The sequence below is a fragment of the Protopterus annectens genome, chromosome 9.part0 (genome assembly GCF_019279795.1).
Source record: "Protopterus annectens isolate FY-2018-M chromosome 9.part0, PAN1.0, whole genome shotgun sequence".
NCBI lineage: Eukaryota > Metazoa > Chordata > Ceratodontiformes > Protopteridae > Protopterus > Protopterus annectens.
This window is the reverse complement of record NC_056743.1, coordinates 1,957,813,481-1,957,885,569: the sequence shown is the minus strand read 5'-3', so window position 1 is coordinate 1,957,885,569 and position 72,089 is coordinate 1,957,813,481. Positions and strand designations below refer to the sequence as shown.

The following is a 72,089-nucleotide window of genomic DNA, read 5'->3' as shown; positions in this document are numbered from 1 at the left end:
AATGACTGTCAACCTGCTTCTAGTGTAACAGATAACCAAGCGAGTCAAAATGGGCCATACATTACCAGATCATTATAAACTGGGCCATACATTACCAGATCATTATAAACTGGGCCGTACATTACCAGATCATTATAAACTGGGCCGTACATTACCAGATCATTATCTAGCAAATCTGTTCTAGTAATGGTGACTAATGTACCATCTGAGACAAATCTGAGTTTAATTTTACATGAATTTGAGACCACATGCTGTCTAGTGTTCACAATCCAATGCTTTTGATTTGATTCAGTTACTGCTTTGATAACACCTGTCAAAGTTTTCTTTTGGCATATTTTTGAAAAGCTTTGGTGAATGTTCTAGTAATCCATCAGTGTCTAGCTGTGGCTGTTGTATTTGACTACCCCAGCATTACCACATGTGATTGTAGTCTCTGGGTCATTCAAGTTCTGAAACTATTTCATAAATTTCCTATGTTGTTGCCTAGTTCAAACCCATTGCTTTCTCCTGTCACATGTACAGTCTGGTGTGTAGTGAAAGGCAGTTACTGTATCGCTGTAGCACAAAGAAATGGCATTTTTCTTTGTAAAATCAAATTAATGATGTTCAAGTACACGTATATATTCTGTATATCTACATAATGTTGTCCTTTAAATACAAGTGTCTAGCATTTCACTTTTAACAAGAACTTTGTACCATAATGCATTGCACTTGGGTGTGAGATTCTGAGCGGCCATGTTGTTTGTAAGGTGTTCATTGTAACCCATACTGAATCCTTATTCATTTCGGAGCAGTAGTACTAAAAAAAGTCTGTATTTTGTACCATCATCTGCCAGCCTTCATTTGTAGATCTGTGGATTAAACACTCAAATGGCAAATGTGGGATTAATCTGAGTATACACTACCTTTCTGAGAACCTCAGTAAAAATAGAAAAATTGTTGAGGTGTGCAGGAAATCATCAGGGACTTTGGGTTCAAAAGACATTTTCTTGAGAACTGATATAACAGAAGCCTATTTCAGTATAGTTGAAAAAAATCCCAGTCTTCATGACACCTGTATCTGATAAAATAAATGTGTCTGAACATATCTAGACTGGCCACAACAAGCATGGCGGGGTAAGAGTTTATTCCTCTTGTTGTAGTATGCAGGCCCAAAATTGCATTGTGAAACTCATTGCTAAGCAGTTACCATGAAAAAGAAGTACAAACTCTTGTCAGGGGCCCAAGTATTGTCCACAGCATCAGCACAGGAAATGCAGATTTTATGGCAGCAGCTTTATCAGTGAAAAATTTAGCAACAGTGTCACACTGATATGATGAAAGAGCCCATCTGTAAGTGAGGCAGCTTCAGCTGTACCTGCTCCCCAACATATAATACAGCATGACTGGATGGTTAGCCACTGCAGGGATCTTTATGGATAAGTAAACACACTTCTTACAGAATACATCAGTCTGGTATTAGGCACAACCATCATCCAGATTTAATTTGTTAATCCAAATACCTTCATACTGTAGGTGGATTGGACACTCTAAATTGGCCCTAGACATGAGTACATGCATGTGTGTGCCTTCTGTGGAAGGTTGGGCACCAGGCTGGCAACTCTACACCATAAAAACTCCACTGCCAATCATGAGCAGATAGGTGATCCACTGTGGCGACCCCTAACCGGGAAAAGCCAAAAGAAGAAGAATCCAAATACCTTCATACCAGCAACAACATTCTGATCTTCAACTTTCTTGCTGCAAAGAGAGCAGCTTATATTCAGGCCATGGGTCATGTACGTTCAGTGAATGAGGACATACATGATTTGCAGCTAGCACTAGCCACTCTAGAGTAGTGGAAAGCGGCCTGTTATGAAATTAAACTTTATTGTCATTTAGAACTACACACGTGTATCCTAAATTAAATTTTGTGCATCAGCTCAATTCTTGAAATTACAAAGGAAAGTGAAACAACACATACAATATATTCCATCATCAAAGCATCCATATTGCTGTTCAGTGACTTTAGAAAGAAATGTTAACATACTTCCAATCAAGGGTATTAAAATGGGGGAACCCCAGAGAAAATTAAATCAAGAAGTGACAAAACCATGAGTCTGGCTTCAGTACCGAGCCAGAGGGATTATCATCTCGAAGGAACATCAAGTCAAGAAGTGTGTCCTAATTGCTCGGTTGTAAATATAAAAACCTGAACAAATCTGAATGTCTTCATAATAAAGAGCAGTTCCTTCATAAAAGCCACTGATTTAGCATTAACCCATATGATGATGTCACCCAAAGACATAAGGTTCTGGTGACATGCAACTTAGATGACATCACTGTCAGTGAACTCTTGCAAGAATGGTGTCACACAACCAGGTGGATGGTAGAAGAGGAGAAATCTACAGCTTACCCCTGTCACCTGGACATGCTTGAATGAGCTGGTATCCCTAGTGACAACCGGAGGAAAAATGAAGATCTGAGTTAAAGCAGATAATCACACCCCATCTTACCCCCATCTAGTGCACTGAATAATTAAGACCTCTAGTCATATCTCAGCTACTGGTTTGAGCCCATAGTTCATAGCTTCATAGGTAAGTACTAGGCAGTGAGCAGACTATTACAAGCTTAGCTAAAAACCCTATTCGAAAGTTCCTTCCAGCCTCAGAGGGCAATGCAAGATAGACCAGGGGAGAAGACATCCCCAGTCCAATTATCTAGATTTACCTTGAAGTGGACAAGGGTGCTGCTCTGCCTGAAGTGAAGTAGATTTCTAGCACATGTTATAATCAAGCCAAGTTTCAGCAGTAAAACAAAGGTCAACATCATATATCAAGTGAGAGATGACCCATGCTTAAGCTTTCCATCTTTGTCACTGTTTTCTATGGGCTTCATGACTAATTTTGTTCATATCAGTATTCCTGGCTCAGTTTTATACTTACTTTTATTTTCTGGTAAAGTTTAACTGTACTTTTACTGTCTAAAACTCTGTATTAGCACATTTATGTCTCCTTGCTGCAAGATTAAAGTGCCTTAACCTGAACCTACCATGTTTTGATAATTTTTAAAGTATATTTTTCCTTTGACAGATTGGTCCTTCGGACCAGAAAGTACCTCTCGCTCTAGGCCTAGGTCAGAATTGGGCCCGGTGGCATGCATCCGTATGGAGAAGAGGCCAAATTGGCTCTTCTGTTCTGAAAGACCTCCAACTGAATTGTCGTTTGAAAGAGGCCAGCCACTGTTTCTGATCTGGGATTGGAGGTCGAGTAAACGATCCGGTGGATCAACTCACGGAGGGTCAGGTAAGGAGGAATTACCTTATTTCTGTTTTAAGATCATGGACTAAGTACAGAACTGTGTTTTGTCAGGAAGATTTGCATGTGCAGATCAGGGACAGAAAAAGGGGTTACTGTTTTTGTCATAGATCAGGGAAACAGAATACGTAGGCAGTTATTCTAGATAAACTGTGAAAAGGTATAGATTTGTGGTACCACGTGATAGAAAGGGTTACGTAACAATTTACAGCTTAGCTAAGACAGCAATGGGAAATCAGTGCACAAAAAGTTCCCGGGACATGCCCCTAACTGAAGACGCAAAGTATATGCAATTACAGTGTGCCGATAACGTTAAATATTACACCAAATGGGTCAATAAGTACAAATTCGAGGGTAATTTAGATAAACTTGCACTTATGAAACTTGTAAAACAGTTAAAAATAGATGCAAAAGGTCAACTAAAAAAGCAAAGACAATTAGGAGTCCCTCAGGCGCATAGGTGGCTTGAGGAAGCAAATCGCAGGGAGCAGAGAATTAAAAAATTCAAAGACAATGTTCTTAGACAAAGAAGACAATAACTTGGTAATAGCAACAGCCCCTCCTTCTCCCCCTCCGCTTCTGTTACCAGAATATGAAGCGAGTGGACGAGCTGATCCACCTGCGCTATATCCAGCTGTCCCTGCAAAAGCACAACCGTTTGTCAGGGATTCTATCGAGACCAGGTCTCGAACATACGACTTGAGGAGGGAGATTGAATTAAATTAATTAAATAGAAGATCACAGGCTATGAGTGAAGAGGAGATATATCCGCTCATAGAAGTACCGAATCCTTAGGCAGGACAGGCAGGACAGGATCTGACTCTTTTAGTTTATAGACCGTGGACACCGGAAGATATCTGGAAAGCCACGGAGGGAATTCCCCACCCAAAAGTGAATTTTAGAAAATTTTTAGAAGACTTACAGGGTATGAGATTAAGTTACCATTTAAATGGAGAGGAAGTAGAAAAAGTAGTTAGACAAATTGTGGGTCCAGATTGGCACATGATCAGTGGCGACTGGAATCCTCGTGATGCACAACTTAGACCACTCCTACATACTAATGCAGAACTGGATGGCAGAGTGAAAGGTTTGACCCAAAAGTGAATTTTAGAAAATTTTTAGAAGACTTACAGGGTACTGAAACTTTGGAGGCAAAATCTTTACCACACAACTTATCTGCACAAGCGGCAGAATTGATTGCCTTGACAAGGCCATGTACCTTAGCGAAAGGTAAGAAAGTGAACATTTATACTGACAGTCAGTATGCTTTTTCTACTGTACATGTTTTTGCGCAACAGTGGAAAAATAGAGGAATGATAAAACCGATCAATCATGCACAATTTATTTTAGACTTGTTAGATTCAATTCAGTTACCTAAAAAAGTAGCTATTTGCAAATGCATAGCTCATACGAAACAGCAGGACAGGATTTCAAAAGGTAATGCACTGGCTGATACAGCTGCGAAGCAGGCAGCTTCAGCCACAAAAACTTTTCTTTTGAGTGAGGAATTAACCCTCAGAGACTTTAGATTTAGAAATGTTAAAAACAATGCAAACACTTACTACAAATATAGAAAAACAAAAGTGGATAAAACGAGGAGCAATCCTCGAAAAGGGACTATACATCTCCAAAGAAAAGAAACCAATTTTGCCATCTAATTTGTTTAGATATGCAGCAATGTTGAGCCATGGGCAGAGCCATGTCTCAACAGGGGGGATGGTACAGTTAGTGAATCGAGTATTTACAACCTATGGATTTACCAATTATACAAAAAAAATTTTGTGCAGCATGCCATGTTTGTAACAAGCATCATGCACAAGGGGCATTGAAGCCTAAGCAAGGGAATTTTCCTACACCACCGTATCCGTTCCATACTATTTGTATGGATTTCATAGAATTGAATAAATGTGAAAATAAGAAGTATTGCCTTGTTATTATAGACATGTTTTCCAAATGGGTGGAAGCGTTTCCAACTAAAAATCGAGATGCAGCTATTGTTGCAAAGGTCCTTATTAAAGAAATTATAACCAGATTTGGTATACCGGAAAAGATTTATAGTGATAACGGGACACATTTTGTGAACCAAATGATTCAGCAACTTAGTCGCTATTTTGGGATATCGTTAAAGAACCACTGCACTTATCACCCCCAGTCTGCAGGGTTAGTAGAGAGGCATAATGGGGTGTTGAAGAACAAACTTAGGAAGTTGATAGCAGAGACACAGAAAAACTCGGTGTACTGTTTGCCTTTAGCACTGTTGAGTATGAGAACTGTTCCGAATGCGAAGGGATTAACTCCTTTTGAAACTTTATTTGGGAGGGCATATTATACACCTCAGTGGAAACCTCTCATGTCTACAGAGCAGGAGGCCGACAGTTCACTTGCAGGGTATATGAGGCGATTTTTGAATAACAAACTGCTGCAGTTAAATTCTGTTTCAGATAAAGAGCAACCGAAATCGGAAGCACCAGTAGCCCCAGGCACCTGGGTCTGGGTGAAGATTGTGAAGCGAAAGAATTGGAGTTCTCCAAAGTGGGAAGGTCCGTACCAAGTACTACTGTTGACACCCACTGCAGTCAAGATCGCAGAGCGAGCTTCCTGGATTCATTTGACGCACTGTAAACTGGTTAAAAACTTTGAACTGGACAAAAACTTTGTTACTGTTGCACAACAAGAACAAAATGGCCAGGTACAGAGTGAGTAGAGACATTGAGCAACCTCAGAAAACTTGTATGATCGTTTTTATTGCAATATTAATCACACTGTTCTTTTTGTTGTGGTCACTCCTTTTTCCTGCCACAAAGGTTGAACTGATTAGACGTAATGAACCAAACATAGACTGGCATCCGAACTTTAACACTTATCAGGCAATCACACGTGTGTATGCAGAGACTTTTAATGTTTCAAACTGCTGGGTCTGTACGGCCATATCAACAGCATACAGGGGTTTATTAATGACTGCTATCCCCCTAGGGGTCAATGAGACCTGGGAAAATCTGTTTTTTGACACAGTTGCTATTAAAGCACATGATAAAGTAGCACTGTATTTGCCTGTGACACAAAAAGGAATTGTATGTTTCTATAAAAATGATACCATCCAAGTGGGATGGAGCAAGTGTAATGTTACAGTACAGTATAAATGTTATAGAAAACCAAATGATTTGAGTGGATCTTGTAGTACAGATTATGACTCATTTTTGAAATCTATGCATAAGACTCTTGATCAGGTACAACGCAATCCTGTACTTTTTAAACAGTTATCTGTAATAGATAGGAAAATGTTTCATGCAGGGCAGTCATTTCGTAACAAAGTAATAACTAAGGTAGAAGACTGTTATTTTGTGTGTGGTAAAAAAGCATATAAATGGTTACCTGAGAATTGGTCTGGCAGTTGTTTTTGGGGTACCTGGTTCCGGCCATCCGACACACTGCAGCTTTGCCTCAGGGAAGTATTCGAAATATTCGAGACGTAACCAAAAAGACTGTTAAGAAACCTGAGAATCCAGTGGGAAGAATTGAAGCAGGCTGGAAAGACCATCATGATGTGGGAACCAAACTTGTGCACATGGACTTGAGTGATGCTGTTATATCCTGGGCAGGTATATCACCTACGTATGGCGGAGTTAAATCAATATGGGAGCTGTGAAAACTGTCCAAACTTCTCGAAGTAATGAGTAATGTGACTTTTTCTGCTCTTGAACTGATAACTGATGAACTGAATGCCATGAGAACTGTAGTGCTCCAAAACCAAATGGCTCTTGACTTCACCCTAGCGGCGGGAGGCGGAACTTGTGCTTTGATCAAAGAAGAATGCTGTGCGTTTATTCCTGACCATCAGCATGAGATTAACGATCATCTCGAGGTGATTCAGCGAGTGTCGGCCATGACCAAGCCAGGCCCAAACCCTCTGACAGACTTTTTCCAGAATGCCTTTGGGGAGTGGGGCTCCATTTTTATGAACATATTGATTGCTATTGGGGTAGGATTACTCCTAATAGGAGTTTGTATTTGTTGTGGAATCCCCTGTATGAAGAGATTAATTAAAGAATTCATAGATATATCCGTATCTGAGACTATGTATCAAAGTACTGAATATGAAGAGATGCTAGAATGCAAAACACTTTCATAAAAGTTTAAACTGAATGACTTTCTTAACTGCAAATCCTGAATGGAAGAGGTTAGGAAAAGAAGCAAGCTGTTTATTCTTTTTTGAAAATAGAATAAAAAGTATTAACAGGAGGGAAATGTTAGAAAAATATGTATTAATGTGTGTATGCTTAATGCCGTATTAATGTGTGTATGCTTAATGCCAAATTAATAATCAAGTATTTTAATACGCTTTTCATTCTATTTTTCATGCACTGTGTTTTATACAAATTGAGTTTCATATGAGACTGAAAAAGATGCTTTTTGAAAACTGCAGTATGCTTTCTGAAACTTGCAAGTTGCCCTCTGACCTAGTAACTGCTAGCACAGCAATATTCTTGTTTATGCCTTGTGGAAATGTACTTGAGAAGCAGGTGTTTATCTGCTAGGTCAGAAGTGAATGAATGAACAATGCCTTATGTTATAAATGTAATGATTTCAGACAAACAGCTCTGTCCAGAGGATGGGAACCTCTGCAGCTGTAGTAATTTAGAGATAAAGTAGACAAAGGATTATTAGAGAAATGAACTGCTAGCATTGTGCTTGATTTAGCCATAGTATCTTGAATGTAACATAACATGTATCTAACTGAGAGTAACCAAGGCCATGTTGTTTTCCTCAGGAAGTTTCACATAAAAATTGATAAATCAGCAGAAATTCACGGGAAAGATGGTCAGCAGATGATGATGAAAAAGGTGGTAATCTGTTACATCAGCATGGTAGGGCATGATTAATTGGAGAATGTATAAAAATGAAAATATTTCCTGTTTCTGGTTAGACAAACTCTGTATTAGCACATTTTTGTCTCCTTGCTGCAAGATTAAAGTGCCTTAACCTGAACCTACCGTGTTTTGATCATTTTTAAAGTATATTTTTCCTTTGACACTATCAAATAAACAGTATGCATTGATTTTGCTGCTTGCTTACCCACCAAATTGCTTCTTGTATTATTCTGGTATTACCACTTGTGTCATTCTTGTTTCCTGTTATGCAAAATATTTGTATTATGTGTTTTCCTAATTATTTGCTCTCTGTTATTGTCAGAGTACCTATGTGAAGCTTTTATCCTGGGCTTCTACTGAGACTGGGTTTGTCCCACTTAAAACTTTCACTTTCAAGTTACCGAACATTAATGAATAACATACTTCGCAGCACAAAGGAAGTTTGGGTCTTACGCATTGTTTTATCAGTTTATATGTACATTTTGAAAATTAGCACTATGACCAGAATCAATCAAAGACATAGAGGGGATATTGCTGCAAAGTTAGTATTCAAAACTTTCTGTATTAGGTGTAGAGCCCATTTCCAGAGTCTTCCCTAACAGCTGACTTTCAGCATGAAAGCAGGGCAGGGAGGTAGTGTGAAGGCATGTTGATTTTATTGCTTAAAATTTACCTCTGATTTTAGTTTCTGCTAACATAAGCATGCCTGAGACACAACAAATAATGTTCAGATTCTCTCACCTACAGCCATTACACATTTTAGCATTGCTACCTTTGGCTTGTACAAACTACTACTTGTTTATCACTGTTGGTAATAATTTCTATTAGTGGGCTAGCAGAAGTTTTTGAGATTTTAGTTGTAAATCATTACAAATGGCTCTTTCTACACTGAAACAATGCTACACATGGCTAAGTAAGCAATGCCTGCATTGTATCTCTTTTGTTATACTCCCTCATGGACAGACAAACATATTTGCACCTTATTGTCTAATTCACTTAGGTAATAAAATATGTAACTGTAATGCCTGGCATTTTTCACTGCCTGTAACAACAGGGCAAACATATCGGACTAAATCAGGGATGTTTTGTAAAATCAGGGACAGCTAAGAACTGGTTAGGACTAACCAGCAGTCTGAAATATCTGATTCTGTACGAGTAACATTATTATTCCACTGAGTTTCAAATTTGTTGACTTCTTGCTCTGTCCCGCTCACAATCTACCCAGTTTGTTGTCTAAGTAGATCATGGGTGGGATTTAGTCAGAGGCCAACAAATCGAATATCCAAGTCTACAGATACTTCCTCCTTATGGCACTGCAGCTACTATGTTAGATGGAATAGGGCACCGTGCATTTATCTATTTATTTTCTAAAAGTAAAGAAAGACCATGTTTCTTTATTTAAAGAAAATAAATAAATGAATACTGTGATTTGTTTTCTTTACCTTGTTTTTTACTTGTATTCTGCTTTTAAGTGCATATTAAAACTTCAAAAGAGACCACAGCTCTGTCTCTTGTGAGTCAGGCAAAAAATTTTTCCCCACCCAGCCACCCACTTACTGTCGTGTTCTTAAATACCACTGTTTTTACCTGCCGCTTATGTTAATTTGACCATATATCTCATTTCCTCTCTGCTTTCACTGGCTTGTGTGAGTAAGCACAAAATTATAATTTTGTGAAATCACTCCCCTTCAACTATTTAAACTTATTGGCCATCCAACTGTATTCCATAGTATCAGAATACAAAAGTGACCACCCCCTTTCAATCTATCTTGCTGTTTTAAAAATAGTGACTCTCCACTAAAATGTAACTTTTTAGACAAGTAAAACATAAGTTACCTAGTTTCACACCTAACATATCTAGTGCCCACTGCAGTGTTTAGGATAAACCACTGTTTTCATCTTATATTTAAGCATCCCTGTGACTAGCACTTGCTCTAATACCTGCTGGAAAGCACTAGGAAGCCTTAAACTGATACAAGCACTCAACTCTCCTTGTTAATGAGGAGAAATTAATAATAGGCACTAAACAGCCTATAACTGCAAATTACCTTGCTAAGGCAAGGGAAAACAGCTCCTGTACTTTACAAAAAAAGCACCAAACCAGGCATGTCCAAAAGGTCAGCTTCCTGTGATTTCTCCTGTCCACCTAGTGAATCTGGGCATACTGGGGCAATGCAGCAATTGCCTCATGTACACAGACAACCCTCTCCTTCTACCACCCAACACTACAGCCTGTAAGAGATGCACTTACATAGCCAAACTGGAAGCAAAGCTCTCTCCACCCAAGATTGTGCTAGACAGTCAAAAGGAGAAGGTTAACACCCGCACTACACCTCAAGTAACACATAGCACTTCTAAACCCACACCACCAACACCCACACATAGCAACATTAAATCCACATATGTGGAAGCTCTTAACTGTAACCTGCCCAAACCAAAAGGACCTCCGAAGCTGAAATGCAAACAAACACTAATAACAACGAAAGTGTCACATAGCTCACAACACCTGTGTGTCACCCAGCAACAGCCCCTAAGGCAAGACAACGTAACTAACACTTTAGTCATAGGTGACTTTATAGTCAGGCACACTGATGTCCCACTCACCAGGCTGAACAAAAAGAAAATTACAGTCAGCTGCCTGTCGGTGCCAGGATCTGCCACATAATGCATGCACTCAGGTCACTCCACAACAAGTACAAATATGACTCTGTCATTGTCCATGTTGGAGTGAATGACTTGAGACGTACCTCCCTGGACTACATGAAAATAGATAGATCATGTGGCCCAGGCAGGTATGACCACCCTAGCCCTGAGTAGCATCCTGCCTTCGCCCACAATGATACCACAATATAAGGACAAAATAATTGACTTCAACAATTGACTAAGCTTCTGGTGTCATTCAAAGGGGATCCAGTATCTGTCTGCCTGGGATGACATGATCGACAGACCACAGTGCTTTGCCAGAGATGGTCTGCACCTGTCACCCCTGGGATTCAGGTTACTGGCTAAGGCTCTTGCCACCCCATAGTGCCTTTTTTAGGTAAAGTTCAAAGGACAAAACCACCACCGTAACAGGTGCAAGATTGCAAATTCTGATGGTAATGCTATTCAATGCTAGAAGTCTAAGCCTCAAAATGCACTCTCTTGAGGCCGTCCTAAAAATGGAGAACATCGATATCTGTGCAGTAACTGAGACCTGGTTCAAGGCTCCAGAGAGCACCCCTGCAATACCAGGCTACAATTCTTACCACACATTTTGGCCACCAAACTAGGACCAAAACACTAAAGGTAGAGGAGCTTCCATATTCACCAAGGATATTCACACCACCAGGCTAGTTGCCCAACACAATGCATCTGAAATTCTCCAGATGCAACTAACACTAGGTAAGACTGCAATCCAAATTGTAGCTTGCTGCAGATCCCCCACTATGCTCAAGAGTCTCACTACACCTTTCTAAACATACTGGAAAATATTAAGATACAATCAAACACTCTAATACTGGGTGATTTCAACTACCCTGCCATTAACTGGGAAAACTACTTGTGTACCAATACCTTTGCCCAATGTTTCTTGGAATTCATAAATTCCGACACCCTGGATCAACTAATCCATAGTCCCACCAGGGGCTCCAATATCCCAGACCTGATCATTACCAAAATAGGAAATCGATGCTCCACACCTATGGTCACCCACTCGTTGGTCAGGTCTGACCATAAGCTAATCACCCTTAACATCCACATCCCACCCCCACCCCCCCAGTAAGGAAACCTCTATAAGAAACTTCTCCAAAGCCAACTTCATGCTGCCCAAGTCAGAAGTGACAAACTTCATGACACCCATGTAGACAGGAACTTTAAGTCTGACTGCTGAATCCTATACTAAGACACTGTATGAGCACATCCACTCATGCATGAATCGTGTCATTCCAAATAAAACCAAGATTCTCTCTTCCAAAAAAAGGAAGCCAATCTGGTGGTCCCCTGCCATAAACAAACTTTACAACAAAAGGAACAAACTGTTCCAGAAAAGAGTAAAATTCCAGGATGCAAAAAACTCCCTTACCAGCCTCAGTAAGAAGCTGAGATCCCTCATAAAATCCTCCAAAGCTAGTTATGAAAATAAAATTGCCAAAGATTCCAAAGACAACTGCAAGGCATTTTATAACTATGTCAAGAATCTAAATGGCAATGCTCAGATCTGCTCTGAGCTACAACAAAATGGCATTAAATATACTGATCCCAAGGATATTGCCAATATCCTGGCAGATGAATTCAGTGCCAACTTCACCCCCCTCACCCCTAAATAGCCCATCTCAATACAGGAAGATTGCCACATTCCAGTAATACCGGCCACACAGGTAAAAAATGCACTCTCCAAAGCAAAGAATACAGCATCCATGAGACCAGATGACATCCAGGGCTGTGTATTACATGAACTACAAAATTAACTGGCACCTTACCTAAGTGTCATGTTTACTCATAGCCTCACCTCAGGCTTCATGCCCACTGAGTGGCGCACAGCTACAGTTATTCCACTCCACAAGAGGGGATCCGCTTTGGATCCCAGGAACCACAGCCCCATCAGTCTGACAAGCCTAATCTGCAATGCCATGAAACGTATTATCATGGAACTTATAAACAAAGACATTGGCAACCTTCAAACACTGGACCCCACCCAGTTTGGGTTTGTAAAGGGCCGATCTTGTCTCCTGAACCTGATGGACTTTTTTGTATCAGTCTCCAGAGCTGTGGATGAGGGTAAGGTGGTCCACACAGCCTATCTGGACCTCGCCAAGGCCTTCAACACCATCCCCCACTCTGGAATCATAGACTTACTGAGCTGGGTATTAATCCCTATGTCACTCGATCAGTTGCCAACTGGCTTACTGACAGAACCCACAATGTAAATGTAGCTGACTCCAAATCCAGCTCCAGACAAGTGACAAGTGGAGTACCTCAGGCTTCAGTCCTGGGACCGCTCTTGTTTGGCATCTACTTCTCTGAAGTACAGGCCAACACTAAGGGATTCTGGCTAACAAAGTTCGCAGAGGACTGCAAACTGGAAGCCATTATTGAATCCCCAAATGATGTGGATACTCTACAAAAGGGCCTTACAGAAACCGATGCTTGGTGCCAGACCCATGGGCTCAAGCTCAATGCCAAGAAATGTATAGTTATCCCCTTTGGGAAAAAACATGTACCCGTGAATTACCACATAGGTAGCAGTGCACTAAATGCCGAAAGTGTGATAAGAGACTTAGGGATACAGGTGGACAGTGGTTTTACCTTTGATAACCACATTGTCACAACAGTCAGGAAATCCTTCTATGTGGCATCCCTCATCACTAAGGGCTTTTCATCCAGAGGTCATTATCCCACTGTACTCATCCATCATTAAACCCATTATAGAATACAACGCCCCGTTTGTTATGTACCTCTCAAGACATCTGCAACAACTGGAAAGGCAGCAGAAATACCTCACTAAAAGAATTACAGGCCTAAAGCATATGCCCTACACTGACTGCCTTAGAAAACTCCATTTATACTCTGTCGCATATTGACTACTTAGAGGTGATCTCTGCTTAACATACAAGGCCATGTCAAACCCAGAGCTGTTGGACATGCTACACTTAAAGAAATCCCAATCCCTCAGAGCCACACACTTCAGGGATCTAAACCTTGTCATCACAATAAACCAAACATGCTGGAGGGATAGGTTCCTGACCCAGAGACTCCCCAGACTCTGGAACAGACAGCCCATACATGTCAAACAGAGCACCTCTTTGGTCCTCTTCAAAAGGAACCTTGACGATTGAATGGGAGAAAGAAAATTCACCCTGGGGATCATGTCAGTCACACTGCTAGACAGGGGTCCAGGGAAGTAAATAGTGTGGGAAGAAATAGCCAGGGAATTGTTATGGCTAGGCTTGTATAGGGCCAAGGGCCTATAGCCTAGTACCAACATATGAATCTATAACTGCTGGAAAATCACCCCTGCAAGAGCAGCACCCTAGGTGGGTATAAGGCTGGCCCTGTATCCACTTCCCCATATTACAGCCCAAATAATAACCTAGAACAACTTCTACTAATAGTAGCTTTCAACCTTTTTGATGAAGAATCTAGGACAGAGACAAGTATTATGAAAGACATTTGGCCCAAAGTTAGAGACAGTTTATTTCATGTCAAAATTCACTCAGAAAGTTAATAAATGCATTTTGCATCAGGAGCATTTTCTGAAAAGAAATGTCTAATGTTAGCTGATCCTCAGTGATTTACTAGTACAAAATAAAACTTTTAGAGGGGACAGGGCTAAAATAGGAGGCAAAATCAAAGACAGCCCAGAATGAGTTTGCCTACACATTTCAGAAGACCCCCCCCACCAAGTTGCTGCAGCCCTAGTAACTCACCTCTTAAATTAATAGTTTCAGCAGCTGTCCATTGTTTACCACTTGCAGACAATTCCATCAACTCCAGCAGCCCCAAGCACAAAAAAAAAATAAATAAAATAAAAAAAAACAGTCCACAGTGAACAACATCACAGAGAAGAACCAACCCACCTCTACATCCAAGCTGCAGCTTCTGGCCAGCCATGGCAGTATATCCATTGCACACAACTGCAGCAGACAAGCAAGCAAATTAGGCAGACCTTTTAATTATAGTTACTCTGTGACATAATGCATGCAAAAGCAAAATGCATCGATGAGTGTTGTGTTGCATTTTCTTTCCCTTTTCAAAAACAAAACAAAGAATAAAGTGCTGTTTCATATCCCTTTTTCAGACTTTTGCAGTGGTGTGAAATCTAGCAGCCACAAGTGGTCACTTTTCCAGAGAAAGCCATCTCTGGTCAGTTCCATTCGGTCTGTATTACAGCTCCTGAGACGATCAGAGAATGGAAAGTGTAGGTGTGACAAAGGGAAATACTGCCAGCCCACCTATCTGTAAGTTTGTAAATAATTCTATGTCATTTGTGAACATTAATATGATTTAGATAGAAGTGTGACAGAAGGACATACTGCTAGCCTAGCTATCTGGAATTTATAAGTGGTTATGTGTCATTTGTGAATGCCAGCATGCTTCATGTAAGATGCTTGTGCTACAACTGTGTTAGAACTGTATGCTATGTACTGGGGTAACATGTAACCACAGCATGCCCTGCTGGCTTAGAACAGAAATGTATATAAACTACTGTAATTGTGTAAATGTATATGCTTTAACAGTGGCAACTAGAACGCAGAGGGTTAACTTGCAAAATTGTTGAAATTAAATTGTTTTATCATTGTGCTATAAAAGTTATCTTTCAGTTTCAGTCAACAGGAGACAGGATGTCTACACTGGGGAACTCTCTGTGTTGTTTTGTAAGTGTTTTATTGTTTTATGTCTTCCAGCAGTTGCAAAGATCTGAGAGATATGTATTTTTTACAGGGAGATGATAAAATGTTGATAGTTTCGGACAATGGGAGTTTAACTTGGGAACTAAAGTCAGGTGACAAAAAGTGATGTCATCCAAGATAACCCAGTAGTAATATTTGATATTAATTTAAGAACTCTCTGGGAGAGAGAAATAATGCATTTTGTATTTGTCTTTGACCTGACAACATCCACACATCATCACTTCTACCTGCTTGTTATTCTGGAAGTAAGTCTTTAGGGCATAGTAACTCTTTTAAATTCAGATAGGAATATAATAAATTATAGCTTAGATGTTTTCTTTATTTATTTGAGACTACCCTGCAATGTTGTTTCAAATATTTCCTGTGACTTTGAACTCTGATGTAATGGATTACTTATGGAGTATTGTTTTTTCTTTTATTATTTATTATTAAATATATGTAAACCTTTCAGTTGTGGCTGGTCTGTTTAGAGATATTTAAGCTCTTAGAGTACTTGCATATCTACTTGGTGACACTGTGCTAGCCACTCGTAAATAGCCTTGCTCTTGGTCAGACTACCATTTGGATTAATAGCAACATTGCACAGTAGGATTGAAAACCATTTAAGGGCTTTAAAGTAGCTGATAAAGAGTGGCCAGTGGCAGCTGGAACTGCCTTATAGTCTGGGCAGAAGGGGTCAAAACTAGTAAACCTGTGCCAGCCTTTCCCAGGAGTGTGTGTGTTTGTATATAAATCAAATCTCAGAGTGTGTGTGTGTGTCAGCTACTTGGGCAGGGACATGAAGTACTGGTTGGACAGAGAGAGTACTGGAGATCTTGGTTTGGCCACTCAGCTAAGATCTCAATTCTATAGCTGTGTCAATGGGGAGTCTTACTGGGGATCTGGAAAAAGAGGGAGAAACCAGCCCCTGATTGACTGTGATCTCTGTGTGCTCTTAAAGGAAATTGCACTTTACTGTGTGTGTGTGTACTTGTCATCCTCCCAGTGTGTATGTTCCCCACTGTGGCCAGTGGTGAGGATTGAGGCTCCTTGATTACTGGGCCAGTGCAGGGGTGTCACAGTAGGTACCACCTAGTGATGCAGAACAGCACAACACTTCTTGTGCTCTATTCCAAATGTGGAGTGTTCTGCACAATGCCGTGCATTTGGAGACTGAGACAGCCATTTGCTAAACAAAACCAAATGCTCTCACACTGAAGACAGACTTAGCATGAACAACAGTAACCTTCTCTTCCTTAAAACTTTCATTTATTGAAAATCCATATGGGATTCATAATCAAAATGCAGCTATATGAATGGTGCAGGAATTCAAAAGATAAAATTTGCTAACAGCTTGGAACAGCCAACTGGACACGTGTCCCTTTTCATAAACAAGTCTCACATAACAAACATAAAAAACATCCTTGTGGAATCCCAATATATATATATATATATAGGATGTACAACAAAAGAAAGAAAGTTGTGTCAAAAATAAGGGAAAAAATCCCTGATCAGTTTGAACAAGCAAGTCAGAAGAAAAAGAGATGGAATCACACTGTACACAAACTAAAGCTAAGGGAATCAAAACATGCAGTGCAGGAAACAATCCATTAACATCTTGCAACCTTACTCACCTGCAATAAGTACCAGACAACCTGTTATAACCTGTCACCATGCATTTCAAACTTACTAAATTAAAAATGCATCCACACTTAAAGTAGGAACTTAAACAAGAGACTACACTCACTCTTCTCACCTTAGAGACTGCAGAAATGTGTGCAGTTACAGAGATGTGGTTTAAAGCTGTGGCGAGCACCTTGGCAGGGCAGAGCTACAAGCCTTCCTCACATTTAGACCAGCTACTGCATCGGCAAGGGCTAAGGGTGGAGGTGTCTCAATTTTCATAAAAAATAAGAATATACATACACACATAAATCATTAATAAATGAAAGCTGGTCAAACAGGACAACACCCTTGAACTTCTCCAAATCCAGATCACCATAGGCAATGTCACATGCCCATACCTCTCAACTATCCAGATTTTCACAGAATGTCCAGATTTTTTCTGTATGATTTTGATCTGTTTTTCATAAAATTTCTGGTTTTCTCTCAAATAACTGAAGATTGAAGTCACTAAATAATGACATACATTTATGTGTCCAACTTCATATCCAAATACATTCTAACACAAATTGTATTATTCTAGCAACCTTCTAACTTTACAGCAACAATATTTAAAATCTGCTCCTATTTTTGGGCTATTGTGCTCCCATTATTTTAGGCTTTGTCGAGATTTATTGTGCTAAAAGGTTAAGAGGGATGCTCATAGCATATACTTGCAAGCTGTAGGTCCCCCTCTTTTGCAGAGGAATTCCACTTCTAGAGTCTGTTATCTTTCTACCCTATACCACATTCATAGGTGACTTTAACTGGGAATCATACACAACCCCAAATGTGCAGGCCCAGAGATTCCTGGACTTTGTCAACATAAATTCCCTGTACCAGATATTTCATATTCCCACTAAGAGCAGGAACATACTAAATTTGGTTCTCATTAACATGGGACAACACTGCACCCTCCTCCAGTATGTCATCTCTGTTGAGGTCAGACCGTAAAGTTGTCTCCTTTGAAATAAAAATAAAATCTGGGACCCCTGATAACCCTTGAACATTTAAGAAGGCAAACTTCCTACTATTAAGTAATAACCTGGAAATTTTCAAGCCCTCCCCCCAGCCCTGAGAAAACTGCTACCTCTGTACAATTATTCACAGGGACCCTGTACAATCATGTCAATTAATGCACAATGACAGAGACAGATGTGTCTACCTGGAATAAATATAAAACAAACACATAGCGGTCCTAGAGCCTTTACAAGCCTAGCCATGCTAATCCCAAGTACTCCCATTTGTTCCTTTTGGGTAGTTTGCAGAATGAATTTATGAACAGAGTGGGTCTGTGATTAACAATGGCTACCCTGTCCATGAGGGACATGGGTACCACCCCAGGGGCTAATTTCCAGTCTCCTATCCAGTTATCTAGGTTGCTTTTGAATAGGGTCAGTGAAGAGCTCTGTTTTACGGGAATAGGAAGTCTATTCCAGAGAAGTGGCAGTCTCTGGGAAACATGTATGTCTCTCCAGCACGTTCTGTTAATGTCACAAGCTAGGTTTAGATCCCTAGAGTGAGTGACTCTTGTGCCATTTGACTTGCAGATGTGCAGAATTTCCATTAGGGCAGGGTTGGAGATTGCCCTATAGGCCAGGAACAAGTTACCTCTTAACAGCTTATAAGATAAAGAGTAAAGTGACATGGCTTTCAGCTTGTCCATGTAGGTCATGGTTTGGAGACCCTGTATTTTCTTAGTGAGAAACGTGAGATCTCTCCAGCTGCTGCAGGTGTCTGGTGAGGTACATGCAAAAGGGTACATTGTACTCTATTAGTGGTCTTATGAGAGTCGAGTACAGTGGAGTTATAACACCCTTTGACCTGGATGCTATGCCTTTGCTTATGAGGTGCGCTACATAGAAGGCTTTCCTTTTCACTGTGGAAAGTTGGTGGTCAAAGTTCAGATTGTCATCAACCTGTGTTCCCAAGTCTTGCACCAGTGAGTTGGAACTCAGGGGGTGCTGTCAATATTGTAATTTGCAGGGAATTCCATTCTGCCAAATGGAAAATGGCTTTGGCACCAATCATTTGTTTGTGTTAGCCCTTCTTGTAATATGTTGACATCATTGGGGGACTCAATTATTGCTCCCAATCATCAGTGAACTTGGTGAGCCAAAGGCCGTCTACTTTGGCCTGGACTTCTGAGAAATAGATGCCAAACAGTAAAGGGCCCAGCACATACCCCTGTGGTACTCCACTGGTGGCGGGGTCTACTGCTGGAGGTGAAGTAGCCAATTTTGACAGGGTGTGTTTTATCAGTGAGCCAATTGGCTACCCATTTAGTAATGTAAGGGTTAATCCCTATTTGAGAGAGTTTCTCAATGATGCCAAAGTGAGGAATTGTGTCAAAAGCCTTAGCAAGGTTGAGATAGGCAGTGTGCACTGTCTTACCTTTGTCCATGGCTTTGATGGTTTTCTCAAAGAAGTCCACCAGGTTTAATAAGCATGATCTGCCCTTAACAAAGCCAAATTGGATTGGGACCAGAGTTTGGAAATCGCCTTTGTTCTTGTTGATAAGTTCCACGATAATTCTTTCCATGGCCTTGCATATGAGGCTGGCTAGACTTATGGGTCTTTAGTTCCCAGGGTCAGTTGATGACCCCCACGTTGTGCATGGGATTATTGTTGCTGTTCTCTATTCTGCAGGAACATGCCAGTTCTCAAGCTATGATTAAAGAGAACTCCAAGTGAGTCTGCTAAGTCTTGTTTTAGATTGTTTAGTAAACCTGAGCTATTATCTGGTCCCATTGAGGCTGTGTTTTTGGCCTTGGTGAGTGCAGAGATAATCCGTTCTCTAGAGATACTAGGCAGAGGGCTGGTGTCAGGTATGCTTTAGGATATGGTAGCTTGGGATAAGGGGTGAAGTTTGCACTGAATCTGTCAGCTAACAAGTTGGTGATATCTTTCAGTATAGTATGAGTGATCCCATCTACAATCAGTTCATCACATAGCTGGGCATTCCCTTTTAGACTTTGGATGTAGTTAACACATGCCTTATGATTATCCTTAGCTAGGGATGCGATTTTAGTTTTGTAATTTGCTTTAGAAGACTTTACAAGATTTCTGATTTTCTTGTTCAGGCTTAGGAGGGAACTCTTCCCTTGCAGAGTGATATCCCTCTTGCTTTTGGACAACGGTTTCTTTCTCTTACAATATAATCTGTTTATACTTGAAGTACACCATGGTGGCATGTTTTTATGGTAAGACCTGGTTTTGATCCAGTCAAGTACAGCAGAGTTTATGCAGTTGCTTAAGTGTTTGTATAGAGAATTTCCATACACTTTTGCATAGTGATCATTGATGTCTGAGATTGCAGGTGGTATGAAGCTTTTTATACCATTCCTTAGTATGCTGTAGTTAGCTTTGGTGAAGTTTTTTTTATAATTTTTGTTCCTGTGAGGGTGCCAGTTCCAGTAATTACTTCAAACAAGACTGATTTGTGGCCTGACCTAACCAGGGAGGACATCACGCATGGGGAAGTACAGTGACCCCCACCCATGTTGGTGAGTACTATGTCCAGAACATTAGAGCTCCTAGTCAGGGTACAGATCATCTGTTCCAGGGCATTTGTGTTAGCAAAGTCCAGGAACCTCTGGGCGAGTGTGTTTTTGCTTGTGTATGTCCCCCAGTTTATGGAAGGATAGTTGAAATCTTCCATAACTAAGGCGTTGGGATGTATGGCAAGGGATTCCAATAAATCGAGGTAGGCAGTGTGCTTATCCTGGTTCATGGTAGGGGGTCTATAGCTAGCAGTGATGTGGTGTGGAACTTTCCCAATAGTTAATTATACTGGATCAGCTCATTCTGACCCCCACTAGAGGAAGCAACATCCTTGACCTGGTTATTACTAACATGAGTGACCGTTGCTCTACACCAATAGTCAATCCCTCCCTGGTCAGATCCGACAATAAACTAATCACCATGGAAATCCACATCTCACCCACACCTCCTGCAAAAGTAACCACCTTGAAAAAGTTCTCCAAAGCTGACTTTGGGCTCCTAAAAACAGAGGTGGCTAACTTCATGGCACCCATGCCAATAGAAAATAGCTGCATGACTGCCAAATCATACATCAATGCACTGTACGAACATGTACATAAATGCATGGAATTAGCCATACCCAACAGAACCAAGACACTCTCCTCCAAAAAAGGAAGCCAATGTGGTGATCCTTTGTCATTAATAAACTCTACAACAGAAGGAAGAATCTGTTGCAGAAAAAGGTGAAGTCTCAAGACTGGAAAAACTCCCTTATTAGCTTCAACAAAAAGTTGAGATCCCTCATCAAATCCTCCAAAGCCAGCTATGAAGGTAGAATTGTGGCAGACACTTAAAACCATCACAAAGCCTTCTATAGTTATATCAAGAACCTCCACGGCAATACCCAGATTTGTTCTGAGTTACTGCACAATGGTACCTCCTATACTGAGCCAACAGATGTTGCCAACATACTGGCTGACAGATTCAGTGCCAACTTTACCCCTCCCCCCCAAAGGACCAATCACAATACCAAAAGAATGACAGGAACCCAGCATTATTGCAGCACAGATTAAAGCTGCATTGTCCAAGGCCAAGAATACAGCTTCCATGGAACCCAATAATATCACTGGCTGTGTTCTACATGAACTACAAAGCTAACTGGCACCACATCTGTTTAGTCACAGCCTCACCTCAGACTTTGTCCCTACTGAATGGTGTACTGCTATAATCATCCCTCTCCATAAATGGGGAGTGACTACAGGCCCTGGGAATTATTGCCCCATTAGCCTGATGAGTCTGATATTTAAAGCTATGGAGCACATCATCATGGACCTGCTTAACAAAGAGATAGGAAATCTCCAAACTCTAGACCCCACACAATTTGGCTTTGTGAAAGGGAGATCATGCCTGCTCAACCTGGTTGACTTCTTTGAGTCAGTCACCAGGACTGTGGATGAAGGTAAGGCAGTGCATACAGCCTACTTCAATCTGGCAAAGGCCTTTGATACCATTCCTCTCTCGAGAATTATTGATAAACTCACAAAACTAGGCATCAACCCCTATATCACTAGGTGGGTTGCAAATTGGCTCACAGATAGAACACACAGTGTGAAAGTAGTGGACTCCAAGCCAGACTGCTAACCGGTCACTAGTGGAGTCCCACAGGGATCAGTCCTGGATCCTCTTCTGTTCAGCATCTACTTCTCAGAAGTCCAGGCCAACACAAAGGGACACTGGCTGACCAACTGATGGAGACAACTTTCAGAAAGTCCTCACTGAGACCAATGACTGGTGTCAAAACCATGGCTTTAAGCTTAGTGCCAAAAAATGTGTAGTCATCCCCTTTGGTAAAAACTCAGTTCCCACTAATTACCACATTGATGGGAGCCCAATGAACACTGAAGGTGTTATAAGAGATCTGGGGATGCAAGTTGACAGCAATCTCTCCTTTGACCACCACATTGCCACTGTGGTCAGAAAGTCCTTCTGTGTGGTACATCTCATTTCCAAGGGTTTTGCATCCAGGAAGAAAGAGGTCATCATTTCTCTCTCTCTCACTCTACTCTTCCCTCATTAGGCCAGTCATCGAGTATAATGCCCCATTTGGCATGTACCTCACTAGACACATACAACAGCTGGAAAGGCCACAAAAGTACCCCACAAAGACGATCCTAGGCCGTAAACACATGTCCTACATGGACAGACTCAAGACCCCAGCTATTCTGTCTCATATCACCTACTTGAGGCGATCTCTGCTTGACTTACAAAGCCATGTCTGACCCAACTCTGTTAGAAATCTTGCATCTAAAGAAATCCCAATCCGTCCACACCACATGCTCCAGAGACCTCAACCTCATTACCACAATCAACAGAGCATGCTGGAGGGACAGATTCCTCATTCAGAGACTGCCCATGCTCTGGAATAGACTTCCCATACATGTCAAGCAGAGCATCTTGCTGTCCCTCTTCAACAGAAATCTGGATGCGTGGATGTGTAATAGAAAGTTCACCCCAGGGATCACTGCAGTGGCTCTACTTGATAGAGGCACTGGGAACTAACGTTGGGCGGCACGATGCCAGGGCACTTCTATAAGCTAGGCTTGTAAAGGCTCCAGGGCCATTAGCCTAGTACACACCTATGAACATATGCAGTAGTTTGACAGAGTCATGCTGTTTGATCAGTCTCAAAGTGTATTTGGTTTTAATGAAGATGGATACACCTCCACCTTTGGTTCCTTCACGCTCATTTTAAGGTCTGAACGTGTGGAAGGCATTGTAGCTTTGCACGGCTGGGGTTCTTTCGGTGGTCTTGAAACATGTCTATGTAACTGCATAGACATCAGCATCCTCTAAGGTGAGGAGTGCTTCCGGGGAGTGCAGTTTCATGTTTAAACTCCTACCATTAAGCAGAATAACACTGAATTTGTCTCAATTAGATTTTGTTACATTAGAAAATTTGTTGTTTTGACATTGTGTAAAAAAAGGCACTATGGGGGAGACAAGGGCCTTTGTCAGTATCCGGAAGCCTAGGGGGAACAGGTGCAGACCATCTCTAGCAAAGCAGCAAGGCCTGCCTACTATATCCTCCCAGGCTGACAGATACTGGATTCCCCCTGGACTGACACCAGAAACTGAACCAATTGTTGAAGTCAATAATTTTTTGTTTATATTGTGGCATCACCCTGGGTGAGGGTAGGATACTGCTTAGGTCTAGAGACATACCTGTCTGGACACATAATTACAGAACTCTGTAATCTCTCTCTCTTCATATAGTCCAGAGAGGTAAGTCTTAAGTTATTCACTCCAACATGGACTATGACAGAGTCATAACGATATTTGTTGTTGAGTTACTTGAGTGCATGCGTGATTTGTCAGATCCTGACACCTGATAGGCAGCTGGCTGTGATGTTCTCCTTGTCCATTCTGGTGAGGAGGACATCTGTGTCTCACTATAGAGTCACATATGACCAAGACATTTGATGTGTTTTGCCTTAGGGACTTATTTGTTGAGACACGTGTGTGTGTGTGTGTGTGTGTGTGTGTGTGTGTGTGTGTGTGTGTGTGTGTGTGTGTGTGTTGATATGTCTAGTGGTTTCTTTTTGCTTAGTGGTGAGTGTGGGTGGTGTGCATTTGGGAGGTTTCTGTTCTTTTGCTAGGCTTTTAGTGCGTACCTCCGTGTATGTAGGTTTATATGTCATGACCTTATATTTGCATGAGAGGTGAAGCTTGTGTGCTGACAACCTGTTTGATGTCTAGTTTCCTTTCATGTGAGAGAATTGACTCCAGTTCCACAGTGTATTTACATTTCTCACATAGGGTGTTAGTTTGCTTTAGGAGTAAATTGTTGTCAGCATACATGAGACAATTGCTTTATTGCCTGAAGATGCCCGTATCAATCAAGCTGGCAAGATAAATGATGGGAAACTGCTTGTCCATTGTGGCAGGATTTTTCCTGATGTGGTATTTGGGAAGGAAGTGGAATAGACAGACTTAGTCACAAACAGCAAAAAAAATGAAGCAGTAATTCAATTAGATACAGTTAACAAAGTGCAGTGCTGGCTTAAAATATACTTTTTTTTTCAGTAGATGCCTTGGTTTCAGTGCAGATGCATTCCAGACCTCTAGCTAAAGTTTCCAAACATTGAGCCGCTCTGGTAAATAGAGTGCAAATCCATTGAAACACGAGGCTTATATACAGGAAAATTTAAACAGTTTTAACACAACTACCAATGGGAAAGCCACAAACTGAGCCTTTCTCCAGCAATCCCTAACTCAGATGGGTCCTGAGTTTCACAGTTCTGCCACAAGGGTGCAGTGTGGCCCTCTTATCATAGGATCATAGGAGGTTACTAGGCTATTGGCTCTGAGGCCCTTATAAGCCTAGCCAAGAGTTTAGCCCATGTTTAGGCAAGTCAGCACCCAAAGTCCCTGTCCAGCAGGGACACAGGCGGAATCCCAGGGGTGTATTTTCTGTTTCCCATCCAGTTATCCAGGTTGCGCTTAACCAGGGATAATGAGGTACTCTGCTTGACATAGAGCAGGAGTCTATTCCACAGATGGGGGAGTCTCTGGGACACAAATCTGTCCTACCAACAAGTCCTATTGATATCACAGACCAGGTTGAGGTCACGCGTACTGGTTACTCGAGTGGAGCTTGACTTGTGGATATAAAGCAGTCAGGTCTATATCGAATGGAAATAACAGTGAACGGCAAAACATCGAAAAGACCGGTCCTCGAACTTGCTGTTGTGGGGGGCTGCACACCCCACCCCCTGCTAAATATATATTCCAACTCCGAGATTGCACTACAGTGACGAAAGTGCAAATATTCTAATCTTCACTGTACCTCGATCTCACAAACAGCACTTCAAGGTCCGGTCTTTTTGATGTTATGCCGTTTGCTGCTATTTCCATTCAGTCTTGAGATATAGACCCAAAGCAGTCCCATCAAGGTGGGGTCTGAGATATCTTTGCATGCCAGACAGAGGTCACCTCTGAGGAGTCTGTGTGAAACTGAGTAGAGGGACAGGGCTTTTAACCTATCTGTGTAGGGTAGATGTCTGAGGCCCTGGATTCTTCTGGTGAGGAACCTCTGTGGTTTCTCCAGCTGCTGCATGTGGTTTGCAAAATACATGCCGAAGGGGTCGTTGTACTCAATAACTGGCCTTATAAGGGAAGAATACAGGGATGTTATGACCTCTTTGTCCCTGGATGAGATACCCTTACTTATGAAGTGGGCCATGTAGAAAACTTTCTGTACAACAGAAGCAACATGGTGGTCAAAAGTCAGGTTGCTATCAACCTGGGTATCCAAATCCCTCACTGCTGATTGTGTACGTAGGACGTTGTTATTAATGTGATAGTATGTGGGGACGTCACTCTCCCCAAAGGGGATGATGCCTTTTTTGGCATTCAGCTTGAGGCCATGTGTCTGGCACCAGTTATTTGTTTGGGTGAGACCCTCTCTGAGGACATCCACATCACTTGGGGAATTGATGACCATGCCCAGCTTGCAATCATCTGCAAACATGGCCAGCCATAGCCCACTGGTTTTGGCCTGCACCTCAGAAAAGTACATTCTGAATAACAGAGGCCCCAAGACTGATCCCTGGGGTATGCCGCTCATTACGGGTCTATTGCTTAAGAAGTTAGGAAAGGGAAGCCCACCTCTACAAAGAGGCTGACCACTAACAGAGTCCCTTGGAGCTCTGTGCTTGGCCTACTCATTTTTGGCATCAAATTCTCTGAAGTCTGGGACAATGTCAAGGGCCTTTAGCAAATCATGTTTCCAGGTGCAGTCATAGAATCCCCCTTATGATACAAATATCTTCCAAGAAGGGCTGACTCAGACATATAACTGGTTTCAGAGACATGGTGTTACATTCAGTGCCAAGAAATGCATAATCATATTCTTTGGGAAGTTGGCCACACCTGGAAACTACCTTCTTCTCTGTAACAGACTATCCATGTGAAGCCGAGTTCTTCCCTAAGCAAAGTCAAGCAAATCTGGATCAGTGGATGGGGAATTGGAATTTCACCCCTCATCTAGCACATATGTCCCTAATGGACACTAGCCTACATATACCCCTTAAAATAATGTTAAGGCCCCAAAACTTGTTAGGTATGTTTGAGATGTATATGTGGCTTAAAAAGGCCCCTGTGGTCGTTAGCGTAACACCTATGAACCTATGAACATTTAACTTGTAGACTTCATGCTGTCCAACTATTCATGGCTAAATAATAAACACACTATAACAGTCAACAAAATAAGGAAACCGAGAATTGTACCGAAAGAACATGGATCATAAGATGGTGCTCCGTTTACTTCAACCGTTTCTTTCCTTATTACCATAACACACACACACACACACACACACACACACACACACACACACACACACACACACACACACACACACACACACACACACACACACACACACACACACACACACACACACACACACACACACACACACACACACACACACAGCCACATGAGCATCAATTACAGAGATTTGTATGATAGCATTCACTAAACTGATTGCCTGCAATCAAATAAAAGACAAATACATAAATAGTGACTGAGAAGTGTAGTTCATCTCACTGCTTTGAGAAGCATATAGTACAACCCACTGCACCACCCATGTCCCCCAAAATGTTAGCACAAGAGTCCTTGACAAGTAAGTTCTAGAATAGCAAGGTTTGCATTTGCAAGCATTTTCTGAAAGATATGAAGTCTGAAACACACATGCTGTCTATTTAGAGACTGCAATCCACAGCAATTTGCCAGAAAGCCACACCTTTTACAAGGAACAGAAAATACTTCTCAACTTCTTTGTTCAGGAGTTCAGGACAACGCCAGAACTAAAGTGTGGAGACAAAGGCTCAAAAATGGGCAACTTTTAAACATTGTTTTCTTGTATGTATTTTTAACCAGTTAAAAATATTGGACAAAGTGCTCTTTTTCAAAGGCATCTCAAAAGTACCATCTAAGTAACTGAACAAAGTCACCCTGTAAGCAAACGGAGGTGGTAGGATTTGGCTGCAGAAAGCAGCACATTTGCAGTTCAGAGTCTTAAGGGCCAAGACGACTCCAATACACTTAAATAAACATTAACAGAATGGCAGGTGTTGAATAGACATGCCTTTTCTGAACAATCACGTTTCTGGATCTGTAATGTTTGGTGCTGCTGATGGACTATAATTCTTAGTGATTTACCTGAATTTTATGTTTAATTTTACATATTTGTTAACTGGGTAAGCCCGCTGGTCAAATTGTCCCTTTTCGGGGCAACCTGGGAGTACTGCGTGGTAAAGTAAATCAGAGCTTTAGTCATCTGTGCTACCTAGAAAATTGGATAAGGAAGAGGACATAAAAACAAGACAAGATCAGAGATGTTCTGCAAAACTGTCTGGAGAGATAAGCGACAGATTACTCTAGTTAATTACAAAAAGGTGACATAACAGGTTTTGCATCCACGTGTATTTTTCAATCAACAAAAACTATGAAATGCTAATGACTGACATTACTGACTGACTGAAATCATGCGTGATATATCAAAACTGAGGCTCTGGTAGCTAGTACAGAGGTTTAAGACTCTGTGCTCTATAATCAAGGGTGCAAGGTTTGATTATTTTTGTCTGCTTTCTGACCTTTTGCAAATTACTTAACCACACAGGGCTCTTGGATTGTATCTCTCCGTTTTATGTACTTAACCAAAAAAGGTTGCCCCACTTTTATGTACTTAACTATACAAGAAAAAAAAAATAAGAACATTTTCTGTGATTTGCCAGATTTAGGAGTATGGTTTTTGGAGGAAACAAATCCCTGGATCACAACAGGGTCATATTTGAACGGCACAGGTCTTCATAAATAACTCCCTTGAAAACCCACACACATGCACCTGGTTGCTTGAGCACACACACACACACACACACACACACACACACACACACACACACACACACACACACACACACACACAACCAATGGTGTGACACCTGCTCTAGTCGAACTTTACAGAAGTCAGCTGGGTGCAATTCCAGAGCCCATAGTGATGGGTCCCCTGAAGCCGTTGGCCCTGGTGGTCACCCAAAACGCCCCTATTATAATGCATCATCTCCTGTAGGTCAAGCAGAATTTTTTTCTCTTTATTTCTATGTATTAACTGCTCCTCTTGCTGTATGCAAACTTGACAAATGATTGTCATATTTTCTCTCATTTTATATTCTGTATATTAACTGTGATTTATCATCATGGCAATATCTGAAAATGGACAGTTATAATTAGTGTATTACTCTGGCAAACAAACCTAAATAAATGAAAATGTAAGTAAAATAAATAAGATTTATATTCTGCTAGTTATCTTCTGGCTATTTGATGTATTACCATGTTGAATGGCTATTAAAATGCAAGTTACAAAGAAACCATCTAAGAAAACGAGAAGTGATAAAACAAGAATAAATGTAAAACTATATATAGGAAGGAATCAGTGAGTGGAGCGCTGGAACCTTATGTTTTCCACTCATAAGGGAATCTCATAATCATAGGAATATTTACAACTTACACCACTACTCAAAATATACAAGTGTCATGTTCTCACCTTATTATCTCAAGGTTAATTTAAATACCTTAATTGTCTCACATTTTCTTATATCCTAAATTCTGTGTGGGTATCCTGCATGGCTTTATGCAGGAATTCACTGAACCTGGGTTGCATTTGGTCTTAACAGTAATGAGTGCAGTCACTCTACCGCATGAAGATTAATCGGCAAAGTGAAGTTACAGAAAAACGCAACTTCTCATGCCATTTTCTGAGTTGCACATCTTTGCTTGGCATGTGTGTGGCAGTTACTGGATAGGATTAAGGTAGCATGCTGTCAATAATCTGCATCTTGTAGTCTAGGGTTCTATTCCCTCAGATTCTGTTTGGCTACTGTGTGATTAAGGAACTCATTTAACCAGCCAGTGTTCTGAATTAATTAGGAAATTAGGATAGGCTCCTCAATGGTCTCCTTAAAAACACCCTTCTTAGCTGCCTATGACCTGTATACACAGTGTTTCTAACGCAAGTTTGTTTTCAGACTGAAAAAGCAGACACCTCCCCCCAAAAAAAATAGCCGACTTTTGCAAAAAAAAAAGTATTTGGCTTTTTTGCATAAGGGCAACTTTGGAGGTGTCTCTAAGAAGCAAAGGGTTTGGAGGAGGCTGTACCTGTACCCCTGCACTTCAGATCTTATGATCACCTTTCTATAAAGCACTGCAAACTATCTGTAGTTTATTAGCCAGCCCATGACTTCTTTTGTTCAATATGCATTTAACTGCATTTACTAATCAATTCATATTTATTTTACAGCATTTTGTGCCAGCAAGCATTGCATTATAAAGTAAAAGTAAATCTGAGGACTGATTTTCAGTTTCTCAAGCTGATTTTTGGCAGATGAATTTGAACTGTAATGAACATGGCACATCATTCCAAAAGCCGTTGGTCCAAAGTTGGACACAATCCTCCTCACCAGAGCTGTTGGGTTCTCCTTTGTTCCAAAATCTATAAGAAAATAAAGGAATTGTTAACTATTGACATAGGATTCTGGTATGTGAAATTATATGAACAACTGAAAACCCTGCAACACAGCAAAACAAAACAACAATAACAACAAAATCTATCAGGCAGAGGTGCCCTTTTTCACAGGTATTTCTGGTTAAATAACTTGGTCAGTTACACAGTCTGCAAGCAAAGACTGAGGAATGCAAACTCAAGGCTACAGAATGAAGTTTATTAGTGCACACAAATTACACCAAGAAATAAACGTACTCCAGATGGCATTGTTTTTATTTTACTTGTTAACCAGGTACGTGGACATGTCCATTTTGGACACTTTTAGACTATAAGGCAAAAAAAAAATGCTAAATTATACAGGAACCAGAATACACTATCACTAAGTTAATATATTGTGCAACAAATGAAAAACAGTGTTACTAGCTCCACTGCTAAAGTTAGAACAGCAGTACAGAAAAGGTTGTAGAAGTACTAAAGCAAAGTGTCCTAGGTTAGAGTTACTTAAGATGGTGGTCCAATGTTAACAGTTATATAGCATCAAATTCAAGCCATCCTTGTTGGTGAAGGCCCTTTTGCACCCTTGTGGGAGGAGAGTGCTGTCTGGGTCCCATCTAATCAGAGGTGATTAGAAAAGAGCTGAGAGAGAGCATCCTTATTGGCTAGTTTGAGTTAAAAAGGTTATTTCTTGTTTTATTTAAGCCCCTCATTTGCACTTGCATGCAGCGCACCATCGTGCACTGTTGAGTAGCGGTAATCACCATTGGTGGTTATAGATGCAAATATTTTGCTTGTTAAATTTTCCCTGAACACTTTGCTTGTGGTCCTCCAGACATTTTTCATGGCCCTGTTCTACTGTGAGGTGGAACACTAAGCCTAGCCTCAGGGGTATAAACAGACCTCTCTCCCACTAGCCATTCCTAAGTGCGACCTCTTTCCTGACCATATAAACTTACCTAACACTATGGACAATTTTCCACAGTTTCTCCAGCCAGCTTGGTGACATGGGCACCCTGAGACAGTGTAACAAGTGCCTCATGCTCACCGACAACCCTCAACTCCTAGTCCACACAAACTCAACATGCAAGAGATGCAGATATTTTAAAAACCTTGATTCCATGCTCTGTAACATACCAGTTAGTACATATGACAATGAGCAGCATGCACACCTCACCTCCTACTCCACCCAAACCCACATCACACATACCTACATATGCAGAGATCCTCATCAGAAACATACCTACACACCAGAAACCTCCTAAACACAAACACAAGCACGGTACACAGAATACTTGCTCTGCAGAACACAATACACATAATAGCACCTGCACCAGTGTCTCACCTCTCAAGCCCTTAAGGCAAAACACAAAACCAAACATATCAGTCATAGGTGATTCCATCGTGAGACACAGATGTCACTCTCACCAGGCTGTTTAAGGAAAAGGTCATGGTTAGCTGTCTGCCAGGTACTAAGATCCGCCATATCACATGTGCTCTCAAGTCTCTCAACAACAGGTACTGTTATGACTCCATCATATTCCGTGTTGGTGTGAATGACTTCAGATGTACCTCTCTGGACTATATGAAGATAGACATGACTAAGCTCTTGGATTATGTGTCTCAGGCAGGTATATCCCTAGCCTTAAGCAGCATTTTACCTTCACCTAGGATGATGCTGTTGGTAGGACACCTGTTCAACTCATTGCCAGCTACAGGATCCCCTCCATGAATCAGGACACCCACTGTGCCTACTTCTATCTACTTGATTCTGTCAAGATACATCCGAACACCATGGCTTTAACTACCCATCCATTGACTGGGTGAATTACTTGCTCAAACTCACTTGCCTAAAGATTCCTCGACTTTGTTAACTCCAGTGCCCTGTGCCAGCTGGGTGACACCCCTTACAAGGGGTGCCAACATCCTGGATCTGGTGCTTACCAATATGGGGGACCGCTGTACCACCTCCACTGTGAGGTCTTCCTTGGTGAGATCTGACCACAAATCAGTCTCCTTCAAAGTAACTATCACACCTGACCCCCCTCCCCTGCAGCAATTAAACTAAAAAAACTTCTCCAAAGCAGATTATAACCTTTTACAGGAAGGTATAAATAGCTTCACTGCACCCCCCACATCAGATGGAATTGGCATCTATGCCAAGTTCTACACCAATGCTTTATACAAACACCTGTATAACTGCATTGATTTAGCCATACCTTATAGGACCAAAACAAGCTCCTCAAAGATGAGAAAACCTGCCTGGTGGACAACTACCATTAACAGACTTTACAATAAGAGGAAGAAATTGCTGTCTAAGAGTAAGAGGGAGTGAACCCTGAACTGTAAAGTCTCCTTCCTCAGCTTAAACAAGCAAATAAGACTTCTTGTGAAGTCCTCCAAAGCAAACTATGAATCCAGATTAGCTTCCTTAACTAAGGACAGCCATAAGACATTTTTTAGTTACATTCGTAACCTAAAAGGAAAGGCTCAGATTTGTGCAGAACTGGTAGTTAATGATACCTCATATACTGAACCCGTGGACATAGTTTTCACAGAACCTGTCAGCCAACAGGTTAGCTATCTCCCCTGTCCCTGCCACATGTACCCCATGACATCCCTACCATCTGTCCCGTACCTTGTATATCTAAAGAGCAGGTTGTAAATGCCCTCTCTAAGGCCAAAATAACAGCATCTATGACACTTGATAATATCCCAGGCTGCGTCCTACATGGGCTCCTACAAGAATTAGCAACATCATTGGGTACTCTTTTTAATCACAGTCTAAGGACCAGCTTCATCCCAGTTGAATGGAAAAATACCACCATTGTTCTCTTGCACAAGGATGGTGTTTCCACTGACCCCGGGAACTATAGACCTATTAGCATGACTAGCCTTATCTGGAAGGCCATGGAGCAAATCATTATGGACCTTATCAACAAAGATATAGGTAATCAAACACTTGACCCTACTTGGTTTGGATTTGTCAAAGGGAGACCATGTCTTTTAAACCTGGTGGAATTCTTTGAGACAGTCACCAAGGCCCTGGATGCATGGAAATCTGTGCATACAGCCTACATAGACTTAGCTAAGGCTTTTGATACTATTCCCACACTCAGGCATCATTGACAAATTCACCCAGCTAGCTATCAACCTTATATAATTAGATGGGTCACCAAATGGCTCACTGATAGAACACATATAGTCAAAATAGGGGAATCCACCTCCAACAGCGACCTGTAACCTGTGGTGTTCCACAGGGATCAGTCCTGGGGCCTCTACTGTTTGGAATACATTTCTTCAAAGTACAAGCAAAAACTAAAGGTCTGTGGCTGACAAAGTTTGCTGATGACTGGGAGCAATCATAGAATCTCCAAATAATGTCAACATCCTACAGAAAGGTCTTACACAAACAAATGATTGGTGCCAAAGTCATGGCCTTAAACTCAATGCAAAAATGTATCATCATCCCTTTTGGTAAGAGCGATGTTCCTGCTAACTACCACATCAATAGCAACACTCTAAGTATGCACTCAGTGGTGAGAGAACTGGGCACACAGGTTGAAAGCAATCTTACCTATGTCTCCAAAGTGGTAAGAAGGACATTCTGTATTGCTCATCTCATAAGTAAGGGTATTGCCTTCAGAAAAAAAGGAAGTTATAACTTCTCTGTACTCTTCTCTCATCAGGCCAATAATTGAGTAAAATGCCCCATTTGGTGTGTACCTTTCCAAGCTCCTGCAGCAACAAAAAAAAAGCACAAACGTTCCTCACAATGAAAATTCAAGGTCTTTGGCATCTGTCCTATGTGGATCATCTAAAACCACTGTCACTTTATTTTGTTTCATACAGACTACTCAGAGGTGATTTCTGCCTTTCATATAAGGCAATTTCTGACCCTGCGTTATTGGAAATGCTGCATATCCACAAGTCAGATGGTACATGGCTTACTCACTCAAAAGACATTAACCCAGTATATGACATTAATAGAACTTGCTGGAGGGACAGACTTGTCTCCCAGGGGTTACCACACCTTTGGAACAGACTCCTATTTGATGTCAAACAGAGCACCTCATTGTCTCTTTTCAAGCGCAATCTGGACGATTGGATGGGTAACCGTAAAATCACCCTGGGGTTTCCAACTGTGACCCTCTTGGACTTGGACATTAGGTGTTGATCATGGAAATAAGGGTAGAACTTGTCTAGGCTTGTAAGGGCCCTAGGGCCATTAGCCTAGTAACTTCCTTTGATCCTAGGATTCTATATGCAGAGTAACTAATCTAAGATATCAAAAGTTGGAATTACTTTAAACTCCACCTATGGATAAGCAGAAGTGAGGCTATATTGGTATAACTGAAATGATTTAAATGATGTACAGAGCCTGGATTAAAAATCAACATGTACAAGAAGACAGAAACTGGCCTACACAGACCTAACTGAAAGCAGTATGATAATATATAAGAGTTTAGAAAGACTGCTGTTAAGCAACTGTTTTTTGATAATAGCACAAGAGCCCAAAAACTTTTGGCACAACGACTCGAGCAACAGAAAGTAGAAAGGGCTGTGGCCAAGCTTAGGGAGCCTGTAAACAGGAAGGTAACAAGAGATCCTGTAGTGGTAGTAGAAATATTTCAGAAATTCTATGAAAGGCTGTATAAAGCAGAGAAATATGGAAATCAAGAAAAGGTACAAATATAAATGTTTATGGAAGAATTAAATATGCTAAGGACTCAGAAATTCAAGGATATAATTGGTATGGTAGTCCAGAAAAGCTGACTCTATTTGCAGATGATATTATTTTATACCTGACAAAACCAGAAAGAGATATTACAGTGTTGTGTAACATTTTGAGACAGTTTCAATTCTTTTCGGGATACAAAATTAATGAAGATAAAACAAAGGCAATAGTAGTAAATTATGTACCACATATAAATTGGTTCAGCAATATCCATATTTATGGGGGCATGATAAAATGAAGTATTTAGGATTTGATTGAGGATATATGTATGTGTCCCAAATATGCAACAGAATATAAAAGATTTAGGACTTTTGCTTGGAAATGTTTACATTAATATTTTTAAGAATTTTTCCTCAGGTAGACAGCAAATGTTGGAGATGTGACAGGGAACAAAAGGCAATGGGAATATATTTTCTGGGAGTGTGGTGAGTTGGTGGACTGTCAGAGATGTTTGGTGGGCAGATTGGTGTGATGACAGAGATGAGTTTTCTGTGCTATGATACAGAATTGGAATTGTCTAGACATGATAAGGCCTTGCTGTGTCTAATTATGGTGGCTGCCAAAAAGCAATTACTAGAAAATGGAAATCAAACTAAACCAACTACACTAGAAGTAGTGATTATAGTAAAAGAGATAAAACAACTGGGATTGAGATCTTTGGAAAAGGGTAGGAACCAACGACATAGGAAAAAATGGGAATTGTGGGAACAATACATGCAGGGAAGGAATGAGGTTTAAAAGAAGGTAGAACTTAAATAAGCTATGTAATGTTTGACTGAAAATGATTGGGTAGATTATAAGTGAGGTTAGAGGATAGAGGTTCCTTGTATATTCCTTCTAGGAATTTCTGTTTTAAAGCCAACATTTATGCGAATTGTGCAACGCAAGGAATAGTATATCTGGGTTATTGCACAAAGTGTTTTAGTTTTTATGTTGGCAAAACAGAAAGGTCCTTGAGAAAGACAATTTATGAGCACTTGTATGAAGTCTCTAGAAAAAAAGAAACGAATGCCTTTTATAAGCATTCAATTTCATGTCCTGAGATGTGTATAAAGTTTATTGTGTTGGAACAGGTGCAAATGGATGGTAGAGGGGGAGACTGGGAAACCCGTTTAGAATACAAGGAACTCTTGTGGCAGCTTAAACTAGACGCTGCCACAAGTCCCGGTTTAAATGATAATATAAATATAAAAAGTGTTCTTAAACTAAGAATGGCCAGACTGTGATTCCATAAGTAATTTGATGTCATTGTACATAGAATTTGTTTAATTATTTAATTAATACATTATTTGTAAAATAGATCAATATAATACAATTTGAATTAATATATTCATGAATTTTTACAGTAATACATTGATTTTAATAAATCTTTTTAGGTATTAGTTTTGTATTGAACAGTTTAGAAAATGTTTATCAAATATACTGAGAATTTTTATAATATTTTTATAACATTTTTATAATATTTATATATTTATTTATTTATATTATAAAAATTGTATATGTATGTTTGTTATATGTCTACATATATATTTTTGTATAATTCTACATATTTTTGTAGGACATGAAATGAATTAATTTTATTGTATTACATAAGAAATCAGATTTAATGAATTTTAATATTTAAATAAGGTTAACATGATTTTCTATATTTTATACACACCAGTATTAATGGATTATATAGTAATAGTACGATGATGTAAATGAAATGTAGTCAGGCTAGGAAATGAAAGTACAGGTTTAAAGTTTAATTACTTCTGTTGTCACATGGTGGTTAATGAGCTTTATATATACAGCTCTTTTTTAGTGCACATTTTATCGTGATAAAGCTTGGCAATGGGACCAAGCGAAAGCGCTTGATTTCAATTGTTTTGTCTTCTTCTGACTGAATGAATTATTACGCTGAATAGCGAAGTTTTTAACGCAATTTTAAGACGAGTAATAAAGTCTTTTTTATTACAACGTTCCTCCAACGGACTGGTTCTTCGAGCAGTGGAAGGGTTGCTTTGGTGTTTATTGTCTTACAGATTATAAGTGATGTATAATGTTTGCAACTGGGAGTGTGTCAGTATGGTTTGTGATGTAAAATTCTTGCAATTAGGATTGTATCGATGTGGTTTGTTTTCATTTATATAAATGTATGATTACTTATGTTGTGAGTGATGGCTTAATAAATATGTTCCTTGTTTAAAAAAGGTCAGGAATTGAATAATTTATTTAATGTTGCTTAGGTTATATGATATATAGCAATGTATGTGAAATATAATGTTTGTAAACCTGAACTTTGTTAATACAGTTTGATTACTTTTATATAAATGTAAATTTGCCTGTGTCACAAGTGATAATTCAGTAAAGGTGCTTTAAAAAGAATAATAATAGCATACAGCTACAGGTTGTGTTACCGGACACTATCGTACCTTAATTAAAAGAAAAAGTGCAGTGGGGATGGGTGACAGAGGGAGAGTGAGTGGGGAGAGCCATGTTGGACACAAGATGGCATCACTGAGGAAAAGGTACACAGGAGCAGAGAGGCAGCGTTGCCCGTTGCTTGGATTTAATAAACAGAAACGTAATGATATTCAATAAATGAAGTGGAGTTTGAGGAAGTCTGTTATTAATTATTATTTGGATGAAAATGTGTTGGAAGGATCCTCATCTGCCTTTCCCCTTTAGCATGTCCATAAGGCTGCTGTATCTTTGGGGGAAGTTATCCCAGACAGCAGGGGTCAAGATCAGAAAATCCCTTTAACCTAGCTTTAGATATGGACCTGCATAGGTTAAGTACTCCATCTGACCTGGGCCACTGTTACTAGACTTGCTCCCAGATAAGCTGTAGTTACAAGGGTGATGTTGGGAGCAGCAGTCGTTTAGAAAAAGAATCAGTCACCCTGTCCAGCACTTTCATCAAATGTGACAGGAGGTTTGATATCTCTGTGCCCACAGCTGTAAATGTTCTCAGAGTTCTTGTACACTAACAGTAGAATACTTATTCTCCAGTTATCTGGACTATACTTTAAGTTTAGAAGGAGAGGCCAGTCTAGACTTCTGTCTGGCAAATGACTTGATAGTAGCCAACACATGGTTCAGAAAGAGAGACAGTCACAAGATCACATGCAAGAGTGGCCAATGTGCAACTCAGGTAGTGTTTCTCCTAGTAAGGAAAGGGCACTGGGATAGAATCAATGATTGCAAAGTCATTCCCAGTGAAACAGTCAGCCCACAGCATAAACCTCTGGTTGCCACTATCAGCTTCAAGCAGTGGTCAGAGAAGGCTCTAAGGTCAATAGAGACCAGGCTGAAGATCTGGAAGTTGACTGGAGAGAAAGTGTAACAGTTCAAAGAATTACTCAGGGCTCTAGCCCCCCAAGACGAGGAGGAAATAGGTAGAGTTGAAGAAGAATGGCAGCACCTCAAAACAGCAGGTGTGTGCACTACAGAACTAAAATGTGGCAGAGCCAGGTATGTAAATAAGGTACATATGGAAAGTTGGTGGTGAAATGCAGAAGTCCAGGAAGTCATGAAAAGAAAGAAGGAGTGCAGGAAAAAGGGGAGATAAAAAAGACCAACCAGGCTAGGAAGCCATACTAGTTGGCTAACAAAGAAACAAGAAAGGAGTTGCAATAGTAAAGAACAGGACATCGAAGGTAGAGTAGGTGGCACAAAGAAATTATTTCAGGATGCAAGGCAAAGACAGAAAGATAAAGAAGATAGTTAGACACCCTTCATAAGGGATGCCAGCAACAACCTGCTCACCAGTCCACAGGACATCAAAGGCAGATTGAAGGAGTACTTCAAAAAGGTTCTGAATGAAGAAAACCCCACAAAAGCTGTACTGCCCCAGAAACAGCCTACAATGAGAGAAGAAGAGGATTCCACCCTAGAAGAAGTAATAGCACTAAGGAAAATTAAGTTAGAGAATGCAGCAGGCTCAGATGAGGTCACAGCAGATATGATAAAGATGATGGGTGAGATAGGGGAGAAATGACTCCTGAGGTTACTCATAACAGTGTGGAGAGAAAGGCATATCGCATATGACTGGAGAATAAGCATACTCATGCCAGTGCATAAGAAAAAATGGGACATCCACAACTGTACAGAGGCATCAAACTCTTGTCACATTGCATGAATGTGCTGGAGAGGGTGACTGATAAATGAATACGCAAAGTAGTAGAATGTAAAATGGGAGATGTGCAGTTCGGATTCAGATCAGGATATAGCATAACTAACCTGATGTCTGCAGTGAGACAAATAGCTGAGAAGAAGCTAGGGATGACGAAAGAGTCCAACTGGGCATTTCTAGACCTGGGGAAAGCATATGACAAGGTCCCAAGAAAGCTGATTTGGGCAGTACTGTGGTAGTTTGAAGTCCAAAAAACATTGGTAGAATTAGTGCAGGCTATGTACAAGGACCCAGCTGCGGTGGTGGTGCTGCGGTAGAGTTGTAGCCTCACAGTAAGACATTGTCCTGTTCGATTCTCAGCTAGAGCACCTTCTGTGTGGAGACATGCGTGAATGGGCGTACCTTCGTTGAAGGTTGTGCATCAGGGCCAGCAACTCGGCATGTAAAAATCTACTGCCAATCATTAGGGGACCGGAGTTCCACTGTGGTGACCCCTAATTGGGAAAAGCCAAAAGACACAGCAACAACCATGTACAAGGACCCAATGACTCAAGTATGAACAGTGTTTGGTCTCACAGAGGGGTTCCCAGTGGAAGTGAGTGTGCACAATGGTTCAGCTCTGAGCCCACTATTGCGCATACTGGTGATGGACTACATTACCAAGCAGGTTGGAGGGGACAGGTAAACAAAGTTGCTGTATGTAGATGAAGTGGCATTACCGATAGACTCTGAGCAAGACCTTCAGCAAAGGTTAGGGGAATGTAATGGAAAAGTGAAGGCACATGGGATGAAACTAAGCAAATATAAGACATTGGTAATGGCAGCAAACTGGGGAAATCAGAAGAAGCTGAGAATTTAGATAGAAGGGAAGATAGTGGAACAGATTAATAGCTTCAAGTATCTTGGAGGGGTGGTTGAGGAGAAGGGAAGTCTGAATGAAGAGGTCAAAGCTAGAATCAGAGGAGCTGCAGCCAACTGGTACAGAGTGTCAGGTTTCATCTATAACAGAAGAATGCCAAAGAAGCTGAAACGTAAGGTGTACAAGACAGTGGTAAGACCAGTACTACTGTATGGTACAGAAACCAGGGCAGTAAAGGCAGAGCAGACGAAGAAGCTAGAGGTGACGGAAATGAAGTGCCTGAGAAGGGTGGCAGGATGCACACTATGGGGCAAATGAAGAAATGAGGACATAAGAGCAGAAGCCAAAATAGCTCCAATTGCAGAAAAAATCAAAGAGAACAGATTATGGTGGTTTAGACACATGTAAAAAAGCCGAAGATAATCTGGTGAAAAAGATTTGGGACAGACAGAAAGAAAGTAAGAGGAAACAAGGACATTCGGCAAAGAGGTGGTTGGATTGTGTGAGAGAAGATCTGCGACAGTCAGGCATGAGTGTTGAAGAAGCCAGGAGTGCGGCATTGAATTGAGAGAGAGAGAGAGTTGGCGACAGTTAACATGATACCCCGACCCCATGTAGAAAATGGGAAAAAGGGGGCTGATGATGATGATGATGATGATCTGGATTATGAGTGACTTCAAAAGCTATTTCTCCCCTAAGAAATGCAGTGTCATGATTGCATCTGCTGTAGTAAGTGCGCAGTTCAGTGAAATGGGCTATGTGTCCACGTAGAGAAATTTTGGAAAATAAATGAAATTGTATCTGTCTAGATATCCATGTTGATGTAATTTTTTTTCATCTATTCAGATATTTGTTTTTGTGACAAAGGGAGATACTGCCAGCACAGCTATCTGGAAATTTGTAAATAATTATATGTCATTTGTGAATATCTACATGATTTATGTAAGATACTTGTGTTACAACTGTATTGGAACTGTATGCCATGTGTATATCAAGCTGGTCTGTACAGACCTGTATGTTAAAAAGGTATTTTATAAAGTGCTTGTACGTAAAATGTAATGACAGTGTGCCCTACTGGAAAAGAAAAGCAATGTACATGCACTATTCTAACTGTTTAAATGTATATATTTTAACATTGGGAACTGGAATACAGGAAGTTAGCTTCAGAAAAATAACTGAAATAAAATTACTTTATGGCTACGTCATAAAGATGTTATCTTTCAGTTTCAATGCAGCAAGGAGTGTCTGTTGAGAATTTTTCTGCATTGTCTTTAAGGTGAAATAATTACTAGTTCAGAAATGTGAAGTAACCCAGTTGTTTATGATTTCCAGCATCACAACAAAGAGCTGAGGTCTGTGTATTTTCACAGGTAGATGCTAAATGCTACCAGATGCCATCAGTGGTTGTTTTGGGCCTGGGAACTAGGAGTCAGATGACAAGAAATGGTGTCATTCTGAAAGTTATCCCAGCAGTAATATTTGAGATATTAATTTGAGAAATCTCTTAGTGAGATACAGCATTCTGTATTCTGTCACAGACCTGACAAGAAGACCCATTCACCACATATCTTGCTCTTAAGTAAGTTAACTAGGGTACATTCTCTTAGATACAGTCAGGAATATAGCACAGCTTAGACTAGACATTTTTCTTTATTTATTTGAGACTGTACTGCAATGTTGTTTTAAATATTTCCTGTAATTTTGAACTCTGATGTCACTGTGAATACATACTAAGTATTTTCTTGTTCCTTTATTATTTATTATTAAATATATTTAAACCTTTCATTGTGGCTGATCTTTGTAGAAATATTTATATTCTGAGAGTACCTGCATATTTATTTGGTGACACTGTGTAGGCCACTCCTAACAGCCTTGCTCTTGGTCAAATTATCATTTGTATTAATAGTGACATTACACAGTAAGATTAGACACCCTTTGCTACGGGGCTTAAAGTAGCTGATAAGGAGTTAGCTGCTAGCAGTGATAACTACCTTATAGTCTGGGCAAAAAGGGGCATAGCTAGTAAATCTGTGCCAGCCTTTCCCAGGTGTGTGTGTGTGTGTGTGTGTGTGTGTGTGTGTGTGTGTGTGTGTGTGTGTGTGTGTGTGTGTGTGTGTATGTGTGTGTGTGCATAAATCAAACATCAGCGTGTGTGTATGTCAGCCACTTGAGCAGAGACACGAAGCACTGGCTGGACAGAGAGGGTGCCTGAGATCTTGACTTGACCACTCAGCTGAGATCTCAACTGTATAGCTGTGCCAGGGGGGAATCTTATTGGGGATCTGGAGAAAGAGGGAGAAACCAGCCCTGGACTGACTGTGGTCTCTGTGTGCTCTTAAGGGAAATTACACTTGATGCAGAGAGCTGCATCTGGAAATACTTTGTGTGTACCTTGTTATCCTCCCAGTGTACATCTCCCACTGTTGCCAGTGGTGAGGATTGAGGGTCCTCAATTACTGGTCCAGTGGTGGGTCATCACAGTTCTCATAAATGGCAAGCTATTGTACAAGCCATACCTGGCTGCTGCACTCTTCTCTGGTGGCGCAAAACTCTATGAGTTGAAGAGCGCAATAAAAAAAAAGTCTGAGCAAAGATCTGTCTTGTGTTCCTGACTTCAAGAAGAAGCCAGCAAGCTGAGTCCCTTTCTGTGTTTTTTACTTTAAACTGTAATAAGTCACTTGCTACAAGTACAGGTGCCTTTCTACAGTTTAAATCCAAAACAGAGCACTGAAGGGCTTTAGCTGTGACTGCTTATATACTACGAGCATTCATTTCTGAACATCAGTACTGTACTACCCCCAGATCATCCATCTCCTGATCACGACATCAGACAGCTTGCACCTGTGGTAGATGCCCACTTTGCTTCATCTTAGCTATTCTTTCATTTTTGTAATTGTAAAACTTGATACTTTTCTTGAGTTGAATTTAAAATAGACCCTATTAGGTCAGTGTTCTACCTCAGTTAGCATATATAAATAAATGCATACCTTTGTGTGTGCAAGTGAGTGTGTGTGTGTGTGTGTGTGTGTGTGTGTGTGTGTGTGTGTGTGTGTCTGTGTGTGTGTGTGTGTGTGTGTGTGTGTGCAGGTGAACTATTTTTTTTTCTATAAACACAATTTATCAAAAATCAACTTATCTGAACTCTAAACTTAAGTTATCTAAACCAGCAAAAAAATATATATATATATTTCTAAAAAAAAAAAATATATATATATATATATATATATATATATATATATATATATATATATGTATACAAAAAAAAAGAACACTTTTTTTTTTAAGTGTAAGATCTGCTTTATTACAGTGTGATGGACTGAGGGAGCTGGAGCTGTACCTCTATTTTTGTTTTACCATTCTTCACATGTAGTGCGACCATGGAATTGTTATATATAAGGTAAGAGGGCATGAGTGCAGAGGTACAAGGGGGCATGCCCCTGCAAAGAATATTGTTCTTTTTTTTTTTTTATTTACTTTTGCTGGCTTTGATAAGATGAGTTTAGATAAGTTTATTTCCATAAGGTGAGTTTAGATAGTGTACCCATGTATGCATATATAATTAAGTAAACAAACATCAACCAAGTAAACTCTGAAAACTAATATAAAACTAAAACAACAAAAATTAACGATCCTAGTGTCAGTAGTAACTTTATTTAAATAAGATGACTCATAAGAGCATGAAACAAATTAGCCCCTCCTCCTGTGATCACAGCTCTCAATATTTTATTTCCATAATTAGACACATGTTAAAATATTATCAGGGAATAGCCCCAAATTAGGTTTAATTTTAAATAATGGTACTGTTAACTTAGATCTTCTCAAAAAATGCTCAGTTTTAGAAGGGTTGGTAATTTTTTTTTGAGCCACAATTGAAGACATCCCTAAAAATTACAGAGAGCTGAGAAGTATGCTGCACTAATTGGTGTTACACAGCTTGCTGGTAACACTAACAAAACAAGTCAGGAGGGCAGAAGAGCTGTTTAATGGCTATATTTCACTAAGGTAAACTTACGTATTTTTTCCGTTGTAAGTTGTACCATCAACCCAATGCCAGTTTCCTTCTTGGTCAAGATCACTAAGTCCAAGCCAGAATTTTTCTCCACTGGCTTTTCTTTTTATGAATTCCTACAATAATATAAAAATCATTACTACAGGCAGGCATTTATATGAATCTCACAACAGAGCATGGATGAAAATACACACAAAGATTCACAAGGTCATTATAACTGAAAATATTTGCAGAAAAATATGTTTCAAAATATTAATCAGCAGTTTTCTTCCCACAATTTGTTTTATTCTACATTTATATAACAGAGATGAAAACGTCATATCATTCTCTTTAAGAATTACTCACCACTTTAGTCTAAAAAAGCCAATATAAAAGTTTTTTTTGTTACAGTTGCTAAAAATGTATTGCCAAAAAAGGGGCCTAGTTCAGACGATTGAAGTTTTAAAATATCAAAGTTCATATGCTCGAGACCATATAAGTTACATTTTAAAACATCAAACCATTTTGATTGAGATTGTGGTACAGGGTATCGGGAAATATGTCCTTTTTCCTCACTGTAGTGCAATCTTGGAGTTGGTATGTATAATTAGCAGTGGGTGTGGGGGTGCAGGGAGGCTTGCCCGCCTGCAAAAACATCGATTGCCTTATTTCTGGGTTTTTGACTTTTTAAAATACCAATCATATGGTCTTGACCATATGAATTTCAACATTTAAAAAATTCAATCTTCTGAACTAGATCCATCAGGAAAAGTTGTTATGGGATGAAAAAAAAAACTAGTTTCTTGGGAGGGGGTTGTTTTTCCAGCTTACTGCTGCAGACATATGAAAGACTATAGAGCGTTATTATTACTATAGCAACCTTATGTGAGAGAGCGGAGACAGGCCTACAGCTAATCCTATTACCAAATCATGGAAGATGTGACTTTACATGAGAGAGGGGAGACAGGCCTACAGCTAATCCTATTACCAAATCATGGAAGATATGACTTTACATGAGAGAGGGGAGACAGATCTACAACTAATCCTATTACCAAATCATGGAAGATGTGACTTTACATGAGAGAGGGGAGACATACCCACTTCCACTTCAAAAAAATCATGCAAAAAATAGCATGGAAGTTCAAAATGATAAAGTGACTAAAAAGAGAAGTACCATTGAGTATTGGCAAGTTATTGGAGTACATAACATAAGGCAACTTTGGCAAATTTGATTTAATTTCAAAGTGATATGTATCAAACATAATCAAATAAACAAATATATACATACATAAATAATAATAAATAAAACACTCAAAAGTATGCTGTAATGGGTAAAATAAAACAATAACAACAACACGCGCTTGTCAAATTTGGATTTGCTACCACTGCTTGCATGGTAACAGTTTGCAACATGCCTGCTTGCTGCCACTTGCTTTAAAAGACAAGTGTACTAACTCCTGCTACCATATCCTACATAATTACCTAGCCCCACGACCATCAGACCCTACAGAATGGCATAGCTTTTCCAGAGCCCTAAATCTAACCATAAAACTACCACTTGATCCCTAAACCAAACTTGGGTACTCGCTTTCAAACTCTAACTGAAAGATTATTTCCCACTCCCTAACTCTAAATTCCCCTGAGTGCTCTCAAAGCCTAAAACTCCACTCTCACCCCTAAAGCTAAACTCCCTGCTTACTCTCTAAACCTAAAATCCATGATCACTCACTAATCCTAAAACACCTACTCTCTGTTCCCTAAACCTAAATACCTCTCCTAATGACTACTTGAAATACTAAGCCATGCTCTCATCCCCTCAAACTTCCTCCTTAATACTACTGCATTCTCCCCTCACACTTCCTCACTACTGCTACTGCACTCTGCCCTCCAACTTCCTCCTCACTACTGCTGCTGCACTCTGCCCTCCAACTTCCTCCTCACTACTGCTGCTGCACTCTCCCCTCCCACTTCCTCCTCACTACTGCTGCTGCACTCTCCTCTCCCTCTTCCTCCTCACTACTGCTGCGGCTCTCTCCACTCCCACATCCTCCTCACTACTGCTGCAGCTCTCTCCCCTGGGAGTTCCTCCTCACTACACCTGTTGCACTCTTCCCTCCCACTTCCTCCTCACTACTCCTTTTACACTCTCCCCTCCCACTTCCTTCTCACTACTGCTGCTGCACTCTCCCCTCCCACTTGCTCCTCATTACTACTGCTGCACTGCCCCCACACTTCCTCCTCACTACTCCTGCACTCACCCCTCCCACTTCCTCCTTACTATTACTGCTGCTCTCCCCTCCCACTTCCTCCTCACTATTGCTGCTGCTCTCCCCTCCCACTTCCTCCTCACTACTGCTGCTGCTCTCCCCTCCCACTTCCTCCTCACTATTGCTGCTGCTCTCCCCTCCCACTTCCTCCTCACTACTGCTGCTGCTCTCCCCTCCCACTTCCTCCTCACTATTGCTGCTGCTCTCCCCTCCCACTTCCTCCTCACTACTGCTGCTGCTCTCCCCTCCCACTTCCTCCTCACTACTGCTGCTGCACTCTTCCCTCTGACTTGCTCCTCACTACTGCTGCACTCACCCCTCCCACTTCCTCCTCACTACTACTGCTGCTGCTGATACATGGTCAGCAGAATGAGTTGCGATGAAATTATGAAGAAATGAAAATAAAGGCACTCATTATGTACTTTGTTAATAATACAGGTATTGTGATGAGTAGGAAGAGTCATTTCCCAGGAAGATCTTTGTCAGACTTTGAACTCAGATGCTACCTGACTATAATGCTGTGAAAAAAATAAACATTACCCAGGTTCAGAGAAAGAAAATGCACAGCAAGGAATGAATGCCTGATCAGTATGCTTGTACTTGTCAGGGAATGTGACTTGATTCATGCACATGTTTAGATTTCAGACTGTCCTTAATAAAGTAATAGGCTCATAGTTTCAAAGGTGAATACTAGGCTAACAACCACTGGGGCCTTTATAACCTTAACCAAGCATCCAAAATATATCCTGTAAGTTTATGCACCTTAGAGTTTATTTTAAGGGGCATATGTAAGCTAGGTCAAGATTTACATACTGCCTCTGTCCGTTAGACACACAGGTGCTAGACTCGGGATATATTTCCAATTTCCCATTCACTGGTCTAAGTTTCTGTTGAATAGGGTTGGAGAAGAGGTCTGCTTCACATGGATGGGAAGCCGGTTCCAGAGATGTGGAATATACTTGTCCCTTCAACATGCCCTGTTTATGTCACAAGCAGCATTTAAATCTCTATATTAAGTAATTCTGGTTCTGTTCATTGTGCAGATAAGCAGAAGGTCCATCAGAGTGAGATCTAAAGATGCTTTGTATGCATCTCAACAGCCTGGAGGAAACAAAGTATAGATATAGGGCATTGAGGCACTATGCACAGGACATGCTATGTTGTACTCTCTATTCTTTTCTTGAGGAACCCATCTGGATGTTTCAGTTGTTGCATGTGCCTGGTCAGGAACATACCAAAGGCATGCTGTACTCAATAATGGGCCTGACAAGGGCTGAGTACAGTGGAACAGTGACGTCCTTGGACCTGGATGCCACGCCCTTGCTTATATGTTGAACAGCGTAGAATGATTGCCTTACTACCTTAGATACGTGTTGGTCAAAAATCAGATTATTATCTACATATGTATCCAAATCCCTTACTGTTGGTTTTGTTCTTAGGGTTGTGCTATCAATGATGTAATTTCTTAAGGTGACTGACTTCCCAAAGGGTGCTATTATGCATTACTTGACATTGAGTTCTAAGATGTAGCTTTGGCACAAGTCATTTGTCTGTGTGAGTGCTTCTTGTAGGATGCTAGTGTCTTGGGGGGAATTTGATGACTGCTCCTAGTTTACAATCATCTGTAAACTTGGTCAGCCAGAGGCCCTTAACATTGGCCTTGACTTCCAAGAAGTAGATGCCAAAAAGGAGTTGACTCTGAGGGACTCCGGACATGACTGGACATTTTGTGAATGTGGAAGTGATCTCCCCCCTCCTAACTTCCTGTGAGCGAGCCAACTATCCAGCACATAACATAGGGTTTTATGCCTATATGGACTTTTTGTGGAAGTGATTTCCCTCATCCTAACTTCCTGAGAGCCAGCCAACTATCCAGCACATAACATAGGGGTTTATGCCTATATCTGTGAGTTTGTTTTCAATGCCCAACTGGGGTATTGCATCAAATGCCTTAGTCAGGGCAAGGTCGGCAGTAGGCACCATTTTACATACATCTGTTGCCTTGGTAATCCTCTCAAAGAAGTTCACCAAGATAAGAAGATATGATCTGCTCTTGATAAAACCAAACTAGGTTGGATCCAGTGTTTGAAGGTTTTCTATGTCCTTTTTAACCATTTCCATAAGTCTTTCCATGATTTTGCATATGAGACTAGTGAGACCTATGGGTCTTTACTTCCCGGGGTCTCTTAATGCCTCATTTCTGTGTAGGAAAATGACCACTACAGTTCTCTATTTGTGTGGTACAAAGCCTGTCTGGAAGCTGTGATTAAACATTGACTCCAGGGGTCCTAATAGGTCATGTTGCAGGCTATTTAGGAGGCATCCTGGGAAATTATCGGGGCCCATCAATGTGGCGTTCTTGGCTTTAGAAATCACATCCAGAACGTGCTCCATAGTAATAGTAATAGCTGGGAAGTTATGTTTGATGATATATACTGGGGTTGGCTGGGGGAGGGGAAGGTAAAACTGGAGCTGAATTTGTTGGTCAGCAGATTTGCTATATCTTCTGGCTATGTGTAGGTAGCTGCATTTAAATTCAGTTTTCACACTGTTGTGTGCTGCCTTTGAAGTTTTGGACATAGCTAAAGAAAGCCTTGTGGTTGTTCTTTGCCTCTGAGGTTGCCTTTACCATACATTTGGTGTTAGTGGACCTAATTTGCCCTCTTGGTAGCTTATTTAGATTAATAGGTTCATAGGTTGGTACTAGGCTGTCAGCCCTAGGGCCTATACAAGCCTAGCCATAACAATTCCTTTGATATTTCTTCCCACAATATTTACTTCCCTGGATCCTGTCTAGCAGGGTGACTGACATGATCCCTGGGGTGAATTTCCTATATCCCATCCAATCATCAAGGTTCCTTTTGAAGAGGGCCAAGGAGGCACTCTGCTTGACATGTATGGGTAGTCTATTCCTGAGTATGGGGAGTCTCTGGGTCAGGAACCTATCCCTCCAGCATGTTTTGTTCATTGTGATGACAAGGTTTAGCTCCCTGGAGAGTGTGGCCCTGAGGGATTGGGATTTCTTTAAGTGGAGCATGTCCAACAGCTCAGGGTCTGACATGGCCTTGTATGTTAAGCAGAGATTGCCTCTGAGTAGACGATATGCCATAGAGTATAGCTGGAGGTTTTTAGACGGTCAGCATATGGCATCTGCTTTAGGCCTGCGATTCTTTTAGTGAGGTATTTCTGTGGCCTTTCCAGCTGTTGCAGATGTCTTGTGAGGTACATACCAAATGGGGCGTTATACTCTATAATGGGTCTAATGAGGGATGAATACAGTGGGACAATGACCTCCTTTTTTCTGGATGAAAAGCCCTTAGTGATGAGGTGTGCCACATAGAATGTTTTCCTGACTGTTGTGGCAATCGAGTGACATAGGGATTTATCCCCAGCTTAGTAAGTTTATACGATACAGCAGTTACATCATCTGTTAAAGTATTTAACGCAGTGTAGCGAATGGTAGCATTCTATAATTACAGTCATAGTTAGTACCTAATACTTGACAAGTGAAATCATATGTATAGCCAAAGAGAGAATATTCTGAGCAATATAACAGTGGAACAGGCAGTACTTGTAGGATACATTAAGTTCTGGAAAGTAAACATTTAATAATCAAGGCAGTAGACATCATCATCAGTGAAGAGATCTTAAAAGGCTGAGCCTGAGTGAAATACTTGTAGCTAATTAAATCATTATTTGAACATCCTTTTTATTGAGGAAGTCAAAATTCCAGACAAGCATACTAAGCTATGATTTTATTACATTTTCCTTTGGTTGTATAAAACAAGCATGTTTTCGGACATTGTACCACTGTTCATTGAGGTACCTGCTCCTAGACATAATGTTTATAATAATATTAATACAATGCAGAACAACTGTGACAAATTTTTTGTGTGGCATCAAGCCTTTCACCCCCATGTTCATATCTTGCATCACACTGACAAAGCATCACACATGCTGTGAATGTGCATACATAGCATGTGATCCCATCATACACTTGAGGCATAGTTTGCTGCTATGTATACCATATAGGTCATATAGGCACTCTAACATATGTGCACACATGGCATGATAATGAGGTGCAGCTAAGCTTGATTACCATTTCAGGATTTATGAATTATATTTTGCACATGTTATCGTAGTACAGTTATAATATGTGGTTTATGCATGTGTATACTTTGCAGTGTTGCTTCACATATCAAACAGACATCTAACATGACAGTCCTATGTATGTGTATCAAAACCCCAATATGTGGAAATGCATAGCAACATCTACTGACTCAGCCTATATGTGACATGATGTACATGCAATGTGACTCTTAACACATTGCACATGTAAGCATAGCTTACCATGTGTGATTGCAGCAGATATACTACCTATGAGGGAACAGTCAAACAGTGAAGGCCATTATATATTGCCTCTCTAACATTGTGTGCTTGTGACACACACATAAATCATTCAGCCAAGTTTCAGCCTCCACAGCACAGTATAGTTTCAAGAATGATTGGCTGCATGCCATGCATTGTGTCCACCCATATCTGCACAATGAATTAGGTGTAGTCTTAACACATTTAATGATTGTGCCATGCAGCTACATCTTATATGACACACAGGATATGTGTGAACTGTTGTGAGATGCACTGAATAGAATACTTTATCTGCATGCTTGGTTATGTCTTGTGACCTGATATACTGGTAACTAGCTGACAATCTAATGTATAGTATCACATGTACATACTGTGCCTTGCATGGGTTTTTCTTTAGCTTCATGTCATGTCCTGATTATAGTGCATGACTGATGTAACATTGCAAGTTAGTGGTATATAATGTGTATTATGTACTAATGTATGAGGCTTTGTTAGCCAGGGGCATGCATCTTAACAAAGTTTAAGGCACTGCCCCACATGTGCTGAATGTTTCTCACTAAACATATGTGATATCATGTGACGACTCTTACAGTGCATTTTTGGTATTATGTGATATGTGTGTCTCAAGCATGTTACTCTCCACGCTTGTATCTAATTAATTTACTGTGTCTTTTGGCACTTAAGTTGCAGAAGTCATGTATGTCACTCATTGTGCTGTGAGATATGCAACAGATGCAGGCTTTGTTTCTTTCCTGGGTATCAGCACAACCAAACTTGTATAGTCATGTGCTATGCATGTGGTGTTTATCTTTACCTATATTGCAACGCATCCATATGTCAATACTGTCTTGTAGTTGGCATGTGTGCAGCCATGGTTCATTACATTTTTATAACATTGGGCATACCTTGTTGACTGTTGTTTTGCATATTTATTACAATAGCATTATGTGTACCAGTGTTCTTGGTGCATGTCGTACCAGTGCCATGTGTGTCTGTCATTAGACAACCTATTCACATTAGCATAGCCTGACCGTTGTCAAAGCATACCTTGGTACACAGCTGTGTTCATATATGCCCGGTATTGTTTACTTTACAGGTGGACTTATACTACATCAATGCCACTTTCCACACACATGGCACGGTGGTGCAGATTATGAGTAATACTGTTATTTTCTACTGACATCTGTCATGTGCCAATGATTCCACTAGAATGTGAAGCAGCATTACTCTAGCCCATGCTATCTCTCAAATGTATTTAATTAATTTTGTTAACTGGCTAAGTAGACTGCTCATCGTACCTTATCATCAACTATTCAGCACTCAGTTAACACACTGCTGGCATGGGTCTAGGATTCAAGGTTGATAATCAATGAAAATTAAACTAAGCTTAATATCTTTAATGCGAAAGGCAGAAGAGCTACTTCTACTCCCTTCTGCATAATCAATACTACTACTGACACCGTGAATAATTACAAATAACTAGGTGTAATCATAGATAATAGACTTACTTTTCCCAGTCATATCAACCACAATGTGCAAGACATTCAGAGAAGGCTTGGTACCTTAAACTGAATATCTACATATTGCAAAAGTAGCCAAATTTGCAGCTCAACTACTATATAGTCACAACCATGACAATAATAAATCAGCTTGGGTGGATGACTTTCAGTAGTAAACTAAATTCTTCCAATAACAGTTACCTACACCATTCTATGCCACTGTAAATGCTCATTACTCTCTTCTCTCTTAACTCAGAAAACAGAGGGCATCTTTAGATTGTCCAGCAAAAACCTCCTTTACACTGAAAGAAAAATTCCTGTGAAACTAGTGACCTAGACCCAGCTGCTGCATAGCCTACTTTATGAATCTGTACATCAACTACATGATCTAGCTAACTTCACTTCTTTTAGAATATACATATAGATTGCATTATAACGCAGTACCATTGCTTGTGTGGTCTCACCTAGTTATTCCTATGCTCATAAACCTCCCTTACATGACCACTATTTTTAACTATGGTGTAAGTTGCTTTACTAATCGTTCTTCCTCGTAACTTGCTCTTCTTCCTTCTCTCACTCTTTTACGTCTACTTATTTCACAACTAAGCCCTTTTTTCACAGTGCTCTGACTTATCCGCTTCATTTAGTAATTTCCTCATTTATTTCACAGTGCTCTGACTTATCCGCTTCATTTAGTAATTTCCTCATTTATTTCACAATGCTTTGACTTATCCGCTTCATTTAGTAATTTCCTCGTTTATTTCAATGCTCTGACTTATCCGCTTCATTTAGTAATTTCCTTGTTTATTTCACAGTGCTCTGACTTATCCGCTTCATTTAGTAATTTCCTCATTTATTTCACAATGCTTTGACTTATCCACTTCATTTAGTAATTTCCTTGTTTATTTCACAGTGCTCACTTATCCGCTTCATTTAGTAATTTCCTCATTTATTTCACAATGCTCTGACTTATCTGCTTCATTTAGTAATTTCCTCATTTATTTCACTATGCTTTGACTTATCCGCTTCATTTAGTAATTTCCTTGTTTATTTCACAGTGCTCTGACTTATCCGCTTCATTTAGTAATTTCCTCATTTATTTCACAATGCTCTGACTTATCCACTTCATTTAGTAATTTCCTCATTTATTTCATAGTGCTCTGACTTATCCACTTCATTTAGTAATTTCCTCATTTATTTCACAATGCTCTGACTTATCTGCTTCATTTAGTAATTTCCTCGTTTATTTCACAATGCTCTGACTTATCCGCTTCATTTAGTAATTTCCTTATTTATTTCACAATGCTCTGACTTATCTGCTTCATTTAGTAATTTCCTTGTTTATTTCACAGTGCTCTGACTTATCCGCTTCATTTAGTAATTTCCTCATTTATTTCACAGTGCTCTGACTTATTTGCTTCATTTAGTAATTTCCTCGTTTATTTCATAGTGCTCTGACTTATCTACTTCATTTAGTAATTTCCTAATTTATTTCACAGTGCTCTGACTTCACTTCATTTAGTAATTTTCTCATTTATTCTCCTCCTCATATACCATGTTTTCTTCTTGCAAATACATCTACATGTTATTTTAATCGCTTGTCACTGCTTTTTAGTTTTCTTTATGAAAATCTATAGTATGACTGATGTTTAACTGGACTGCATCTTGTAATTGTCACAGTTTTTATTTTTCTCTCCTGGTTGTCATTTGAAAATAAATAAATAAATAAATGGTTGTTGCATTAAACATTTATATGGCAATTGGCCACTTGGCCATATGTATCACTTATGTTTGACATGGGCTTGTACTGACCATTCTGTCTTTTCCTTTATGGACGATGTGAACAGATGGCAGTCGCAACAGAAAATACCCATCATGCTTCAAGCTATTTAGTGTAGTAAGGTGGAGTCTAGTGTAGTTATAATGTCTGCGACAAGATGTTGTCACTCTCAAGAGAGAAGTCTGGTATTGACTGACCAGGAATCAGATCTAGCTAATTAGTGGCAGTAACTGAAAACAGTTTTCTTATTTAAGGTAGTTAACTACATTTATATCCAGCTACAAGAGCTCTGAGTTTACAACTACTGATGGGCTGCGTTGGCCTTTGGATTTCCTACATTTAAGATTTTGATGGCGACTTCTTAGCTTCCCACTTTTAATGCAAATTGGACTTTGGAAGCTCCTCCCAGTGCTAATTCCACCGGGCACTGATAGTTCAGACTGAGAAGACACTCCCATTAGACTCTTAAAAACTTGAGTTAGCCACTGTTAGCCTTTGTTGCATATCTTCCCATTCAATTAGTGCACACTGCAATATTTAGAGTGTTAACCAGAATTGTATATTGTTCTTTTCTACAATGTCCTTGTTTTAACCAAAAGCCAACTGTTTGCATGTTTAACTTGGTCTGGGACATAAGTTATGTAGTATTACTCACAATAGTGAGCAAATTCTGAATTGTTACAGGATCTGAGCCTCATTTATTACATTTCTACTCCATTTTTACTGTTTACTGTTTGCATTTTACTTGGTCTGGGGATCTTAATTTTATAGCATCTCTTGCAACAGTGACAGAATTGTGGAGTGACCTTAAGCCTCATTTATTACATTTCTATTGCATTTTTACTGTTTGTATTTTACTTAGTCGGGGACCTTAATCTTGCAGTATTGCTCACAATAGTGAGAACATTGTGAGAGAATTGCAAATTGATGCAGGATCTGAGCTCTCTCTCTCTTTATATATATATATATATATATATATATATATATATATATATATATATATATATATATACACACACACACATACACACACACACACACACACACACACACACACACGAACACAAACACATATACATTTATACTGCATTTTTGCTGTTTACTGATTGCATTCCTGTTTAACTCGTTTCCTATAACTTCTCCTGAACTGTACAGCAGTTATTTGCAGTGCTCTGTATAGATGTTGGCACCTACAGTTGTAATTTTCCATATAAAATTTTCTCTGATATTTTCTCTTTTCTCAAGTATTTAGCTGAGTGTAAAGCAGCTAGTTTGCCTACTGAGAAGCATTACACCAAGAGTGTTGTTTTAGATTAATTCTAGGCCTCTCCTCCCAACCCAACAACTCATAATGTAGTTAGTTAAAAACTCCTCTTGTACCACCCTTTGTAGATCCCAAAAAAGAGGATCTGAAGCCATGAATGTACACTTTCCTACTGTCTCTGTAGCCAGACTGGTGGAAATGGGCATCCTGAGACAATATATCCATTGCCTCATGTTTACTTACAACCACCTTATTCTTAAGCAGACTGACACAGTGGGTCTATATTATATCATCGAATGCTTAAAAATGCGAACAATAAATAATCGAACCCATGTAAGAGAAAGCTTATAATCTCGAAAGCTCAGAAAATCGCTGTTCCAAAAAAAAAAAAGAAAAAAAATTGAAATAATACATAAAGTGGGGGGCTGTGCCCCCCTCACCCCCTATTTAAATATACCAACTCTGAGATCACACTACAGTGCCGAAAACAGCAAAGTAACGGAAATGGCCAAGCAAAGAATTCGCTTAAAAGCAGCTTCGCTATTTTACGTTTTTGTTGTTTTAAGTTCGACCAAGACCGATTCGATATAATGCATCTTCGGTCATCTAATAGGAACCCGACATAGTATTTGAGAGATGTAATTACATGACATCTTTGGAGGCAAAGCTCTAACATATAGACACTGATATCTCCAAACAGGTTGACAGTAATACACACACTACATCTACTATGGACCAGAAATATAAACTCATATATGCTGATGCAATTAAATGCATCGATCCGAACTTGAAAGGCCTCCCAGATGCTGTCCTCAGAAACCTACCAAACACTCTACAAAGACAAAACTCCCCAGGACACATGCAACCATATCACACAATGTCTCAACCTCTACGCCCTTAAGACAAACTACCACACAATTGGAACACATTAAATTTCTCATTGGAGACTCTATTGAGAGCCACACTCTGATGCCCCCCTCACCAGGATGAGCAAGGAGACATTCACAGTTGGTTACCTATAAGGGGCAAGGATCCACTAGATCACAAACGTACTCATAACATCGAACCGCAGGTACCAATATGACTCTGTCATAGTCCACATGGGCATTAATGATCTGATATGTACCTCCCTGGACTATATGAACAGACGTGATAGAGCCTTCAGATGATGTGTCACAGACAGGTATGAGCCTAGTACTGAGCAGCATTCTACCTTCTTTAAGGATGATGCCACAATATAAACAGAAGATGATTGATTTTAACACTCAGCTTAGTTACTGGTGTCACTCTATGGGTGTCCAATATTTGTAGGCTCGGGAAGACATGATCAACAGACCACATTGCTTTGCTAAGGATGGTCTGCACATATCCTGACTACGATGTTGAATATTGGCCAAAACATTATTCATCCCTGTAGTGTCTTTTTTAGGCAATGCCAACCCAATAAACCTTCTGACATAATAAATTCTACTCAAGATAAACTAAAGTTGTTGACTGGCACATGGTCGAAAGGCAGTTTCCAAGGTAGGCAGAAAGTCACCCCAAAATTGATTGAGTTACACTACAGTGAACGAGTAGTGTAGGACGATCATTTTGGTTCGACATTGTGCAGGGAGGTCGCGCTTCAGTGAGGAGAAGGGAATTAGCCCATTTCCTCACTGTAGTGTGATCTCGGAGGTGGGGGTTGCAAAGCCCCCCACATGGAGGGGTGCAAGGGGTTATAGCCCCCCTGCAAAATACTAGAAGTAACATACCATTGACTGTAGAGTTCAACAGTACGTTAATGTGCATAGCAGGAAGTGAGTGACGTCACCTCCTGCTATGTCGAATACATCGAACCATGGTGATCGATGTATTCAGTTTCGGTTTGGGTTTGCTTTTGAAATTTTGTATTCAGCATTTCGAGTCGTCCTTTGTTATTGGTCGACCGAAGCTTATTCGAACTTTCAATAGTAAACCGTCCCCACCTATGACTCAGGATAACCATACCACGTGCCTGAATGTACTGGAGTCACTCACCATTCACCCCAACACTGTGTTCATGGGTGATTTCAACTACCTTAACTTATCCTACCATAAACTGGGTTACACATACCTCATCTAACATGCAGGCTCAAAGATTACTGGATTTTGCAATGCAAACACTGTGGAACAGCTAGTCTGCACACCTACTAGGGATGCAAATATCTTGTATCTGGTACTAAGAAATATGAGGTAATGTTGTACCCCCCCAGTGTAATGTCCTCATTTGTCAGATCAGATCATAATGTGGTCATCCTTGAAATAAATATAAAGCCTGAACTCCCAGCAGCCCCAGAACCTTTAAGAAGTTTTCCAAAGTTAAATAGCGTGAATCATGACCTGTTAGGCCCACTAGAATTTCTATTCAACCATAGGCTCCGGACAAGCTTCATCCCTAGGAAATGGAGAACTGTAATGGTCTTCCCTCTACACAAAAGGGGAACCATCAGCAGACCCAGAGAACTACAGAACCATAAATTTGACTAGTCTTACATGTGGGTCTATGTTCAGTCATCTAATGAGAAATCCATCAAACCTCTGTTCATCAAACTTAAAACATTGAATGCTCACTTACGAATTTTCATTCATCAAATATTTTACCCTGGGAATGGAGTTGGTTGGCCAGTATTAGGAAATTTTCCCTTTTCCCCACTCACTGTAGTGCAATCTTGGAGTTGGTATATATAAGTAGGGGTGTGTGGGGGTGTAGTCCCCCACCTGGGTGGGTTTGATATACTGCGGTGTATGTTTTCGTATGCATATTGGTCCACTGTCTGTTTTCCTTGGATAAAATATTCAGTGATTGAACATTCACTGAAATGAACGTTCGATGTTTTAAGTTTGATGAACAGAGGTTCAATGGATTTTGCATTCGATGACTGAACATACATCCCTTATATGCAAGGCCATGGAAAGTATTATCATGCACCTGACAAACAAAGACATAGAAAATTGTCAAATACTGCACCATCCCCATTCGGTTTGGTCAAGGGCAGGTCATATCTACTATACCTGATGGACTTCAAAAAGGTCACTGGAGATGTGGATGAGAGCAAAATGGGGCATACTGTCTACTTCAACCTGACAATGGCATTTGAAGCAATACTTCAGTTGGGTATTATAGGCAAACTCACAAATTTAGGCACAAACCCGTGTCATCAATGGCTTCAGGTAGGACATACAAAGTTAGGGTAGGGGAATACACCTCCACCAAGAGACCTGTCACTAGTGGTGTCCCACAGGGCTCAGTACTGGGATTTCTCCTCTTTGGAATATACTTTTCTGAAATCAAGGCAAATGTAAGGGCCTTTGGCTGACCAAATTTGCTGACGACTGCAAGTTGGGTACAATTGCTGAAGCCTCCAAACATGTAGATATCCTCCAGGAGGGTATGACACAGACAAATAATTGGTGCCAGAACCATGGCCTAAAAATCAATGCAAAAAAAATGCATAATTATATCCTTTGGAATGATGATTACCCTTGCAAGCAAACTGCAACAATGATAACACTCCCCTAAGAATAGACCTAGTGGTAAGGGATTTCAGAACTCACATTTTCAGTAACCTGAACTTTGATTACCATGTGTCTATAGTGCTGAGAAAATCCTTCTGTGTGACACAACTTATAAGTAAGGGGATGACATCCAGATCTAAGGTGATCATAGTCTCACCGTACTCAGCCCATATTAGACCAATAATTGAGTACAATGCACCATTCAGCATGTATATGAGCAGGCATTTGCAACAGCTGGAACCACAGGATTCCTTACTAAAATAATACAGGGTGTAAATAATGTACTATGAGGAATGCCTCAAAGCCCTGTCTCCATAACTCTCAACTGTTCAGATTTTCGCAGAATGTTCAGATTTTTGGATCATAGTTTTGGTCTGTTTCTCATACAATTTGTGGTTTCTTGGCAAATTTCAGGGATAATCTGAAGACTAAAGTCACTTAATAATGACATATATTTGAGTTTCAGAGTTGAGATCCTTCAGAAAATGTATGTTAAAACAAACCTTGTTACCCTACCAACTTTCTAAGTTAACAAAAGCAATATTTAAAGTATGTCCTTATATTTGGGCTTTTGTACCCCCATTTTGTCAGGTTTTGTCCAAATTTGTTGCACTGAAGGGTTAAGAGATATATCTGTCCTTGAACTCAGTCTCATACAGTCTACTGAGGGGCGATCTATACCTAAGATTCGAGGCGTTCTCTGATTCAACCCTGACGGAGCTGTTACACATTTGCAAAGCAAACAAGCAACAGAACTACCCATGTGGGAAGGTAATTTTTTTTAAGTGTGTGCGAGAGAGATTGTGCATATGTGCACGTGTGTGTGTTTAAATGTGTGAGGGGCATAGATGCTCTGAACTGTTCCTTATTTCACAAGATGTCTCTGATTTCACCTCATATTTTGGTCTTTTACTTTCAAAGTTTGCATTTTTTATTTTGCAAATTAATGAGGACTGCAATCACTAAATAATGAAATACATTTGAGTTTCAGACAGATCTTTAAAAAAGCATGCTTATGCAAAGCCTGCTATTCTTACAACTTAGACTGCACTACTGAAGAAAGCCTTGCGGCTGAAACCGGTCTAGTTACTGTGTTCAATAAAATTATATTATATTGATCTTCCTTGGTGCTGGCTATTCTCTTGTTTTGGGTCTACTAAGCACACTTGCTGTGCACCTGCCTAACTTGCTAGCTCACTTTTTACACATTTTATAAGTATATAAGGACAATATGTGTCCTTGACTTTTGGTCCTCTGTTCCTTATTATTTTTTTAGCTTTCTGCTTGATTCCTGAGCTAAGAGGTTGAGAGGTAAGTGGAAAGAGTTGCAGTGAATTACACACAGTATTCTGACAGCAGTGTTCTGAGAAGATGCACTCCTGTGTTGCAGTTATTTATGTACAGTCTCAGTAATACAAGTGGCTGAAGTTAATGGTCACGTGTGTGTGTGTGTGTGTGTGTGTGAGACAGAATGTGTATGTATGCACGGTGGTTGCAATGGGTAGCACAGTGTATGGTTTTGATAGCAGCAAACTGAAATATACATGCCTGTTATTTAAACATGTATTCATTCATTCATTTGATCCTAATCAGAGATCCGATGTGCACATAGCCAAAAAAAGAAATTGCTGTAATTGTAGAGGCATCTGTGTGTTTCTTTGTGTAGGTTTGTGTGAAGATATTTTAAAACTATTGTGGCCAATATATTACAATATTAAATCTGAGGTATGCACAGTCAGTAAATGTGGCTTTAATTGCTGCATGTGGGGGGATACAAGTAACTGACCCAGTGGTGGATGCAAAACAGATTTGGATGGGGGAGCTATTGTCAGCTGAACATCAACTGTACCTGTTACTCAGTTCTACACCCCCTTACTATATATACTAACACCCTGTTTACACAGATACAAGGTAGTGACAACACTACAAACTGTACTGTTTGCAATTATCAGTTCATTTTTAACAGAAAGTCATTGCAGATCCAACTGTCCTTGACTTCCTAAACCTCTGAAACTCCCATATCCCCACCAATAATAAAACTAGGAACCTAAATTTTTGCCAGCAGATAAATAAAACATGAATCATGGAGGGAGGGTTTCATGATGCATCACCTCCCAAACTTCTGGAATAAACTCCTCCTACATGTTAATTATTGCAACTCACTATATCTCTTTAAATATACACCAGATGATTTGGGTATCCACAACTGTACTCCTAGGTAGATTGGTATAACTCTCCTGGAAAAGTGAGGTGAAGCCTGAAGGAAGACACTGGCAAATTGTGAACTGCCATATTTGTATTTGCATTTCCACAAACATAAGCAGTGTCATAATAAAATAGCCAAATTTGCAGTAAACTGTAACAATAGAAAATATCACTGCCTAGTCCTCAGAGAATTAAAATAGTACATCAAGTATTTCTTTCTCAGGTAACCACAATACACAGACTTCTCTATAAATCAGAAAATTGCCCAGCCCTTAAATTAATACAGCACTACTCCCCCAGTACTATTTTACACTCAAGGAAAAAGTACTATAACAAATCATCTAATACTCAGGTTCTCCCTGTATTTGAATTCTGTAGCTAAACTATGAAAACAAATCCCAGTATCAGTGAAATCTATTCAGAATACAACTAAAACTTCATATATGAAAATTATGGATCTGTTCCTTTGTAACTCCAAGATAAATGCCACTGTTGTCTTCAGTTTGCCATATCAACAAACCACTTCTTTTCTTTCAAAATCATGTGCTCTACAACCAGTATTCACCAGTACATGAGTAGTTTTACTACATCCTGTCAGCCATGCACATAGTTTTGTGACATTGATCACCCCTCCTCTGCACTTCTACTATAAACCTTAAGGTAACTGTAGAATAACAGGTGTGTTGTACCTTTAAGAATCATTTCCAAGATCTGTGTGTGCATATAAATACCAAGCACGTGTTAGCTTCAGTGCCATTTTTAGGTGTAGCCAGAATGTTAACATCCATGTGCACGATAGTTAATCTTTTTATTAGTTAAAGCTACTTAATCTCATTTATGATGTGTTTGCATACAATAAAGCTGCTTGAACAAGAACCCACGATGCTTGCCTGTTTTATCGTGACCTGGCGAGTGACATGGTGTCAGAACAGGGATTGCAAAGACTATTCTTCAGAGCCACAAGGTGCAGAGGTAATGGCGAAGGCAGACTAAAAGAACTGACAGTGAAAAAAAGGGCCAGAGTCAAAGGTAAAGAGAACACATTATTTATTTATTGAAAGAGGTTAAATGGAGTATTACAAGGGCACAAAACATATTGTTAAACAAATAAGTAGTACAGAAAAGTTTATTAAGCAAATAAGAAGTAGAAAAGAGCTCATTAATCAGATGAAATGTTTGAAACCGAGTTATTTGGTAAAACAAGCATTAGAAAAGTACATAAACGGTTCAGAATTGTAAAACAAGCATGCCTAAAGTAAAACGGGTATGTTTAGAGTTAAAATGAGCACAAGAAAGTACAGTGGGCATGAAAAGAGATTAAATAAGCAAAACAAATATAACACAAGGGCATAAAGGGCATAAAAGGCACATTAAGAGATTAAATGAGTGAAATGACTAATAGAAAGGGCAGAAAAGGGCACATTGAGTATAAATAAAGCAAAAGCAACTGCGTGTGTTTTGGGTGAATTACTGTGTTTGGTACAAATTGCTACTTCGTATTGATTGAAGCCTTGAATAGCATAAGAAGAGTTGTTCGAAGTATCTCAAAGTGTGTAAAAGTGCTTACACTGTGTGCTCATTGCTGTGCATTAATTCTGAAGAGTTTGTTGTGTGCAAAGTGCAACTCTTTCATGAAGTGCAGTCAAGTGAAGCCATTTTGAAAAAGTTCTTGTGCCTGGGTGTGTCTGTTCACAGAGTGCCGCTATTACAGAGTGTTTCTCGCACTATAGAGTTGTTTGGCCAAGTGCAGCCATTTTGGGGAGATTCCAGTGTGCTGTGTACTGTTTGTTCGCAAAGTGCAGTTATTTTGTGGTGTTTCTCACTCTGAGCTTCTTCTGCCAAATACACTCGCAAACTGCAACTACTTCGAAAAGTTTATTTGCAAAGTGCCATTACTTTGGAATAGTTTATTCACAATTTGCCATTACTTCAAAAAAGTAAAGTGCCATTATTTCAAGGTAGCTTATTCACAAATCACAATTACTTCGAAACAATTCATTTGTAAAGTGCCATTGCTTCGAGATAGTGTATTCGCAAAGTACAGTTACTTCAAAATTTGCCCTCAGCTTCTATTGCTCAGTTTATTTGCACTGTGCAGTTGTTAAAAATGCTTCTTAACATGGTGATAAATGTCTTTGGCAGTAAAATGTTGATAAATGGCTTTGGCATTAAAGTAATTACAAAACAAAGGCTCGTACAGTAAAATGATGATAAATGACTTTAGCATTTTGCCTTTACAAGATAAACAGCTCATATAGTAAACTAATTTCAAGGCAGGTGGCTTTACAATAAAGAGATTTCAAAGTGTTGCAGTGCCCAGGAAACGTATTTCATGAAATTCAGTTATACAGTTGTGTTGTTACAAGTATTGGCATAAATTCAAGCACATGTATATTTGTATGTTCAAGTGTGTATGTTCATGCATATATGCAAGAGTTTTCACTGAGATATGTTAATAAGGCAGATGGATTTTGCAAACCGCAACCACTTGTGTTTGATCAGAATATTTCAGAGAACTGGAGAATATTTGGGCAAGAATACGATATATTTATACAAGCAACTTATTCTGATAAAGATGTAGATACCAGGGCATTCATTTTGTTAAACCTAGCAGGATCAGAAGCCATTGAAAGGGAGTGTTCATTTGTGTATGCACCAGCAGTGTATGAAGGTGAATAAGAAACTCGTCATGTTGTTGTGTAGGCTGAATCAAGGGAAGACACTGAATGTTTAAAGCTAATTCAGAGAAACGTGTAACCCGCAGACTAATGTTACACTAGACAGGCATTTGTTTTACACGAGAGATCAAAGGCAAGGGGAAACTTTTACAGCTTATATTACTCATTTGAGAAACAAAGCTAAAACATGTAAGTCTGGTGATTTAAAGGATGAATTAATAAAGGACCGACTGGTGTGTGCTATTAATAATGCTGCTGTGAGAAAGATTTTGCTTCGTGACAGTGACTTAAAGTTGAGTAAAGCCACTGAGATTTGTCAGATTCATGAAGTTACAGAAAGGCACACAAATATATTTGCTAGTGATAAGACCATGGTTTCAGTTGGCTCCAAATCTCATGTAGACAGTATGCAACATGTGACAGGCAAAAGCAGGCCTAAGCACATGGCAGCAGCAGCCCCCACGAGACTTCCAGGTAAAACCCATAGTCTTCTAGCACATTCCAAGAACAGTTCAGTTAAAGGAGCATGCTCACTGCAAAAACAAGGGTACCTAGTGCAAAACAAACATTGCTCAGTACAGCATAAGAGTGAATCAGCACAACCTAAATCAAGCTTTATTGTTAACTGTTGCAATTGTAGTGCTAACCATGAGTCCATAAGAGAAAAGTGCATGGCATTTGATCAGCAATGTCATAGGTGTAAGAAATGAAACCATTTTCAAAGATTTTGCAAATCAAGTAAGCCTTACACAGTTTCAAAGAAGGGTCACTCCAAAAAGCAAGTTAATCATTGGACGGCAGAGTGGTGCAGCGGTAGCGTTGTCGCCTCACAGCAAGAGGTTCTCCGATTCTGTTCTTGGCTGGGGTGCCTTGTGTGTGGAGTCTGTATGTACTCCCTGCATCTGTGTGGGTTTCCTCCGTGTGCTCTGGTTTCCTCCCACATTACAAAAACATTGCATCTGGAGCATTTCTCCTCGGGCCTTTGCTGAAAATTGTCTTTGTTCCAAGTCAGACTTTCCCAGCAAGCAAATGTGAAATAAATAAATGAAATCAAATAGACCCGCAACAGTCTGCTTTCCATGTAGATGGTGTATCAGTAATTGGTTTAAAGACTGATGCAGTAGATTTATTAACAAGAAATGAAGTGTTTTGTACTATCTGGATCAATGGTAAATTCACAGAGCTTAATTAAAATAGACACTGATTCAAAGTGCAATGTCATGTCCGTAAATACTTTTGCAAGGGTCAGACCTGGTGAACAGCTAAATGTGACTAGTTGTGTGAAACATATAGCTTATTGAGGTGAACAGATTCAAACCAAAGGCTCAGTAGTGCTTTCATGTTATGTGGCTATGAGCTGTTATAGCCTATTGTTCTATGTGGTTCGAAGACTTGTACAGTCATTATTGTGTCTCAGAGACAGTTTGAAAATGAATCTGCTTATTATACCAAAGAAGTTCATCAGATAAGCACATGTCCTAGTTCCAGCTTCACAGATGCTATTTTTTCAGAGTATGCTGATGTTTTTGAGGACAGATTGGGCAAACTTCCAGTTGTGTACTCCGTGAAATTAGACACAGAAATCAGCCCAGTGGTCAGACCAGCAAGAAGAGTTCCGATAGCTATGCAGCATAAGGTCAAAACGCAGCTGGACAAAATGGTGCAACAAGGTGTAATTTGTTCAGTTACAGAACCTACCGGATGGGTATCGTCCATGGTAGCAGCTCATAAAAAAGGCTCAGATGAAATCAGAATATGTATTGACCCAAGAGATTTGAATAAAGCATTGAAGAGACTGCACTATCCCATGCGTACAATCAAAGAGATTGCAGCCCTGATACCGAATGACACTGTTTTTTCTGTCTTATGCAAAGAGTTTATTTTGGCAAGTGATGCTTGATCGTAAATTTTCATTACTTACTACATTCACTACCCCATTTGGAAGATATAGATTCCTCAGAATGCCATTTGGATTAAGTTCTGCAAGTGAAGTCTTCCAGTGTGCAAAGGAGCACATTTTTGGGCTATCCATGTGCCATAATAATAGATGATATATTGGTCGGGGGCAATGGTTAGATAGAGCATAACAGAAATCTTAAGAGAGTGCTAGAAAGAGCATGTGAAATGAACTTAAAGCTCAATCCTCTGAAGTGCAAATTCAGACTAAAAGAAGTTACATATGTAGGTTATTTGTTTAACAGCACTGGCTTGAGACCAGACCCGTCCAAGCAAGCAACCATTCTTGAGATGCCAGCACCAGATAATGTGAAAGCTCTACAACGTTTTCTTGGTATGGTCAATTACTTAGGCAAGTTCACACCAGATTTCAGTGAGTTGACAACGCCTTTAAGAGAGCTCACATATAAAAATGTTACTTGGCTAGACCAGCACCGGAGAGCATTTGAAGTTCTTAACCAGAAAATTGCTACCCCCCCCCCCCACATTAAGATACTATGATGTCAACAAACCAGTGACTCTTTCCTGTGGTGCTTCAAGATTTGGTTTAGGTGCAGCTATTCTCCAAGAAGGCAAGCCAGTACCCAGACCGAGATGCGATATGCTCAAACTGAGAACTTTTGGCAACAGTGTTTGCATGTTCCAAGTTTCATGATTATATCTGTGGTTGAGAAATCCAGATTGAAACTGATCCATCAACCTTTGCTTACTATTTTAAAGAAGCCTATGCATTCATCTCCAGTGATATTACAAAGAATGATGCTCAAATTGCAAAAGTACAACTTCAGAATGGTCTATACGAAAGCCTAATACCTTATCCAGATCGTCTAGAAATATAACAGAATAGCTTGATGAAGAGAATTTTGACTGATGTCATGGAAGTGCATAATTTTTCTACCATAAGACTTGATGAGCTAAGAGATCATACAAAGACTAATCCAGTTTTGCAGAAGCTCACTCACTATATCCATGCTGGATGGCCGTCAAAACAATCAAGTGTACCACCAGAAGTGCAATCTTACTTTTCTTACAGAGATGAGATGTTGAGGGAAGATGACATTATTTTTAAAGGTCCTAAAAATTGTTGTTCCTACTTCCTTACAACAAGAATATATCCAGAATTTGCATCGCGGTCAACCGGGTTCCGAATCTACTAAGAGAAGAGCAAGAGGACTAGTATTTTGGACTTCTCTAGTGAAAGACATTGATAGAGTACTTTCTTCCTGTTCAGTATGTAACAGTAATTGCGCATTTGCAAAGAGAGCCACTTCAGCTAAGTCAAGTTCCTGATCTACATTGGTCAATTGTAGCTACTGACATATTCGAGTAGAACAATCAATATTACTTGGTACTGGTAGACTTTTATTTGAATCGGTTCGAGATCAATTTACTACCTAATCTAACTTCTACTGCAGTCATTACTAAGTTGAATGCCATTTCTCAGTCTATGACAGTCCACATAAATTAATCTCTGACAATGGTACGCAATTCCCCAGTCAGTTGTTTCAGAATTTTGCCAGAGAATGGGATTTCGTACATGTTACTAGTAGTTCAGAGTATCCACAATCAAATGGACTTGCTGAACGTGCAGTACAGAGTGCAAAGCAATTACTTGAGAAGTCAAAGCGCGATAATGCCAATGTTCTTTTGAACTTACTCAGGCTTAGAAACATACCCCGTGATGATATACTTGGTTCACCTGCTCATAGACTTCTGTATAGGCAAATCACCACAACATTGCAATCAGTTCTAGTTTATTGAGGCCTAAAGGTAAGAACAACCAAGCAATCAAAGCCCAGTTATCTAGAAAGCATTCTTTTGAAACGTCCAGCTATGACAACTTGAGCATATTATCTGATGAAAAAAGGAGAGACAGCGAGGATACAAACAGTGAAAGGTTTCGACTAGATTGGTCAAGTAATGAGTATTTGTGCTGGGCCAAGATCCTATTTTGTTAAATCCGAGGGTGTGGAGTACAGGAGAAATTGCAGGCATCTTCTTCCTGTAGCAGAACTGGTATTGCAGCATCATACCTGTGATAAAGACTCTAACTCGCAGAGAAATCCACATGATATTCCTGTTACAGAACTTATCTTGATTCCTGATACCATTCTGACAGATGATTCCAGTGTTCCTAAGATTGAATAGTCAGCAGAGACAATCCCAGTTGCTAAACCAGATCCCAAATTTTATGTCACATGATATGGTTGCATTTCAAATCCCAGTGTGAAATACACAGCAACTTGCGCGTAGTTGTATACATGTATCTAGCTTTGTATAATTGGATGATGAAAATCATTTCTATGTAAATTGCATATTAATTAATTTCACTAACAATATCTAACTTATTTTCTCAAAGAAGGAGGATGTAGAATAACAGGGGTGCTATACTTTTAAGAAGCATTTCCAAGATCTGTGTGCATATAAATACCAAGCACATGTTAGCTTCAATGCCATTTTGAAGGTGCAGCCAGAATTTTAACATCAATGTGCACGATAGCTAATCTTTTTATAAGTTAAAGCTACTTAATCTCATTTATGATGTGTTTACATACAACAAAGCTGCTTGAACAAGAACCTAAGATGCTCACCTGTTTTATCCTGACCTGGCGAGCGACAGTAATTATATACATATATGCAATCTATGAATCTACTTTATACCCTGTGAACCTGCTTTATACCCCACCACTTAACTACAGTTTCCTGCCCTAGCTAGTTCATTCTCTCACAACTTCTTTGAATTTCTAGGGACTAATTACAATTTATTTATTAACTGCAAAATCTACTTGGCTGGAGAAGTTTGATAAGATAGTAGTTGTAGGTCTTGATTTTCTACTGTTTACACAACCTGGTGTCTGGTAGCCTTGCTGTCTCAGAAATAGTATCCACACAAACACCTATGAACTGCAGGACTTGTATGGGGGAGAGCTGTGACTTCTTGAAATTGACACAAATGACCCCTTATTGGCACCAACTGTTTCAGCTACATGCCTTCTGAATACCCACAACTTTTCAGTTTTTAAGTCTTCATGGATATAGTCAGGCCAATAAAGCCAAACCCCACAGGCATGTTTCAGCCATCTTATTGCCCTCAGCAGACACCCATAGCGCCTTATGGTGTCCAGATCTTTTTTGTGTCTGGCTTCTTTAACAGTATTAGAAAGTGTGAGGAATTATTAACAAAACAAAATAACACTAAGCTAATCTAGGATGTGCTGCAGTACAGAAATTAATTACTGTTTGTCACTTATTATTCATATTTCTGTTACATAGCTGAGAGCCCAATGTTTTATTGAGGAGTATAGTGTCATATGCCATGGTGGAAGAAAGGGAAATTCATTGTCAGTGTCCATCTACATCACATTATACCTGATATACCACTAGTTGTTTGTTGACTATGGTGGTGGTGCTGCGGTAGCACTGACGCCTCACAGTAAGATGTTGTCCTGTTCAGTTCTCAGCTAGAGCGTCTTCGGTGTGGAGACATGTGTGAATGGGCGTACCTTCTTGAAGGTTGTGTGTCAGAGCTGGCAATTTTGCACGTAAAAATCTACTGCCAATCATTAGTGGACCGGAGTTCCGCTGTGGCGACCCCTAACCGGGAAAAGCCGAAAGACACAACAACCACTAGTTGTTTGTTAGTAGTTATAAAAAAAAAGAATATTTCCATATGTACTTAATATTTCAGAAACCAAGTGACATACAAACTGTTGCATGACACCAGGTGAAACTTTAGATGTTGTTTAAGAAAACCATCTTTGATATTTGAACTATGAGATGCACATCTTGAGATATATTCCTTATTATTTATATTGCTAAATTATACAGGAAATCATATCTTTTCATATTTCTGTAAATATCTCAATAAACATGCACATATACATAAATGTATTGTTTCCATGTGAAAGCTTATGTCTGGTTAACCAAAATGTTCTAACAAAATATATTTAGGTTGTGCTACGTCAAATAGTATAAAGAATTATGTAACTTTTACAATTCTCTCTTCACAATTTAAGTTTCTTTTTTTCAGAGAATGGTCAGATGCAAGAAGCTGTGAGAGTTATAAGCATTTAGCCTTAACAAGTAAACAGTCTTTCAAGAAAGATCAGTCTTATGCCACAGATTGTGCTAATAAATGTTCTATTACTCACTGAAAGAGGCGTATATAAAAAAGGTCTTCAACTTGGCCCAAAGTCACTATTATGCGATTTACCAGCAAGTTGTCAGTACTTCAGTTTTTTTGAATATGACCTCCTGGCACCTCAGCTCTGATGAGAAATGACTTCACAAGGAAAGGAAAACACAGCAACATTTGGTGGTAGAACTGCTTAAAGGAAGCTTTTGGCGCTAAGCAGCTTTTGGCGGTAGAACATTGCTGCCGTTTTGGCGGTAGAACATTGCTGCCGTAACCGTTTTTTTTTCTTTTCCTCTCTGTCAAAGCAACAGTGAGCATGTTATTGTGCCACCAATATCAGTGATGCTGATGCCGGGGCACAGTCATGGGCAACAGGCAAATGAATGATCATAATTTAAAGTAGGCGAGCCACTTGTAATTTGGTAGCACATTACTTTAAGGTGGAGAGGGGGGTTGATATTTTCAGGCAAATGCCGAACAGTTAAGAGGGCATTGACTGTAGTTAAGCAAGTGTCTGTCCAAATAAGTGCTCGACAGTGCATTCTAATTCCCCAATGTCAAATAAAGCACACTTGCGCTCAATTATACACAGCTGCAAAATGCAAATCCATTTCTTCAAGGATCCGTACTCCCCATGTCGCCTGTATCTGCCGACCCAAATTTAGCAACATGGCTTGTAGAACATGATTGGACTTTCAGGATCAGCTGATAAGCAAGTGATCCTGACAGTTCAGTCATGCTTGACACAAACCACACAAACCAGGAAAGTTAAAAATGAGTGAGTGTTGGTACTATTTGCAACAAAAGTGCTAAATAATGTTATTGTTTACTTGTACCCACCCAGTGTCACTTGTGTTTAACTTTCCTTGTAGTTCAGTCATGTTTCATGTGTGCTGCAAATATATAGGGGGAAAAAGTTGTTCATAGGTTCATACTAGGCTATCTGCCCGAGGGCATTTACAAGCCTAGCCCATAGTTTTGTGGCTTACGCCACCCCTTTAGTATGGGGAACTATACCCATTATTTTGCTGTGCCTCTGTTGAGCAGTGACACTGAGGTAATCCCTGGGGTATATCTGCGATCTCCCATCCATTGGTCAAGATTTCTCTTGAACAAGGCCAGCGAGGTGCTCTGCCTCACATATACCGGGATTTTATTCCACAGCATAGGGAGTCTTTGGGTGATGAATCTATCCCTCCAGCACGTCCTATTAATAGCCGTGTCGAGGTTTAAGTCTCCGCCTTGTGGCTCTGACGGATCTAGATTTTTGAGGTGAAGCATATTCATCAAATCTGGGTTTGACATGGCCTTGTATGTTAGGCAAAGGTCACCTCTGAGCAAGCGTAAGCGACTGAATAGAGCTGGAGTTCTTTCAGTCGGGCAGCATAGGACAGATGTTTGAGACCCTTTATCCTTTTGGTGAGGAACTTTTGTGGCCTCTCCAGCTGCTGCAAGAGTCGGGTCAGATACATTCCGAATGGGGCATTGTACTCAATCATTGGTCTGATGAGTGATGAGTATAGGGAGACTATGACCTCCCTTGATCTAGATGAGAATCCCTTCATGATAAGGTGGGCAATGTAGAAGGTCTTCCTAACTACTTTAGCTACATGGGTGTCGAATGACAGACTACTATCAACCTGGGTCCCCAGGTCCCTGATAACTTCTTCTGTGCTCAGTGGATTGCCACCTATTTGGTAGCTAGGGGTAACCTTGTTTTTCCCGAAGGGTATGACTATGCATTTTTTGGCATTTAACTTTAGGCCATGGCTCTGGCACCAGTTATCCGTTTCTGTGAGACCCTTCTGAAGGATATCTGTGTCAGATGTGTTTTCTACTATGGCGCCCAGTTTGCAGTCATCTGCAAACTTTGTCAGCCATAACCCTCCTGTGTTTGCTTGTACTTCGGAAAAGTAGATGCCAATGTATGGCACAGCAGAAAAATACAGTCAAGAGGTAGCCTCTAATGGTGGAGGTTTAGCTCCCCTAGCACCCCCGGTAAATCCGCCACTGTGACCCTACTGTCATTTGCTCAGTTTAGGTAATAATCGTTCTGGCAGAACTAGCATGCATTTGTGTAAAGCCAGCTTTAATAGTTTATTTACTCTGGCTGTTTATTTTTTAACACAATCAGATATCTGAGGTATGCAGTCATAAAGTAACTGCAGTTAAAGGATGTGAGAGTGTTGGTGAACAAACTGTATGTGGAGGAATTCCAGTGCATCTAAACGTAGAGAGTCAGCCATGATTTTTTTCACTTTCCGTCACAAACACCAGTATTGTACACAATGAGTAACTCTTTGTGCCAGTGGTACAGTGAACAGCATTGCCATCTCATAGAGCTTGGTTCTCTGGTTGAGTTTTTTTGCTCTGAATCCTTCACTGTGGAGTCTACATGAGCTACCCATCTCTGTGTGGGTTTTATCCCGGTGCTCTATTTTCATCCTTCAGATCCTCAGGTG

General features: G+C 40.0%; 1 long non-coding RNA gene across 1 annotated transcript; it reads right to left on the bottom strand.

Annotated features, from left to right (window-relative positions):
• Positions 1 to 30,008: 30,008 nt before the first annotated feature.
• Positions 30,009 to 70,277, bottom strand: LOC122810998. Its single transcript, XR_006366186.1, has 3 exons — positions 69,644 to 70,277; positions 43,963 to 44,075; positions 30,009 to 30,230 (listed from the first exon to the last, which is right to left on the bottom strand). It is a non-coding gene; the product is annotated as an uncharacterized LOC122810998 (long non-coding RNA).
• Positions 70,278 to 72,089: the final 1,812 nt, after the last annotated feature.